This window comes from Psittacula echo (assembly GCF_963264785.1).
Source record: "Psittacula echo genome assembly, chromosome: 3".
In the NCBI taxonomy this organism is placed as follows: Eukaryota; Metazoa; Chordata; class Aves; order Psittaciformes; family Psittacidae; genus Psittacula; species Psittacula echo.
Window position 1 is genome coordinate 14,558,726 of NC_137736.1, and position 72,089 is coordinate 14,630,814.

Sequence of the window (72,089 nt, forward strand, 5' to 3'; positions counted from 1 at the left end):
GTGTGAAATGGTGACTGTGTGTCACTGTACATAGCGCTGACAGCTTGACTGCTGTAGCTGGAATTTCACAATAAGTAAGGATCTTCCCAGCAGCAATAAGCGCCAGCAACAATCCTAGACTGAAATAGTTTCTATTTATTGCTTCTTTATGTAAAGATATAAAGATGAGAACTGATGACTATATTATAACCATGTGTGGTTATGAAAATCTCACTTAATGAAGTCAGTATTTAAGTGAGAGAGTAATGTCCAAATATTCTCATTTATAACTTGTAGCTGAAAAAACACACTGGTTTATCTAATTCGCTGGTTGATGATCACACCTAGAAAAATCTGCTGTAGCATTCTGTTAGAGAACATATTCACAGATAATGGGTAATATCGCTTACAGGAAATCCTGATGATGTTGAAAGGCTGAAATCTTTTCAGTGCATAATTTATTTTAGGAGCTAAATACAATTTGATAGCAATTACGTACATCCAACTTGAATATGTCACTCAAACAGTATTAGAAACAGGCCTGTGGACTCAAGTATGACAGTCACAAAAAGTAAAATGTGCAATATTTAACAAAATTTCTAACAAAGCTAACGACAGGTATGGAGGTATTCTGAAGGTATTTCTTGACATTCAAGGCTCCAGAAAATCCAAGATGATGTTATCTCTGGACTATGTAATTGGTAAAATCAAAACGAGGTTTGGTGTTAACCTGATTTAGAAATATTTTGTGTCAGGAGCATATTTAGAGGAGAGAGATGAGGTACAAATTTTAACTTTATCCTGCTTTTTTGTTTGCTACAAGAGAAAATTTTTGAAACTTTTGGTAACTTAGACTTGGAAAATTTCTGTCATACAACATTTTCAAAACCACAGTGTTCCTCTTTGTTTGTTTTTTTATCTTTCTTTCACCATAGGTTCCTGAACTATTTCATGCAAAACAGCCATTGAGCTGTTTTGCTGGGAAGACCAGTGTCACTTGTTCATATCTGTGTCGGTAAGAGTTGTCATACATATGAGAGACCAAATGTCTACACCAGAGCAAATTTCTGCAACAGCAGCTGATAGTTGAAGGCTTTCGGGAGTCACAAAGGGAAAAGAAAAAAAATGCAATAAATGAATCTTTGTAATGAATCTAGTTATTCTGCTGTAAGTATGCTCTCTCTCAAAAGGAAAGCTAAATGGCTCTTTTTAGTGACCATTTTGGCACTATTATGTCTTCCCTTCACCCCTTAGGAGAGCTTTTACCTTTAATTTTGGTGTATCCTGCTGTGGCCATGCTATTACTTAGCTATGACAAGAGTTTGAAAATTACAAACATGTGGGGCTAGGGTTGCTGCATTTTACTTTAGCCTTTCAAAGTGGCTTGTTGATGTTAATATACAGCACCCCTGCTGTGCTTTTTTTTTTCTTATTCTTACTTTCTTTTTTTGTTACATTTTGCATGTGGAGCCCAAGTGATTAATATTTCATCAGTTCTTCAGTGCAGCATGACACAAGGATGTGTTGTATTTGGTTTTTGTGGAGCTCTGTTGCTGCTGAATTGTGACTAATAGCTGGAGCTGGACCTCTAATGGTTTCCTGCGATCACCATCAAATAGAAACAAACAACTGTTTGCCACATCGTTAATCTATAAGAAGTTAATTAAATACCTTACTCTGCATTATTAATATGTTACTTTCTCTAAAGTATGTCAGAAATTACTATTATGTTCCTGTATACTACTGGCTTGTTTTAATTCAATGTTGATTGCGAAATTCAGTATACCATGGTATAGTTTTGTAGGTGAAATGATTTATTGCAAAAATGGATGTGGTTGTTAGAGAATTTTATGAAAAAAAAATCACCTGTATATTTTTTCTAGACATGAAACAATGAAATGTATTTTAATACTTAAAAATATTTGCAATTTTAAAATTCCTAAATAAAAAAGGGTATATATATATAGATACACACACACACATATATACATAAATATGAGATGCCAGTATCAGGACCACTTCATCTGTAATATATAGAATCATAGAATAGTTTGGGTTGCTAGGGACCTTCAAAGTTTGTTTTCATAAATTAAATTGGATGCAAATTTTCATATTTAGCTTGAAATCATCTTGCATTTGTAAGAAGAAACATTAGGAAAAATATGTTGTAGAAGCTTCAGTATATGAGCAGAGAAAGTGTAAAATCAGTTTTTCACATGCACATCAGGTTGTATACTTGAGTTAGCCTTACAAGCTTGTGACAGCCGTGATGGTGGGTGGCAATCCAGAGAGACTCCAAAATGCCAAGATTACAGCAGAAAACATAAGAGTTAAAGTTCAAAGTGAGGAAAAAAAATCAGTTTGGCTAAATCTGCAAGGAACAAAAGAATATATGAATTCTATATAGATATGGGATGCAGGGGGAAGAAAAACCTAACTGAAAAAAGCTAGGCATGGATGGCAACATAATCTCTTTCCTGGACCTGTTTTTCCTCTTGGAGAAAAGAAAACCTTTATGAAGCTGAGGAAACATAGCCAGTTTATATGCCCTTTTGTAGTGAGACTTGCTGTAAATATGCAGATCATGCATTTCCCTGTGAAGCTCTTTTACTTGATAACTCTGCCCACTAACATGGACTTGAGCATGCCAGAGTCCTGTCTTCTGCTTTTGACAATGTTGTTTTGTGTAAAGGAATGCAGTGGTGATGGAACAGGCATTGGGATTGATATCCAAAGAGACAGCAACAGAGGTTGCAAGCTTCCCTTTACTTTTTCAGCTACATGCGTTACTTTTTGTCTGCACAGCCATAGTCACAAAACTCTTATGCCTTCCATTTCCATTCAGTATTTGTCCTGCTGAGAGCATCAAAGTCAATTGTAGTGGAGTTCTTAGTTTAGGGGTCTATATGCAAGAAATGTATTGAAACAACTAGTGCGTTTTATTACAGCAAGAAGAATCTAATCTTGTGTAATGTACTCTGCCATCCGTTTGCTATGGTATGACTGCAAGATGAATTTTCAGGTGTGTCTTGCTCCTGACCTGGGCTTAATCTGAACATTCAGTGTAAAAGTGTGTAAGACTTCATATCTCATTGCTAGTCTCCTGGGTTTTCCCTAAGCAAATACAGTGGATTAAAATGCAAGTTCATTAGGTTAAAGTGCTTAATTATCTTAAAACTCTTACTGTTAGAGTCAGATGTCAGGATTAGATTAGCACTGCAGGGAGGCTCTGTGAGCAAAATGAAAATAGCCATTGCCCTTGTACAGTTAGGATGCTATAAATATTTACATAAGGACGCAAATATAGGTCTAGATACAATATGCAATATTTCTTAACTCTCAAATGAAATAATTAGCATATGTTATTTTGATGTATCCCTATCTCTGAGCCTTAATTATATCAATGCTACATTATTAAATACCCCATGACAAGTTGTCATAATCACATTCCTTTCAGTCTCTTTTATAGTATTCTCTACTTATTATAGTGCCTTTTATTTGTGTGCAGAGAAAAAATTAAAATCATTTATTATTGACCTTTAATGCACCAAATTATAGAGTTCTGGTATTCTACCACAAGGTGTGATATAATAGTAAATTTTAACTTACAAAAATTAATCTAAAATGATTAATGAGCCACCTACCACCCAAGGAAGAAACTGAAATACTGTGCCTTACCATAAGGCAGCACAATTGTGTTAATACAGTCAAGGGATCTGTATTTTCATCTTCGTCATTTCATTGGCTGTCTTTATTAGTCAAGAAGAGATGGTGTATTGAAGAGAGAGCAGAAGCTGACCTATGCTCAATGTACTATAAAGGTTTCTTTACCAGCTGTGTATGGGAGGAAATGAAACTTGATGGTTTTCAGTGCACTGTCTGCAATTCAGTCCCTCCTGTAAGAGGAAAGGTTGGTGCAAACTACCAAAATCCACATTCAGTTACATTATTCTCTTCACGTTCTCAAAAAGAACAAGAATCCAACTACCTAATAGCAGCAAACAGGAAATGAAATTGAAAATGATCATTAGATTAATCTTGAGCTTCCATGTCCCTGAAGTTCTTTCATCTAGCTATTCTTAGCTTCAAGGGGCAGCCAAATCAGACCGTAGCTATATTTCTGCTGTGTTAGGACTTCTTCTTTTTCTTTGGTTTTTTTTTTGTGGTTTTGTATTATTTTCCTAATGCAAGATAAAACCTGCCACGTAGTACTGCATTGAAAGGCTCCTAACATATATGATTCCAGGGTGTAAGTATTTGTGGCTTACAAAGCCCAAGGCAGTGGGAACTAAGCATTCCCATTTATGTAAGAACTAAGCATTCCCAGTTATATGGGAAGCCTATTGCAAATTTGAGTTTGTGCCAAGAAGTGCTGCATAAGCATTTGATGTTGTTTGAGATGAAGGATATCATCTCTTCCATTTGGATGCTCAGTGTGTTACATAATATTCATGATAGTTCTGCTCCTGAGATTGCTCTGCTTCTGAGGCTGAAGTATTTAATCTGCAGCTTGCTACAGGGCTTTGAGACTTGTTAACAGGGTGAGGTTTAGGGAGCTGCCTTCCAGCTTCTTTCAGTCCCAAGTGTGACAGCTTTGCTGTAGGAATATTTCACTTGCATGTGTCTCTTAAATGACACCATAATCAGATTTTTAACATGGCATCGAAACGGTTCTGTAAATAGCTAACGCAAAATCCTGCCCCAGGGAAGGAAGTAGCAATGCCTTTGGAGGGAATGACAGTCAAATGCAAATATTTGGGCAGGTGGTCTCCAGGGCAGAATGCAGAAGGCAGAGCTGAACCTGATCATACTCTCCTACACAAAGCATCTGCATCCACATGCAAGTTCCTCTGAAAAGAAAGAAGGGTCATCCATTGAACAATGATTGTAGCAGTAGGCAACTAAGTATTTGGATAATAATGACTCTGTAGAGATATATATTGAAAATAAAAATTCCTGGTAGGAAGGCCTTTTCCTTTTTCTTTCATTTTTCTTTCCTTTTTCTTTTTCTTTTACTTTTTTTCTTTTTCTATTTTTTCTTTTTCTTTTCTTTTCTTTTCTTTTTTTTTCTTTTTTCTTTTTGTTTTTCTTTTTCTTTTCCTCTTTCTCTTTCTTTTCTTCTTTTCTTTTTCTTTTTCTTTTTCTTTTTCTTTTTCTTTTTCTTTTTCTTTTTCTTTTTCTTTTTCTTTTTCTTTCTTTTCCTTTTTTCTTTCTTTTTCTTTTTTCTTTTTCTTTTTCTTCTTTTTCTTTTTTCTTTTTTATCTTTTTCTTTCTTTTTTCTTTTTTTTCTTTTTTCTTTTCCTTTTTTTTCTTTTTTCTTTTTTAACTTTTTCTTTCTTTTTTTCTTTTTCTTTTTCTTTTATTTTCTTTCTTTTTCTCTTTCTTTTTTTCTTTTTCTTTTTCTTTTTCTTTTTCTTTTTCTTTTTCTTTTTCTTTTTATTTTTATTTTTATTTTTTCTTTTTTCTTTTTCTTTTCTTTTTCTTGTTCTTTTTCTCTTTTTTCTTTTTCTTTTTCTTTTTTCTTTCTTTTTGTTTTTTCTTTTTCTTCCTTTTCTTTTTTTTATTTTTCTTTTTTTTCTTTTTCTTGTTCTTTTTCTCTTTTTTCTTTTTATTTTTCTTTTTTCTTCTTTTCTTTTTTTCTTTTCCTTTTTTTTTTTTTTCCTTACAATATTGATGTCTCTATGTCTAGAAAAAAAAGAACAACAAAATGTTTATTCTCAAACCTGTGTTTGGAAGAAAATCTAGCTGAAAGCAGAGATTGCAAGTTATATTCTAACACCAACATCTTGTAGTTAATGATTCCTGGAAGCATATCTGTGAGATTTTTGAAGATGCGAAATGACATGCCATGATGTTTTTTTTCTCATTTATCCTCAGTATTTTTGATTGCTTCTAGCTTTGTTCAGGCTTCAGTTTCCACTTTGAGACCCTGTATCCTCAAGTTCTATCTTGCACTGATGGCTGCATGAATTTTCTATCACTGATCCTAAAGTGTGTTCATACAGACATACTGCAGTAAATCTATTAACCTTTGAGTTGCTGTAGGTGGTTATAATTTTACTCTCCTCTTACGGGAGGATAGAGAACACCAGAAAAGTACAAGCAGTGAGATGGTTAACTGGCTCCAAGACAGATGTTCATGTTGCTTTAATTTTGACAAAAGTACATTGGCTTCCTGTGAAGCAAAGGATTGATTTTTAAACATAGTATTTGCAGACCAAGCACTATGTGGCTCAAGTCCAGCTCTCTTGAAAGACTTAATAACAGCCCTTCGCATTCTCTTTGTTCTTTTGAAAATCATCAACTGCTGCAGACACCTACTGTAGCTTCGTGCCGTTCATATACTAGCATTCTTTTAATGGTCGCTTCTCTTGTCTATTGAACATTTATGCTTTAATTTTAGGCATTTTTACAACATTTTTTCATGCTCTTCATTAGTTAATTGCAAGAAGTCACTATATTTTTTCTGTAAACAATAATTTGCTTGCAATTTGTTAGATTATGCTTTTCTATTATACAATCATTAGATTTTCTTTTCTAGCTCTGTAATATACATTAAGAAATCCTTTCCAGATCAGTTTTTTTAAATTATTATGAATGCTATTATCAATATCTTTATTTTGTTATCAAATTAATTGTATTTTATTTATATTTTATTTATTACTAATCTATTTGTGACCAGGTTTATATGATTATCAGGCATTTAAGTGTTAATATTTACAATTCTGCTCTGATACATGCCATAGCTTTATGACTAATAATAAAGGAAAAACATCAGGAACAGTTTTTTTATGGTCTACAGCAGACCCTTGCAAAGTGACGCATGGATGAGCCTTCCAGTGCAGAGTCGCTGACACTTTCTCTCATCGTAGTGCAAGTAAGATTGCAAGCCTGAGATAGTAGGATGAGGCCTATTAAGAAGCTATTATAGAGACAATTAATACTTAAACCAGCCTTGTTTTTAACAGGATGTTGAATGCCATAGGAGAATGTGTCTCTATGTGTATACACATTTGTGTATATCTGTGGATATACAAATATATGTAAAAGGACCTAGAAGTCCACCTATATTCACTATGAATGCTACTGTATGTTTGCCCTCAAACACTCGATAATTTGTAAGCAAACTTTATGATAGAGATATTACAGACATATGAGAATAAGTCCAAGCCTTACAATAAGAAGTTTCTGTATATTTGCATATTTGGCTATAAATCCATTCCTTATTTATTTATGTGTTTTCAAATTTATGTGTGCATTTATATGTAGAAGAAATTATCTTTTTCCCTTAATCTTTATGTGTGGTAAATGTGTGCAATTGTCATCGACTGCAAGTGTAAACACAGAATGAATCTATTTAGTTTTCTATTTCCATTTCCAGAAAACATGTATTATTCCAGTAAATGTTTCATTTAATAGTTTCCAATGTTAAATCTGCAACTGAATAAATATACACATAATGGGGTGTTTGGGCTCATATAAAAATTGAGGTGAAACCTAGTAACGAAACAAAATATTCAGCACTCTATCTCCAATTTCCTGACTTTCTTGTTTTGCATGAAAATATTCTAAAAGTAATCTAACATTTCCTAAAAAATAATCTAATGTTTTGCTTGCATTCGCTTCTTATTCGCTCCCAAATACAAGGTTCATTATGTTATCACTTGTAACATGTTTTAAACAAATTGACTGTAGCTCACAGACACCAAGAATTAGTCTTGGAGAAGGGGTCACCTACAGAAAAACATAAGAAGCATCATGTTGCGTTCTTTCAAGTCTTAGCTAATATCTTATTAAAATGTTCTTATCCTGAAGAAAAAATCGATGCTAAAATTTCAGAGTAATTTGCCATGTTTTTCCAAGTGGTTTTCCTAGGATATATGCAGTTGTACAATATTTTTAGTCTCATATTTTTCTTCTTTGATTTCCATACATAGCATTGTAGAACATGAAGAAAAAGTGTTTGTGAAACTGAAAACTGTCACGGACTACCCTTTGGATAAAGCTGTTAGCCTTTATCAAAGACTCCAATGATGATTTCAGTTTCAGAAAGAAAATTATTCTCAGGGTGATTTCTTCTCTGCCTCTCCCCTTGCTCCTTTTTGTTTCAGAAAGTAACTTTTCTTCTTTAGAACGAGTGAAATTGATCCCATTTTATCACAATTTAGATCTTCTAATTCCCTGCAGCAGACTCAATCTGCAGTGTGCTATGTTTGACATACTTGAATCAGAGCTTAAATTCAAACTTTTGTCCCCATTTAAGAAGGCAGAAAATCTGCTGGCCTAAATTGACTGAACCTTACTGCCCAGATAAAAATGTCATTCCTTTAAAACTCAGTAACATGAATGTGCAAAATGCCACCATGATGGACTGTAATAGAACAAAATGTTCCTACCTTTCTTATCAGTTTTATTGCTTTTCATCTCGTACTGAACTGCAAAAGGCTGCATTTGATTTAGATTATTTATTCAGAATGCTGTAAGAATGGTGTTTCAAAGCAGGGTTTACTGTATTTAATTTTAGTATTTTATAGTAAATGCATAAAAGACTGTAAAATAAACAGTAAAAGAGGCATGGGCAAATGCCACAGATGTTTTGCAAATCAGAACCTTTGTGCTTACACTAATGTCGAAATGGGAATAGAGAAGAGAAAAGCCAGTGACAATACAGCCTATAAACAGTTCTGTGGTGACTAATCATTACAAAAAATAGATAGGCATAATTTTCATACCTGTGTGGTTAACCATCCTTCTCTCAGGGAAAATTACAAAGGAAATGTAAGTCTCCTTTGAAGTATGATGGGGCGTATGGCACCTTTTATTCTACCATCTAATGAGGCTCTTCAAAGATCATAATGTTGCAGAATACTAGAGGTATAGATAAAGCACATTTAAGCATATATTTATAGTAAAGGATAAAGAAGACAAAACAGAGATTGATTCACACAGTGAAAAGCATGAGCTTTGGCTAGAGATGTATTTCTGCAGGGTGTGCAGTGGCTATAGCTGTGCCAAAAAATTATCACCTGCAGAAAACCACACTTTGTAAGTTCTCAAAGAAGTAGAACATTTTTTGCCCTGCAGCTTTTTTCTTTCATGTGGAAGAGACCGTTTCATGAAGCAGAGATCATTTTTGCGTGTGAATACTTGTTAAAGGCAAAATATCCCCCACACTTGCATCCCAGAGCTAGGCAATAAAAGATTCAGGCATATACTGGCTGAGTGCGACAATATCTATGGTTTAGATACTTAATGGTACCTGAAATTGAGGACTGAGAGACTAAGCAGTGTGGCCCAGACAGATTCCTGTTGGGTAAGTCTATCTGCAAGTCTTGAGCATCACAGTCAGATGGCACCTTAAGTAGCATCTACTGCTCACTACTGGACACAGGATCTTAGAGAAAGTAAATTCTTGGCCAGAGTCACTATTACTCATGTGGCCTCACCCTGCCATGCCCATAAACTAAGACAGAAGAAAAAAACAAATAAATAAAATTTAAGTGTACTTTACCCTCTCTCCCGGGCACCTGAGACAAGACTGATCCCAGCTCTCTACATGTGATTTCCACAGCTATAACCATGCATCACATTTCCCTTTAAAATGAGACCACTGTTAAGAAAATGGGGTGGTTGTGATTACAAGCAGACTGATTTTATGCACGTAAAATTGCCTTTATTGAATTTCATAATGCTTACAGTACTTGCTCAGGAAGTGGAAAGTTTTATTTATCCTACAGTTTCCCCTACCCTGTTTCTAATTTCAAAGTTGTTCCAGCAAGCAGGGGACAAGGAGGCTGGAGGAATTGGGGCATTCTCTGTCCCTTTCCCTCCAATGCCAGGAAGAGATCTGTCAGCTCAAACACAGTTTACAGCCAGTGTTCAGCATGCTTGGGAGGAAGGATTTTTGGTAACCAGTGGCTAAAAAATACCTGCTTTGCACTGACTGATGAGATTTCCCCCCTGCCACCCTCACTCCATGAAGCATTTTATTGTCTTACAAAGCTCAATCACAAATACAAGTGTTGCATGTTGGTTTCTTGGGAGAAAATGTGATTCTTCACAATAAATATTTTTTAGTGAATAACTAAATGTGGATAGAGCTGTATAGTTTTAGGTTTACAGCTAAAAGAGCTATGTAAACTTTAGGTTTTACTTTGAGTTTTAGTAACTATCATGATACAAATATGAATCTCCTTTTGAACTCTCAAGATATAAATAAACCTTATAAAATAATTTCTGCTTGCTAAGCCTAAGTTTTCCTTAGCTGATACCACTGTAAATAAATACCAAATCTAAAAGCTTCTGAACAAAATTTGAAGGGTCAAGCATTCCAAGTATTTATATGTACAGATGTATGCATATATTTATAAAAATGGAGGAAAATATGGGTTATTTAGTCACAGCGTTTTATATTACTTCATATGAATTTCATAGCACAATGTGTTCAGGTCAGAATTCTTAAGTGTTGTCCACAAGACAGTAGAAGCATTTGGAGAAAGAACAATTCTTCAGTGAAAGTCTTCATAAACATGGGTCTTGTGGGTAACATCATCTGCTTTCATGTAAAAACAGAAAGCTTGCAAGATGAACAGATGTTGTCAAAATTACTCCAGACTAGAATATAATAAAATGCACACTAATGTACCATCAAATTTGTTGGGTTTGTACTACAGTAGGAAGGCTTGGAGTGGCATCAGAGCACAGAAATAAATTTGAAATAAGGAAATTAGGCAAAAAAATATTTAGCTAACTTTTGGAAAACTGGTTTTAATTTGAATCTCTTAAGAGCAGAATAGATAGGAAGTCACATGTAATCATAGGAATTAGCATGATTTGAGACATATAGAATGAATGAATTATAGAATTAGCATACATTTCAGAGTTCAGGGAAGCTTCACCATGAGCAAAGTACTGGGCGATATGGAGAACCCCCTATATATAAAAGAATGAGATGAGTGCTTCTTAACAGCAGTTTCAGAAGTCAGAAAGCAAGCAGAGAGGAAGAAAACAGCACAGGATTCAGGGGTTTGTCCAGAAAACCTGAGATCTCAGGCTTTGTTTTGCATGCATCTTGAGACCTTCATCAGAGATACCTATCTCTGAATTATAGTCACTGACAGCAAAGAAAGGTTGTTTCCCCTGATAGGATTGACATTATGGAAGTTGTAATGAGTGAGCTATTTCCAGTGTAAATAGAATGTTTTTACTCTTTGATGCCAGAGACAGAAGAGATATCACTTGCAGCACCGTGTGCAATTCTTGTTGCCTGTGTAAAGAAAGATTAAGTGAAAGTGTAACAGGATGATTGAGGAAGTGGGAGCCTTTCTTATAGGGGCAATGAAAGGACCTAGCAAAATAAATGCAATGTTTCAAAGTGTAACAGACAGGCATGGAACAGGGGGAAATTCTTCTCAGCTAACAGAACACTTGTCAATGGACAAACAGAGATAACCTTAGCATATACGAATTTATGTGGAAAAATTAAAAGCAGCTTTCAAACCCTAAGAGTAATGAGACAGGAAAAAATAGATGTTGGGAATTTAACTGGCTGCAATACTAATTCTGTTGCAGGACTGCAGAAGGGACTGTTTGATACATTCACCTAAAGCAGGAGAAGGTCTCTTTCAGCCTGTTTCCCATTTTCTTTACAGTTTGAATTTGCACCAGAGTATTTCAGCTTCATACTTTGGAAATCAGTGTTTCTTCTGTCAGTAAAAGTGTCTGTGTTTGCCTTCCCCAAAATTGAAATATACATGTTTATGTTTCAGCATGTAAGCTTTAACCACTTTCATGTAGTAGATCAAGGCATGAAACATAGTTTATGTGGCACTAACAGACATATTTTCTTTGCACAGATTACAAGCATATTTTGTAAGCAGATTTTCAAAACATTCAATGAGTGTTTAAAAAGTTTAAAGTTACTTTCAGTAGAAATTGCATTCTCTAAAATAACCTGTTATTCAACTGTGTAAACTTTGAGTGAATTCAATTGTTTTAAGTTGATAGTTGTAGTGAAACTTAAAATCACTAAAGGGCTATTTAAATATTCACATAAATTCTTTCTACCAACATGTTAACTGAATAACAAGGCTACTAACATAACCCCTATGTCTTCCAAAGTTGTTAATTCTGCCCAGTATATTTGTGATTTCATTGAGATGTTGTTGATTACAATGGTTGCAAATTAATTTATGCATTGCAATGATTTTTTTTTCACAGAGAATTGCAATGACAACTATATTACTGATGCACTGTCTTCCTATAAAGCTTTCCATTCAACCTTTAATAATGTAACCACATTCTTTAAATGAACAAATGTATTTTCAATTATAAACATTAAAGTGACACATGTGGGAGAAAAGGAATGTTGCTATTGCATATTTTGTTATACAAGAGAAGGTCAAACCTTCATTTTCACTATATTCTCTTTGGGAGAGGCTTTGTTACTCATAAGATAATTAACATTACAAAAAGATTTATGGATTTTGAGTCTGATTTTTCTTCTGACAATTTATTTTCATACTTGACACTATGGAAAATTACTTGTCATGCTTAATGTTTTAATACATATTATATATATACCTTTGTTTTCATAACAAGACCACAACAAGATAAAAATGGAACAATGGGCTATTCATGCTTTGGAGTATTAAGACTGGACTGCAAATGAATTCAATTTTCTGAAAACTGTATGAAAATTTTAAATAGTCATTGTTGAAAATGTTTTGGAAAGCCTTCTGAGCATGGTGGAAACAGAAAATTAATTTTTCCTTACAGCAACATTAATTCTCCAGACTTATGGACTTCTCTGGGTGTTGTTTTTCTTGCACAGCTTTATGCCTTTGTTTACTCTGCGTTTTTAGCCTGTATTCACGTTTTTTTGTTGTTTAAGTGCTCAAGTTAGCAAACACCTGACAGCTGTACAGTAGGTATTGCAACCTACTTCAGTGCCCAGAAACACATTGTGTAGTGCACATCCATCAAACTGGCACCTGAAGAACCCTGGGAAGGATTCTGTATCTTAATGAAACTTTGACAACAGTGGAAGTGCCTTCAGAGATTTGTCCCTGAATGTAACATGGGAAAAGTTAACAGATTGGTTCCCTTTCTAATTTATCATTTTTCAGGCATTCAGGTATATATACTTTAATCCTAAATTTTTCATTGTCTGATATTCTGGAATTAATTTGCACACTGTGTAATGTCAAAACAAGAATAAATCATTATAAGGGAGAAGAAATAATGTCTTGCAGAAATAATATGAGTGGGCTTTTTTTGGTTTTGCCTTTTTTTTCCTTTCTAATTGTGACAGCTATGGCTATTTGATTTCATACTTTTTATATTTTTCTATGTAAATAGGCTGGATTAAGTAAAAGTGCATAATTTGATTTCTAATTTTGTTATTGCTATTTTTTTATTTTATGTTTGTGAATTTATGTAACCTACAAGTTCAGTTATTTTAATTCTTTAAAAAAATCTTTTTCTGACACTGTATTTCACCATGACACACACTTAGAGAGATACGAAAGTTCTGAAAAGGCCTGAAGAAATCCCTAATCTGGCAAAACCCCAGAGTATCTCAACAAACTAAGAAATAAAATAACTGTAACCTTTTCTTTTCCCCAAAAACCTGCAGATGACTCCTAAAAGAAAAGCTAGAAACTTTTCTTGTTATCACATTGTTTTCCAGTGTAAGAGTAGATGACATAGACTAAGATAAAGTTTATAAAGATGTTAATTTTTAACAACAAAAAAAACCAAAAGTGCATATTTATTTATGTATATAAAAATGTTTTTATTATTATATATTTATTAAAATTTGTATTAGGTATATAAAAACTGTGCACTTATCCTCACTAAGGACTGTCCATATAAGTTTTAGACCTGAATTTAAGACAAAAGGAAACAAAAATAACAACCCATATCTTTTATTTACAGATGTCAGTAAAACAGCAGAATTTCAGAAATGCTTTTCTTGCTGCCAGTTCCTGTTAGGGTCCTTTAAATGTCTGAAAAGCTGGCCAGGTACTTCACATCTGAACACAGGGTCACAGTTTTAATCTCAAACTTTGGTTCTGTTTTTTAAGTGATGAAACATCCATAAGCAAACAATAGAATTGAGGGATGTGGGTAATCATTATATAAAACATGGATTATAATTTCCCAGAAATACAGTGAAAAAAAAATAGATTTTGCAAACTCTGCTTATCGTGTTTTTAGTATCAGTGTACTCTGAAAAAAAATAGCACTATGAGATGCTGCTCAAATGCATCTGGGTTTTATACCTTCAAAATATGGGATATGTAGCTTCTTCAGTAAGTCAGCCAATGGTCATTTTCCATCATTTTCTCTTAGGGATTTTCTGCTTGTTATTCTCATCTCTGCTTTTCCACTTTCTGTTCACTTTCCTGCACTGCCTCTCATTTTTCTTTTTCCATTTTGAGTTTGTTTTCTCTATGTTTTCTGCTGCTGTTAAGTTTTTCACCTCCATTCTCCCTTAAGTTCTTGCTTGCATTCTTTTTCATTTCACGCTCAAAATTTCTTTAGTCTCTTCTTTCTTCCACTTTTGTCATCTCCTACATTTTCATATACTTCATTTTCCTATCTTATCCATATATGTCTTCTGTATGGAGTCTCACTGAATGTTTTCTTTTGTTTCCCCTTTGTACTCTGCTTTGGAATCAGTCACTGTAAACACTGCAGATACCATGAACAGCAATCCCATCATCACTCTAGGAAGAAATCTCTGCATGTTGGTTTCCCATGCATAGTTATGTGTGTCTTCATTCAAGCTGCACACATCATTATGTATCTCTTTCTGTGTGCTGTCCCATTTCTACGGTAACACTGCATATCTACCATTTGTGTGTGATGGAGATTCTGTCAAACGGGCCCCTTTAGGATATCAATGTACTTATAATATATACAACGTTTTGAAGAAACTTAACATCAATAACTTCTCCATTTAGTTCATAAGCTAAATGGAATTTAACCAGCATTTTTGTTGCCTTTTTTTTTCTTTTTTTTAAACAATCTGCTTTAACATGATCAAAGAACAGAATAAACACCTTTTATATTCTTTCTTTTTATTTCAAATAATTTTTTTTTCCTCAGGAAAGTTCTTCAATGACAGCACTTCTGTTCAGAACGTATTGGTGAAATCATTTATAATGCCTGACTAACTGGTAATGTAAGACTTCCCCCTGGAAGGAGGATTCTGATGTTAGAAGTAATTCTAGAGGTACAATTAGAATCTGTGTTCAAGACTCTAAGACTTATTTAAAAGCATTTTAAAACTTACACCATAAATACTGGCAAATATTTCAGAGTGCTGCACTGAGGCAAAGGAAAAAGTTTTTGGCTTTCCTGGGTTGCAGCAAATTCTTTCAATGATACACAGCATAAATAAAGATTAGTTATTCTGAACTGTTGAGACTGAATGCAACTTGCTGCAAAAACCATCAAAAGAAAGTCATGAATGCCATGGTTGGCTAATGAGTAAATCTCATGTGTGCTGGGAATGCCATGGGCCACAAGCAATGCCAAATTTTGTGCAAGGTACACAGTAAAATTAAGGGCTCTCTAGAAAGCTAGTCTTCCTTTCAAAGACTGGGAATAGAATCTGAGGAGGTTTGTGTGGCAAGCTAATTTTATTAGTAAATGCTTATGTGCCACATATCTGTATGTGTGCTATGTCGCTCTGCAGGAGCCAAAACCATTAGGTTGACAATGTCTATTTTGGCTGTTATGTTTTATAAATGCTTTTTTCTTAACATATGTTACAACAGCAAAATACTCGTGATATAGAGGAATATCAAATTAGATGTTAAGGTTTAGCTATCCCATTTAGGATTAAGGAATAATGTACATATATGACTTTCAAGTGCAGTGCTGGAAAGGCTTACTCTGGGAGGGAAGCCCTTGCATTCTCTCTCCCTCTTGCTCTCTTTTAATGATAAGCTACGTAGTGTCAAAGACACTCTGATGCTAAATGCATAGGGCAGCCCAGGGGACCAGTGTCTCCTGGGTCACACTAAAGCATAGTGCCTGTCTTTGGCCCAATTAGCCTTCCTCGCCTCATCTCAAAAAGGAGCTTTAATGGGAAAGGAGGATACTCATCCCTTCTAGACAGCCTTTTAAATCTGGGATGAGGTGCTGCCTGTGGGAGCTAGTGAGCTCCTACACTCTGAAGAGTAACAAGTCTGGCTTGGGTTAAGAAAAGAAAAACAAAACGAAAAAACCCCAAGCCCAAACCAGCCCACCTATTCCATGAACTTCTAGTGGCTGGCTTGTTAGGCTTGGTTATTACGATACCTTGATATGTTTGGTACCAAACAGGCCACATTCTTGTTTATGGTTTTTTTCAGTGTGTAGGTGTTCTGATTCACTCAGAGGTGGCTTCCTAAGAAGACTCAGCTTTTGAGGAGCTGCAGCACTTCTGGATCTGTGTTGGCAGCAACAGACACCAGGCTGTTCGGGTTAAGGTGGTGCAGGGAGTGCCACCCCGCACTGGGAGTACAGGGAGTCCATTGGATTTGATAGATCTTTAATTTACATGAATTAAAATTAAAATAATGAAAAATAAAATAAAAAGCTCAGCACTTAATTTCTTCTGCCAAAACCAATAGTGTTAAAAATCAAACATTTGGTTTAGATTTGAATATGCTATAAATAGATGTCAGAAAGTTATAATGTCGATTATTTTTTCCTTTCACATTCATCTCCACTAAGACCATGAGAAATATTTAAACTGATTATTTGGATTTAATAATGCTGTCTTAATTATTCACCTCTTTAAGTCTGAATAGTAAAGTTGACATCTTTCAGTGGGTTAGGAAAGGATCTAAGAAAATACTCTAAAATGTGGATTCAAGGACTACTAATTTTAGCCTTTCAGCTGATAATCCTCCAAGATCTGAGAACATGGTGCAACTGCTCTGCATCAGGGGGTACAACGTATGCAGGTTATTGAAATAAACACCTTTTTTCATGTTCAGAAGATACATTTTTACCTGGCCTTCTCCCTGTCTGGACTAGGTGTTGGTTGCTTCTGTACATAAAGCCTATCATCAGACAGTTCAGGAAGGCTAACTGGGGTATAAAACCCTGTATTTAAAAAGTAGTTAGAAAAATAGACTACAATTTGCATGTCATATCTCCAATACTTACAAGAGAAGGAGAAAAACAGCCACAGAATATTTTGCAACAGAACTAGGTGGAAAACTGTGAAAGAAAGAACCAATGTTATATTTCACTCTTCATTTTGCTAGTTACTGCTACTACCGTATTATTATGCTACTTTATTATTGCTACATTATTATTATGCTCCTATTATTCTGGATAACATAAGAGCTTTTAAGATGGAGACATTTCTCAACTTCCCTTCTACCTTACAAAGCAGTACTAATATTAAATATTTTGAGAGAGAGTATTCGAGTATATGTTATTTGAGCCATACTATTTTTATAGATGCTGATATCTTGGTTCTTGTATTTCTTTTCTCCGTTGTCCTCTATTCCTTTTTTCTAATTATTATTTATACCTACTCTCATTGTTTTTTGGGGAGTTTTCTCTCTCTTACACTTTCTTTATGACTTTATTTTGTTTCTGCCTACTATAATCACCCAATTTTTTTTTTTCCACTGAGTGGCACGTTTTTCATGATGGTGGATAAATTCAGTAATGGGGTGGACTTTACTGTAATGCAACATGCATCAGGGTGGTCAGTACTTGAACACCTGTGCTATATCCTTCCAGATGTCCTGCTTGTGTGCAATTGTTCTAAAATTTACAGGCTCCTCTAAGTCAAAGCTCAATGGAGGAATGTCTTTCGCAGGTACTCAAGCTGGCCTACAGGTAATAGATACTGAATTGTGTCAGACTGTAGTCTCTTAAGAAACATGGGTGAAAAGTCAAACAATTCAGTAGAGTGTATCAGAATACTCAAAAGAGCCTATTCAATATCCACTGAGACATCAAATAAAGCAACAGTAATGAAAATGGAGCTACATATAGAATCCTTGATGATAGAATTAATGAACAAGTGAGATTTACTGGCTTCTGTTGCATTGTATTCAGGTTAGTATGGGGGAACTACTGAAAAAATATTGATCTGTGAAAAAGGTTTACCACTAAAATTAATATATTTGTGGCTAAATCCGAATTCCCCTTGTATTAGTTGTACTGCATTGTGCAGGTGCCAGAATAATTGTGGAATGCACTGAAGCATATTTCAGCTGAAACAGCAGTGCATGCAGGCCACTGGAATACAACTGCATTTCCACTTAAGGTGAAGAAATAGTTAGCTTCATAAAATTCTTGTGCGGTCCCTACACCATCCCTGTACTTTCTAGACTGACAGATAATCTTGTCTGTCACTAGGAATGTGTCTATTCAGGTTGGCTGATGTGGATTAAAATAGCAATGAGGACAAGATAAGCCTGGCTCAAGCTCTGTATTGAGGATGATACTTGTATTATTTCCAAAATTAAAGCACCAATTGAAACAGAAAATGATGATTCTATGCATACTTAGTAAGCAAAGGTAAGGAATTAATCTCAGCCTATGTTATGACCATAATCAAAGCAAGCACCTATGAGACATATGTGACAAAACCAAAATTTGAACAGTTATAGAAGCCTTATCCCATCTATCAGAGCTGATGGAAAGGCTTCCATAAATCTTTTGCTGCTTGTCCATTAATGTGATAAATTACCATTTCCTTGCATATGTGTTTGACACGCCACCAAAATTTAGGCGTAACCTCTTGCTGAGGTAAACTCGGAGAAGTCACTGGCATTTAATCACATTATGTGTTAATCTGGTGTTTTGTCTAGTAGGTTTTATGGTGTAAGAACAAATAGAACATTCAAGAGAAAAAGATGAGGGCTCATCCATTTGAAACTGGATGGCCACAGCCATACTCTGAACACAGTTTTTATATAAGCCTAATGCCGTTTATAACAAAGGTTTCAACATATTAGGTAATGGCTTAATATGAATAAAATTTTGGTCTTCTAGAAATCAAGGACTTTGCCATGAAATTTGAGAGGGCCAGGATTTCATAAAGTGTAATATATATATATAATAAGAAAGTAAAACACTGGTTTCTAAGTATCAATTATAACTTCCTTCACAAATTCAAACGCTAAGACAATCAATTGTGAAAGTAAAATTTGCAGAACAAATTCTTTCTGTTATTATTGTCTGCCTAATTTTCACACAGTTCTGCCATACAAATACTATCACACTATATATAGTATTTTGTGTCACTGAATGAAAAGAAATGATTAATCAATGAATCACACAGTAAATAAATCAGTTGGCAATATTCTGGCTCTTACGCCACAGGCATTGTTGCACACAAAAAGCAGGATCTTTTCCAGAAGGAATATGGAATTGTACAAGCTCATCTCAATTCAGCCCCAGGCACCTACACTCCCCACTGGCAGCTGAGGATTTAATTTCTTGGAGTATTTCTATTATTAATTTGTCTAACAGAAACAATCATTATAAAATTATTAGGTCTGTTCTAATAATCAGCATTGCATTATTAGAACCTATAAAATCAATCAGATAGACACTGTTTTGTGCTAGGTGAGAATTTTGCCCTGCCAGGAGACAGAATAAAGGAAATTTGTTTCTTTCAGGACATGCATAAGATGACTATATCTATGTGGAGGTACACATTTGAATAGAAAAGATGGTAACTGGCTATAGTCTTGCTACGAGCTTTGTATGAACGTGTCACAGAAAAGGCATATTTTGTTACATGAGACTAGAAAACTTGTTGCTGAGATCAGCTTTAATATGAGAAGGGATTTTTTTTTTTTTTTTTTTTAATGATAAGAAAACATGGATTAAAATCCCTGGGGATATACTGCAGAATCTACAAAAGCAGTGCCCCCCACACACTCCCCCCAAGCCACATAAGAAAGCCTATTAGGCAGATGGTATCACACATGAAAAAAGTGATCAAGCTGTGAGCAAGAGAGATCTACTTAGTGTGATAATTAGAAAAGAAAGAGCCCCAAAGGACGTGCAGAATAGTAAAATATAAAATCACAGCTGGAAAAATGTGCAGCAGATTGTGTTTTAGACCCAGGAATAGGTCAAATCAAGGCAAAATGAAGGAAGGACTATGAGGTTAAGGGGAAGAATTTGGGAGAATGTGCCTATCAGATTATGACATCACAACTCACTGTCTCTTTGAAACTAGGATCTGATTCCTGTCTGGTGTCAGCAGCAGTTCAGAAATTTGAACTGCAATACCTCTACTCATCTGTGCTCCATCCAACAAGTCAAATTCTGTGTGTAGTTGTTCTATGAGGACGTGTAAGTAAGGTGAAAACGGCCACTTGCTGCAATGAGCTTTAACTCTGTTCATAACCATAGTGTAAAGTGGGTCTGTAGATATGTATCTACATATCTTAGTACTCAAAAGATAGCCAGTAAGTTAAATCCATGATGTTGTCTTACAGAATTATTATATTTCGGGGTATCAAACCTCAAAAAAAAAGCAACCAACCAACAAAACAAAAAACTTCTCATCTTTATAAACTGATAGAAATGAATAAAAAATATTAAATGTTAATTTCTCACACCCTCTTCTCAGTGTCTCAAATTCTCTTTTCAGTTACTGTAAAGAAGAAATTTTCTCCTTGCCATGGAAAACATTCTTTTTTCCTCCCTGCTGCAGGGGGTGTTAGAATTTGGAAGTATTGAAAAAAAATAGTTCAGTATTTTACAGATATCAAAAACAAGTGCTAGACTGCAGTGCACAAGGCAACTTCAACAAAATCTACACAGGGATCATCTCCCCCAGTACCTAAGGCTTATGGACCCATGCAGGCATTTTATTCCTTTGAACTCTTCTGTAGAAGATTTAAATAACAAGCACCCTGCCTCTTCACATTTTGTCATGAAGTTGTGATTATTTTGTCTCTAGACATCTTGAATTTTAAAAGTTCATAGCTTGTTAGGTTGACCTTTAGCTTCACTAAAGTTGATGTTAAAATCATTTCAAATTTGCACTTCCAGACTTTCCTAGCTTTGGCCTTTAAAACAATTAAGCAACCCTCCTGATTCAACTTTACAACATACTGTTTATGAAACTCATGTAGCTCAAGGGTGAACGTACATGGCTATTAAGAAAATCCAAAACTCCTGTTCAAAACAAGCTCTAAACAAACTCAATATTTTCATCAGTTTTGGGAGGGAAAAACCAGAAGATTTTAGACTTTTTTCATGATTTTCCATTTAAGGTGGTGACACTTTCTCAGCCAATTCACACCACATCAGGCCTATATTGCCATGTGTAGACAGCGGCATCACTGGTTTCCAAGGTTACTAGTGGAAAAACTCATAGTGAACAATAAGGATTCTTCCTTATGGCGATTCCTTCCAGCTACTGTAATCTTATGGGCTGCTCCCAGGAGAACCAGATGGCCACATGCTGGCATTAACTGCTCCTAAGCTGTTCCCTTTCCAACAGTCTTGCTGTGTAGAGACGGAAAAGAGGTGAGAGAAAGTCTTCTGTGGTAGATTTACACTAAGAACTATATGCTTTAGAGAAATTCTGCATGCACTTTTAGCATTTCTGAGGGGTTCCTTCATCTTTAATCTCATTCTGTTCATAAGTCTTGTGAGAAACATGCAATTACATCTTTCAGGTTCATCCCTTAGAAGTCTTTTACTTATACCCCTTCATCTACCAGAAATGGATAAAACTTTTTATCTTAATCTTGCCTTCTCTTGCATCTAATTGATGTACCTTTTTCATTTCCTGGTCTGACCAGCTCCAGGAGTAGTTTAATTTTGTTTGGTGCATGCTATAATGAAAAACAAAAGAAATGTATCTGCAAATCCGTTCACAAGTACATTTGGATACTAATTCCACTGCTCAGAGAGGTTGCTGCTGCTGATTTGGTGCAGTTTCTGACTTCCTGGTAGGACTGTGTATTATGGCTTAATCTTACAAATGATTTCTTGTTGAATTTAGTGCTATGGATAAAGACGTTGAAGATGGTAAATACAGAGTATTTCTTTCCACACAGTAGATGAAAAGCAGAGTGTTCTAGTACAGTAAGTGAGGCTGTGATAGCTAAAGAAGTTGTATTCCATTAGAAAGCCAAATGTTAACAGCTGATTTGAAAGCCTGGGGTTTTTTATAAGTCCTTAAATTAAACCATTAATTGCCTTGCATTAACATTTTCTTCTTAAAACAGTTGAGTCATAAAGTTTAAAATTTCAATGAATGTCAGTCTTAACAGAGATGATAATGTATAGATATGAATACACTGTCCCTTTGTTCCTGCATTCTTTCATTTCATGAAAAATTATCCATTCATAAGTAATTTAACCCATAGACTAACTAAAATGGTATTTGCTTCAGATGCTTGATCAGCAAATTAATTTCACAAAAAGTTCATAATACACAGAAAAGTGTAAGGTGGAAAAGGAAAGAAAGAAAGGCTTGCTTCCACCCTTCCACTCACACCCCAAACCTTGCTGAATATGTTCTATTATGCACATACTCCCCACATGTAATAGACAAAAACGACATAGTACATTACTCTAGGTTTACAATGGTTCAGATCTTGAGAGTTTTGCACTGGCAATAACTCCATGAAATTCATTAATGTAATACTGGAGTGATGAACTGAGGAATTAGGCCCTTTATTTATAATAAAACTCATATTATTGCCAGCATACTTTTCTCTGTTGAAATCTCATTTGCAAATATAAGGCTTGATCTTGAAAACCTATGCAAACATATCTACCACTTGGACTAGATCTTCTGAAGCTGTTGATTTTGTTGAGGTTAGCTTGAATCTTATATTTTGATATGGCAGGACAGTGACACTGGGAATTCAGGTTTGCCTCATTTTCTGGAAGAAGGTGGTGTGCCCAAGCCTTTCCACATGTGCAGGTATGCCTTTTTAGGTGAGAAACACCTCTGCAGTCATCTGCCATCTTCTGCAGTCCTGGGCAGAATAAAACCTTCTCTGACAGCTTGACTGGTTGCCACCAAGAAACATTTGCATCTTACCCTTCCACTGCTGCTCAGAGACAAAGATGATATTTTGTCAGCCCATTAATGGGAACTGCCTCCTGACTCAGGAGGCTTCAAGGTCATGTGATCAGCTCATAATTCAGGATTGCAAAATTGCTTCTTCAGACTGTGAATCTTGGTATGCTTCAAGGAGAAATACATTCCACATTTCTTCTACAACTAATTGCCTGGCAGCAGAGTAACAGAAAAGAAAGAAGGCCTTTCAGATTTCCACAGCATTGTCCTTGAAAACGTGAATTGAACCTCTCGTAAATAGATAGGGTACTATATTTAGGAAGAGAATCTAAAATAGCAGAAGTGCAATACATGCAGCATAGCATGCTTTGTTTGCAATTGTCAAGTTATTTTAGATCAACAGTTTTATTTACTATGTTCATTTTACATTTTTCTTTTAATACTATTATGGAAGACAACTTTGGATCAATTTACTTGGAAACCATTAACCCAACCAAGGTGAAATGTATAAAGCACTCAGTATTGTAGATCTATTTGGCCTCTTTGCATATGTTTGTGTATGTCATCCTTCAGGCTACCTTTTTTTATATAAAGTTCTGTTTGTATTTTTTTCAGTGTGTCTTTTTGTTATAAACATAAGTTGCTAATAGGTGAGAAAAATCCCATGGAACATAGAACAAATTACAAAAACAGAATGCTTGAAGAGCCAAGAATATCACTTCAGGAAGTTCATTTTACTATTTCTTCATGTCTTTGTCACATACTGGATCCTTTAGTCTGTTGCCTTTTAAAATCTATATTTTTTTATGGGCAGACTCGGATTGGCCTCTACAAATAGTTGACGCTATTCTGAGAAATGTAAATGAATGTTGTTGACCTGCTAATACTGAGGTTTCTTTGTTCTGATCTTAGTCTAGTTTATTTTATTGTCCCACTGAAGATCTTATAATCCAAGATGGTTTGTAACACACAAGGGCCATTTACTGCTGTCTGCACTGCAGGCAGAAAAACTTACAAGACATGAAAGACCTTTGTCATCCAGCATATTAAGGGGAAAAAAAGTGCCTTTAAATCAGCAGCACTTTCATGCAGCCCTTCTTACTTTTTGGCTGCATTTCATAAGTATCAGACAGGTAATTTCAAGGCTAATAGGTCTGCAGATTTGTGTAATCTGCAGCTGTTCAGACTTTCCTGGACATTTCATACACTGCAGGATACTTTCATATATTCATGTTTGTATAAACAGAATATTATATGATGCATTATATTACTTAGTGGTATATACGGAGATCTGAAATGTGTGGAGAGGTTTTAAATATATCATTAAAAAAATGTCAACAGAAAATTGAGGACTGAATCCTACTTTCCTTGAGAATGCAAAGAGGAAATAGGTTCAAATCTTGTACAAGGTCTATACAAGAAAATAGAATATGACATCTCATATCCCACCTTCCCACTGGTAAAATAGAGAAGAAAAAAGTCCAGGTATACGTCCAGGAAACTTAAAATTAATGAGCGTATGAAACCAGATTCCATTTGCCATCTGGAACTATTTCAATAGATATTTAAGACAGCTTCCTACATGACCGTGTAGATCCACTGTATTGGCTCAGACTGCGAACCCAGACTGTAAGTGAACACACAGGCCTTTTTAATCTCTGAATATAGAAGATGTTTGTGGACTAGGAGATTAAGCCACAAATATCACCTTTGCACAATCCTTTTCCTTGTTTTTTTTAAACATAATGTTGGCCAAAAAGAGACACTTTACAGGCACAGGTAATTTCCATGTTCTTTGATTTTTTATCTCCTCCCCTCCCCCATCACTATGGAAATTCAAGATGTCTGCAACAAGAAAATGTCAATTTTGAGAAAATTTCAATTTTTCTGCTGAAAATAAATTATTGTCTTTGAATTAAGAACTTCGCTTTTTTTTTTTTTCAGAATGTTTGGTTCTAAAATATCCGTTCAAATAGCAAAAAAAAAGAAAAAATCCAGCAAAGGGCATTTTCCTTTGCAGTAGATGCTGATAATATATCTTGTAATGTAACAGCCATCCAACTACAGTGATCCAAACCTGATCTTGTCTTATGAGAGCAAGACATCTTATTGATACAGGTGGTCTCACTGTTATCATTAAAGTTCACCATGTATGGTATTGTTTCTAAATGGAAGGAATAAAATGAAATTTTAAAAAATATTCTGCACATGGCCACATGAAAAGTCTAAAAAGCCATAATTTACGCCAGATAGTTTTTCTTTGGAAAGAGAAAGCTCTGCCTTTTCTTTCATGTTTTTACAAACTCATCATGGTATCTGTTTAGTGCAAAGGACATGAAAAAGAAAGATTACATGAGATATTAGCAGTAAATTCACTGGTCAAATATAACTGTTTCTGTGGATTGACTGAGGCTGGAAAGCTGCATTGTCTATAAAATATTGTGGTTGCATCCATTGCAATGAGAATCAATATCAGTTTTAATTTAAAATATTGCACTTGGGGTAAGGCAACCTTAAACATCTTCATTAGTATCTCACCAGAGTCTGCAGTTATTTAAAATAGCACAAAAGTACAGAGAGATTGCTAAAGGGCAAGACTGGTATTGGGAGTACTGTTTTAACACATCCATCAATCACTGTCTTACTTTAGGCTTGGGAACAAATGAAGATGAAAAAGCTCACATTCATATTTTTTACATGATTCTTTTTATTTATGATTGTTTCAGAAATAATACATAAAAGTTATCTTTTGAATGCTGCCCTTTGTGCAACACAAAATATAGACTTTTTTTTTTTTATACAACCTGAAGCAATTTGCTAGAATTCTCATTTTGATCACACAAAAAATATGCAAGGCAATTTAACTTTATAACATAATTAACACAAATATCTCACAATTCACAGCCACTGCAGCCATAACTATTCTTCTGAAATGTCACATTCAGATTTTCAAATTAAAAGGCAAAACTACTTTGTGGGTTCTATTCTGCCTCCTACCTTTTATTGGAGTGGTCTTTTCTCTGCACAATAATTAATGGAACTACTTGCTAGGCAAAGTACTTAAAGGATTAAATGTGAAGTATTTCAAATACTGTTGTAAGGCTGGTCACCTGGAATGTATTTGGGGGAAGTGTGGGGGTAATAATAACAGTTGCTAAATTATTTTGTGCAGTCAACAGATGCAAACCTTAAATTAGAAGAGACTCTCTTAGGAGAGCCAAATTACTTCTGCTGGTCACAAGTAGAGAAGGGACTGAAAAAGGCTGAAGTCTGAGAAGAAAATCTTCCATAGGATGCAGGAATATAGAGGCAGCTGGTTAATGCTCCATGCTTAGAAATATCGAGTTGCTCTTTGTGTTCTTTTGTCCCCACTGGCCTCTTCTGAGAAGCCAGAAACATCAAGAGAGGAAGACCGTGTTGATCAAGCCATGGTATAGTCTAGCTATGAATAGCACTAGAAAAAACTGAGGCTACACCTTTCTCTAGTAGAGATGGCTTTGACAGAGAGATATACCAATTAACCAGTGAAACTTCAAAGTGGGCTTTAAGAACTGTCTGAAAGTACATTGGATTCTTTGATGATTTTGTATCTATCTGCTGTGTGTGCAGGAGGAAAGACAGATCAGCAGTTAGAAGCAGCAAACAGAAGGTCTCTTCACCTCTGGTCCGTATATTCTATGTGATAATGGCTACTCTTTCCTTCTAACTTGCTATCGCTGTTTGCCTTTCTGATCTTCCTTTTGCAATAACATAACTGTGGTTGCTGTCTGATTATTTTGCGTTCATATTTTTCTTTGTAAACACCTAAAATCCAAGCTTAGGTTTTTCTGCTTCAGTATGCACAAATGGAATCAAATGTAACTTGCTTTTCTAATATCAGCAATTTATCCTTTGTGTAGATGATTTGGCAGACTGGTAATATTGGCCTATTGTTGTCATTTGTGATTCTTAAAGTAGGTAAATTTAGTTTTTGCATTAAAGTATTCATAAAATGAATAATTAGTCTCATGCAGTAAAAACAAAATGCAGAAGTTTAACATAACTTCAATGGTAATTTTGAGGAAACTCTCCAAATTACAACCTCCATCTAACCTGGCAAGGTAATAAGATTGCTCAGCTTCAAAGTGTGTTACTTCATTTGAGTAGGGCAAAGGTTGCTCATGTTTTCAGGGAAGAGAGCAAATAATTTGGAAAGATTTAGTTAATTGGCAGAAAAAAAAGTGAAAATCCAACCTATTAAATGTAGAAGCTATTAAGGAGACAGATGGATAAACAAAGCTGGTTTTCTCTTTGGCTGTGGGTTCAGTTATTAAGGGTGGAAAAATCAGCATAATCCTTTAATTTGCTCCAAATTCTAGGGCAGTATTCAAAGCTGTGTGTGGGCAGGGCAAGAAGTTTGAAAATTTATCTTTTGCTTTGGATACTTGGATTAACGATTATGGTTACATGCACAGGCTACAAGAACAGCTGTCAGAAGAGATATTGTGAACCTTCTGCAGAAGGTTGACTGCCTTTATCTTCGCCATGTCTTCCTCCTTCCTATCCATTCCACATCCCACACCTTCAGTTCTAGAATAGAAACAGAAAAAACCCTCCACTGTCTATTTGGTCACTAGATATTTCATGCAGGTTATGCTCACTGATAGTTAGACAATGATCATCAACTTAAACACAGCTTTCCTGAACAGAGGAATTAAGCACTGAAAATCAGCACTGGAACAATACCGCAGAAAACCTACAAAGTTTGCGTTTCTCTATGGTTCTCTGGTCTACATAAGTGATTGTAGTAACAAGTTACCATCCACTTATACAACCTCTTTGGAAGGAAGGTCTATTATATGAATTGATTATTGTGGTCTCATTTTTCAATTTCTTCACCCAGTTTGTTTCAACCTATGCTATTTGGGCACAACCAGGTCTTATGCTGCTTTTCTGTTGTTTCTTGCATATCCATTCAGAAATGCACCTCTCTTCCTATCATTCACCTTGAACTCCACTTCTTTGGAAATCCGTTTGTATTCCAAGCATGCACTAATATTCAGCTAGAGCAAACAAACATCTATTTTGGAAGTCTTCTGAGAATTTAAGTGTGATATGTTAGTGGAATAGCTTAAAAAGGACATTTCAGATTTAGTCATATACCACAATGGAAGAATGTACTCCCCACTTCCTAACCTTACATGTAAAACTGAAAGGCTGGGGAATACAAGAAAATTGTTCTGTTGCTTTTGTGGCACTGTGGAAAAGCTCTTCACATTTTTTTTAAATTAAATTAATCTCAGAGTAGTAACTAAATACATTCTATGTTCAAAATATCAAAAATGTTCCCTGTGCCTCATACACAGGCTTCTAGGTTGATTTATGTACACATGAAATCAGCTTTGATATTACTAACTAGCTGTACATTTTATGCATGCTCAATGTTTCCTTAATTTCTTCAAAATTTATATGAAATATTAATATGTGGATTGGGAGAGTTTAGTTCGTTAACTGTAAATTAAGATCTGGCATTCATTATTTAGTAGTTAAATTCTGGCTTCCAGGTTTTTGTGTTCTTTGCTGTTCTAATTATTCTTCCTCTAATGGAAAGAATTATACAATGGTACCACACCAGGTCACAAAATATCTGCCCAATATTTAAAAATAAGCTTAAGCATCTTATTTTAGAAGTCAGAAGGTGATCTCAGTGTACAATGGGTGCTTAACCTTGTAGAGATGGAAAGGAAGCAATGCATTTTTTAAATTTTACATCTCTACTTGTCTAATTTTTAATTAGGGTGAGTATTCATGGTGACTATTGCAGAAGTAATACATACCTGTAGTATTTTCACCCAAATGAAGTATGCAAACAGAATACTTCCTTAACTACAACCCTGTCTTACTATTCTTGCTCACACTGTAAAGTCACGCATTTCTAGAGTAATTCTTCAAAAGCTTGTAAGAGTACTTATGGATGAATGTTGCTCTTAATGGATTGCATAAATTTCTGCAGCTCCAGTGAAGCTGGAATTACAGCTGTGAAGAGAATTACAGGGAATATATTGGCCTATCTCATACAAAATAAGACCTATTGAAGAAATGAAGTAATTTTCAGGATGAAGGACTTGATCCTAGAGAAATTTATTATTTTTTTTAAAAGATAGTTTAGATATTACTATGCAGCACCTACATCTGAGCCAGTCATGTCAGACTTCTACTCAAATGAAAACCAATTTTAGAGCATGCTTCTTATTCTAATATTGTTGTCTACTTAAAGGTGTAAGAAATCAGACCTTAAAGTAGCAGGTTTTATCCACTGAGAAAAACTGAAGTGACTGACTTCTTAGATACACATGCCTACACTAGGGAATCATAATCCCCTTGTTTTGATGTATCCCATCCTAGCTCCTGAAATTTTCACTGTCCAAAAGAAGAAAGCAGCCAACATAATAAACAAAAATATCAAAGGCGTGAATGCAGCAAAATGCTTCTACAGCTTCTATTGTCTGTGCAATATTGTCAACAAACAATGAATGTGAAAATAACAGAAACAAAAGCAATACAGTCACCAAAGTACTTGCTGAAAAAACTATCTCTAATTTTTCCCCTACAGCTTGTGGTATAAGTAAGTAAATTATGATGTAAATGACCAAAACTTTATAGAAAATGTCTGATCTGGAAATTTCCACAAGGTTTTGAAACACAAGTGGGGTTTTTTTGCCTTGTTTTTTGTTTGGGTATTTTTTTTTACCTCTCTTTGGTAGTATATGATTTGTACTTATCTTTTATACCTGATCTGCTACTCATTAAATTGTCATTGCTTATTCTGAAGCTTCCAGGCTTTGGAGTTTGGATGGGAATTTAGTCACAAGACAAGGCAGAAGCAAAATGAGGTTGTTTGTCTTCTGGCTCTCACTGCCTTACCTGTCCTCCCTGTATTAAATAACTAATTTTTCAGGCATAGGCTTTTTTCCATAAAGATCCTTCTTTAGATTTAATTTACTATTCAAAATTCTCCTTCTCATTCTTCATTCTGTGAACATATTGATAAAGCGTAAGGGAATGTGCTGATAGCAACACAAAAGGTGAGATTTATCAGTCATGTTTAGCATCTTTACTAACTCAGAATTGATGGTATGCTCCCAAAGATGAAAAAAGGGGAAAAATAGAAAAACTGCTTTAAGGAGATGAGGGGAGGGAAATGAAGGCTGATGGCAGCTGTTCTTCTAGACACTGACACAGGAGCCCAGATGACAAGAGCAGAGATTGCATAACGTTCCTGGGGAAACATCATGCCATATCATATCACCTAAATGTCTCCTTTATTTGATACTAATAACAGTATGCTATGGTCAACTATATAATAAAAATCCCATCAGTAGCAGCAGTTACTCATGCATGACTGACTAATTCTTCCAGTGTCAACAGAGAGAGTTTAAAATACCCTGTGGCACAAAAGGTTAGTTCTGCTGTCACTTCATCAATGGAAAGAAGTGCATCTTGTCTTTCTTGGGTGAGTTTGATACTGCACCCGATTACTCACATAAATCATAAACTGTGGATGTGTTATTATGTAAGTGATAAATAGTATAAAAACCTGTCTGTTTTCAACAAGCTGTTAGCTGACTTCCTCACAAAAATGAGCAGAAGCATTAAGCTCAGTCTTACTTTTATTGAAGCAATATACTCCATGTGATTTAAAAACTTATTACTGAATTAGTCATTATTTCATAAACCTCAAATGCAACAAACTATTCAGATTCCTACATAGGTGTACAGCACAGAGTCACTATCAGACCTGAGGTGCACAACAAAACCAAAAAGCTTGTTCAGCTAAATGATTTTTAGGGTTTTCTTATTCTTAAAATGCCTCACTTAAAATAATTATTAATTAGTGACATTTTATGATTTGAAAAAGCATGATGGTAGTGATACACCTTTCATGTATGCCTTTATGACCATAGCAAGTGGACTGTGTGATTCACATCTACAGCTAATATAGTGCCTTTGTTATAACCTCAGGCTTTTATCTTATCCTAGATGGACTTCATGAAATGATGGTTCCCACCTTTGGGATTTATTAAGCAGATATGTTGTCCTTCACAGTTCTGACAAAGGTCAACTTCAGAATGTTGCTGTTCCCTACCAGCAATTACCAGAAAACACTATTACTGGAAAGGCTTGGTATCTGAAACCTCAAATTAATGGTGCTGGGACTTCCCAGATCCAGAGAGGCTGAATCTAAATTCTACTCAATTGACTCCAGAAATGTGTAGAGAGGCTGCCATCTCTTTTAATACAGCTGAAGTGTTCTATTTTAACAATGGGCTTAATTTAATCAGCATAGTTGGAATTTTGGCTACAACGACAGAAAGGACTGTCATTTTCTCATTTATTTAAGTTGCCTCATTTTTCCAATGTAAGTGCAGTTGCTAAGCAGAAAAATCCTCACAAAAATTGTAAAATCTTGTTACTCTTTTGGGTCTAGTCAGGAATCTGCTGCGTGGCACATCATTTGGAATGTAAAAAATTAAAGGCAATATACTCTAGCAACATAACAATAGCAACTTTAGAATAATTGAATTGCAACATATTACGTGCCACCTTGTGACCTTGGGATGTGTGAATAGCTACATAAAGATGCAAGGAAGTGAAGAGCAGTATCAAAACTGCTTCTAATAAAAAAGAAAGAAAATTCTAATCCACAAAAAATATTGATACTAGAATTGCATAAATGTTAATAAATTCTGATTTATACTCTAGGCCTTGGGAGCATTCAGAGATGTGAAAGCCTGGCTTATTTTAGTTACTGTGTTTAAGAATACATGGACAGGGAAGGAATCCTCCCCCCCTTCTGAACTATATTCAAACACATTAAAACACACAGACCCCAAAGCCTTAATGATTTTCTAACCTATATTTTTTAGTTATTTCTACCTGGAATAGGTTAGCTTGCCTAAACACAAGTAATAGTTGGCAAGTCCATCTATTTCTGTTAAAAGAATATCTGAAGTATGTCTAAGCCTCCTTCTTAATCTATCACAGACCACAACAACTGTAGGCTTTTTCACTCCAAGTACAACAGTTTTATCAAAGTTACCTGGAATAGAGCTAAGTGTTGAAGAAAGATGAAAAAAACCCAGCAGGCATGGGAATTTTATTCTTTATTCTACCATATTCTCCAACAGAACTTTGAGAACCACGGTGTGCTTATAAAAGCCATTGAGCAAAGGACTAAATTTAGGTCTTTGTATCACTTCTTGCAAAGGCACTAACCGTGAAGTGAAATCAGAGAATAATCTTAGTTTGCTGTTGAACTAAGGACAAATTTGGTATGTCACCAATGATTTATCTATGGCTAGGCTGAAACAAATCCGATGTGCAAGTAGTAAGAAAATTAAAAGAATAATTTGAAAATAGCAATGCAATTTGTGCTTCTTGGATAAGCAAGAGCTTGCTACAGAATGCAGCACTTACAATTATCAGTATGTTTCATGTAGAATTTCCTGTGAGCATTTATCACACGTGAGTTCTCTCTTTCCACTAATGACAGTTGGAAACTGCAGTGCATTAGGAATGTGATGAGCATCAATTCCAAAATGCTTCTAGGGTGTGGTGTGAATAAATTAATATCTTCTGTTCTGACATAAATTCAAGGGATTCAGTTGTCAGAAGCATATACTGGTGTAATTGTAGAATATGCAATATGCATTGATGAGTTTTCTAAGAGGAATATAGAGATAATTATATGTAACTGTACTTATATTGTAACAAAATCAATGTTATTTTCTACTGATCTTCACAGAGGCATAAAAGAGATTCAATGCTAATAGTTCTGCTAATTGCACATATCCTTATGAATATTTATGAATACAAGGCATCCAGACTACTTCAGAATAAAAAGAAGCACAGCTCTTGGTAGGACATTTACAAGCTAAAGCTATTAGAAAAATAAAAGCTAGATTATAAAGAACACAAAAGAAAGCTGTAGGTGAAAAAATGGTATCAATTTTAAGAACATGTTTTTATAATAATTCAAATTCTGTCTTTTAATAGCTCTAAGCCACATATTGTCCTACTTTATTTTAAGGAAATGAAACACAAGTGTTTGTTTATAATTTTGATATCTTTCATTGCATGAACTCCTTGTTTCATGCAGCAGGCAGGTCTTTATTAACTGGAGAAATACAATGATTTGTATAATAAGCATGATTTGAAAGCTTTTAGCAATTATTAAGAATTTCTGAATGTGACTAAAATTTTGCTAGGAAAATTCCTTTAGAAACAGTATAATTACTTAATCATTTCTCCTTCTTCTATTTCCTCTCTCGCTCCTTCCCACAGCTGCTTTTCTGCCAGGTCATGATTTTTTTTTTTTTTTTCCGTCTCTTTTCCTTCCCTAATTTTGTGAGTCTATCTTCTTCCTACTCCTTAGTACCCTTTGTTGCCCCAGGAAGCATATCGAGCACAAGACTCCCACCCTTATGTTTCCCCACAGCTCTTGCCCTGGGACCTACAGCTTCATTTCCTCTTCTGAGATGAAATGTCAGAGCAGGCTCTCTCTTGCTACAAGGGATGAGATGGGGGAGTTGGTGTGCCTGCTGTTGCTCTCACCATGGGATAGAGCTACTGAGCGGCAACAGCGATGTTGACTGGCGAAGAGGTGGTACTCAGCCACAGCTGTCCTGGTGTCTGTGTCAAAGGCAGTGGCCACTAAACTTGCAGTCCAAGCTCTCCAAATCTTGTACATGTGCTAAGTAGTAACTCTGATTAATACATTACAGGGACAGCTCCCATGTCAGAACTGTTCACCTTGCAAACAAGTCCTGGTGCCAGGTAGTTCCTGCTGTATCACCTTGTATCTACAGCTGCCCATAGGGTTCCTGTGCTTGTAGCTCTAAGCTTGCATGAAGTTTCTTTCAGCTCTTGGACATGAGAAGACTTCATCATGTCACTCACACACAGAGTCTCTGAAACAATAACAAGTGTTATCTTTATTTTTGAATATAAAATATTACTCTATATGTTATTAATATTATTCTATTCTTGCCTAAAATATAAATATGGTAATTATTTTGTGATCAATTATAAAGGTAAAAAGAACACCTCCAGAGTGAACTTCGCAGAACCAAATAGTAAAACTAAAAGGTCCCTCTTGTAGATCTTGGGAAGACAAACATGAAAGCTGATCCATGAGGAACTCTGCTTATAGCAGTTGCACAAGAAAAACAGTGAGGGAAACCATTTTTAGAGTGAGCACATCTGTGAATTGAAATAGCTAGAGTAAAATAAAGTAGCCAGCTTGACAGTGAGAGACTGTGAAGGGTTTTTTTTTATGAAGGAGCTCTTTACATTGCCAGATGAGACCTTAAGAAGAGGAAAATAACTGTAAGTAATATTGCTTAAGAGTCAACATAGCTTCTGTAAAGGGAAGCAATGACTCACAAATAAGTTGAAGTTTTTGAAGGATAGCATATCAGTAGTCAGTATAGGGTCCTGGATTTTATTAAATTAGGATGAAATTGAGTGATTGAATGATGCACTCTATGTTTTAAAAAATATTCTATTTTGGATAAGAAGTGAGTTTTTTCTTTTTTTTGTTTCAGATTAATTAGAGGTTGAAGCAAAAATAGAAGCTTCATTATAAACACTAAGCTGAATGAGAGAAAACCCAACTGAGTATTTATGTCATTGGAAATTATTGAGTGAAAAGTAAAAATTGCCATCGCTTACTCATAACTGTCTCAGTGCTTATAGAAAATGGATAGCTGTTGGCAGAGTGGCTACAGAAGAAAAGCAAAGCTGTGTGAAAGAGAAGTGGCTTATCTTTGGCAAAGGAGAATGCACTTAGACCAATTAATATAGACATTATAACGTATAGCTACAAAGTGCCAATGTTTAGTAATAGTCTGAGTAGCCAAGCTTTGGTCACTTGGAAAGTATTTTAAAGATTTTACTTTTTGTCTTTACTGAGTTGTCTAGGTCTTCATTGCATAAGTTATTTCTTAAATACTTTCGGTGAGCTATATTTCACTTATTTTACAATAATTAAGGAGTTCCTATGCATTTGGTTTGATTAATCCTACATCCTTGGGATTGTTCTTGACTCCATTTTGTATATTTTATCATATATTACCTGCATTGCAGAACACTATTAACACTAAAATATAGTATATTCAAAGAAAGTAAACAAAGGAATGTGTATCACACCTGAAAGGGAAAGAGAAAAGAAGCTGAATGACATGTTCTGATTAGAACTACCTGCAGTTTTGCCTGGGAGGAATCTGGTAGTGTATTCTCTTCCCTGAGAGCTCAACACATCTAAGTGAGGATTGCTGCTGCCCATTGTAGCTGGAACACCAAGGAATTTATCCTCTTTAAGCTTTATTCCTATTTGTTAAAAATTTCATGATTTCTTTTTTCTTCCTTCTTTCTTCTGCTCTGGTTTCTTGCTTGGGATAAGAAGTAGGAGGACTCTGTGGGATTCGGTTTTGTTCTATTTTAACAGTACAGCAACCATAATTCAAGAGCTATTGGCTTACTACCCTGCTTCCCTGGCTTTGGCAAGTCGGTGCTATTTCCTTAATTACTTCCTTAATGCACAGTGTTGCATACAGTCTTCAGACATAGAATATATGGCTGATGTTGTCACACTTCATTCTGACTGCACAAAATCAAAAGTCATATTCCATCCAATTTGGTATTACCATGGGCTGAAGTACACGATGCAGACCTTTTAAGGTACTGACAATTTTCAATGTGATATTTCAGCAGATTTTCAGTGCTAATGATTTATGTAGTTACTTTATAAACTGCACTTTCACAGAAGTGTTAAATTAAGTCTTTATCATATAAATTGGTAGCTTTCCTTCTGCCTTTATAAATGAAAAATTTGAAACCAATGCTGCAACTAAATAAAATTGTCATTTCATTAAATCTAGCTTATGAGTCAATAATTCTGTTGAACTGCTATTCTCATTTAGATATCAATCTTCTGCATGTCTTTTAAGAAGCATAAAATGTCCCAACTGTGGAAATGAGGAAGAAAGTAAGGCTTATAGCTCCACCTTGCATACAGCCAGGGTGGTTATTCAACATAGTGAAAGATATAACCAAAGCTTGCAGAAGTAGGCTATTTTAGAAAATAGTCATGTAATGAAAGTTGTGTCATAATACTATCCAAACTGCTGTGGTTCTGTGGTGGATTGACTGTGTCTGGCTGCCAGATGCCTACCCAGCTGCTCTCTCACTCTTCCTCAACAGGACAAGGGGAGAGAAAATAAGCAGATAAAGAGGAGGTCAAGATAAAGACAAGGAGATAACTTACCAGTTACTGTCATGGGCAAAACAGACTTAACTCGGGAAAACATGCAATTTATTGTCAATTAAATTAGAATTGGATAGTGAGAAACAAAAAATAAAATAAAATAAAACAACACCTTCTCCCACTCTCCTTTTTTAACCAGGGTCAGCTTCACTCCTTCACTCACAATTCCTCTTCCTCTTCCCCCGACCCAAGTGGTGCATGGGGATAGATAATGGGGGTTGTGGTAAGTCCATAACAGCATCTCTCTGCTGCTCCTTCCTTCTCACAATTTTCTGCTGCTCCAAACCTAAGAAAATGGAAAGAAAAAGCAAAACAGCTAGGCAGAAATCATACAAAACCTGTTTTTTTTAGGAAACAACCAACCAACCAAATCAAACAAGCAAAACACCAAACAAACCACCTTCCTAGTGAATATTCAGGAAAGGAAGACCACTTTCCATTTGTGTGATCAAGCCTCTGGAGTAAAAACTTGATAGAAAAACTTTCATCTGATGATATTTCACCAGTCTCTTCCTAATCCAATGGGTAGGAGAGTAGATGTATTATGCAAATTGCATATGTGCAAGGAGTTCAAGATTAGGTTTTACAAACCTTTTTCCTGAAGGTACAGTAGTTAAAATGAGGCTCTTCCTGCTTCCTTAAACAGCTCATGAAAGACAAATACATCGTTTTCTACCGATAAACCAGCATTCAAAACACTTTCTTTTTAAAGACAAATGGGTATTTGCCCAATCAGGGAAACCAAAACCCAATTCTGGAGTCTATATGTCGGTGAAATTTCCAGTGGAGTAAACTTAGTTAACTGCTTGCTATATCGCTCACATTTTAAAAGACCATCGAAAACGTTCAACAATTCAGTTTTTGGAAGAATTGTCAATTTGGCAGAACTAGTTCCTTAAAAAAAAGATATTATTTTGGAAATTAAAAGTATTGTTAGTTTAAAGATGAGTTTTTCTTAGATGAGATCTTCCCTTGCTTATGATAACAGCATGCAATCTAATTTAAGAAAATTAATTAAGAGTAAATTAAGAGAAGTCAGCAGTCATTTTGATTATCTCAGATCTCATATAGAAGCCCAAAAAGCAACTGTTTTAGCTACTTGAATTACAATTTCATGTATGTATTAGGGAGGTAGGTTTTCAAATGGAGGGAAAAACCAGATTGAATCCTAATTTCAAAAAGAAAAATCTACTTTCAATATTATTTTGGATTTCTGAGGTATGTAACTAATAACCAAAGTCATTATTTATTTACTACTTGAGCTCTCAATTATTGTTTGAGGATAATTCTTGTTTTCCTATATCTGATTTCAGAAGACTTAATAGTTAATCTGGGACTCTCAGCTAAAATCCAGTCACTCCTCACCCAGATAAACCAGGAAACGTTTCGAGTGTGGAAGGTAATTTTCACTTTTGCAACTAAGAGTGTTTTGAAGCAATGATGCCTGATGTTAAGCAGTTGCTGTGTTCCATTCTAGAAGCGATTGTTTTCACATGTCTTTGAAGTGATTTTTCTAGGTGCATCACTTACATAAATGTTGTTATGTACAAGACTCATCCGGTGGCTGAATAAGCAGCCAGCATCCTTTATTTCTTTATTGAGTCTGAACATTATAAGTTTGAGCTATTTAAAGATTTTGGTCCAGTTTTAGTAGCAGGTTTCTGAAGAGTAGGATCAGGCTCTCCAGTATGGAGCTGGGTCCCTACTGTATCCACTATTACTATAAACCCAACTCAGCTCAGAAAGATCCTATACTTCATTAGTAACCAGTAAGATATTCAAGTCTGCTGTCTCTTGCTCACCTTCCCCAAAGTCTTGAACACAGATATTGCATGCCAGTTTTCAGCTGGCACAGTCATATTACATTTATATCCATATGTGCTGTTAAACTATTTAGATTGTTTTCCGCTTAACGCAAGCAATTAAAAGATAAACACTATTAGCCTCATAAAGTAGTTTCTAATGTTTTTAAAGCTTGATCTTAACTTGGGAATGAATTTTGTTTCAGCATTTGAGATGCTGGCTTTCTTATAAGTATTCAAAGAAAGGAAGAACAATGGTTACATTTTTGAAGTGCAATTCAGATGAATAGCACCACCAAAGCTGTTTCTAAAATGATTTTACTTATTTGATTTTGATTTTTGTGGATGCTGATGTTTTTAGCACAAAAATTACTTATCTTGGGAGGCTTGAAAATCATAGTGTTTCACTGACATAGAGAAATAGCAGGGGAAAAGAAGTGTATTGTGACAGCCTGTTAGGCTGTGAGGTCTAGGGTAAAACAGGGAATTGAAAATCAGAAAAAAAGAAAAGCACAGACAGGTGGGTGGAAATAATGCTAGAGGGAACAGAAACTGCTGCAAGCAAGATTTACCATAATCATTCATGGAAGGTTTACAAAAGGATATTACAGCTACCTGGGAGACGAGAGCCTAGGGCCTTTTTGGCACACGAACTAGAGAAAAACTGTAATGCAGTAATACTGTTTTGGGAGCCAATCATAGTAGAAGTGTTTGGGAGGCAGAAGGCAGCAAAAATAATCGAAATGTGAAAGTCAACCAATTTTCTTTAAGCAAATAATATTGATGCAATGACACTTTCAGAGATTTTCATCTTTCACAGGCTGTGTGAGGAGTATCATATGAACCCAAAAAGTAAATATCCTGCAGACTGAGGGTGAGTGTTCCTTACATTAATTTAATCCTGGAGACTTGCACTGGCTTAAACCAAGCAAACATTGGCATCAGGAACAATTCCTGTCATAGTAAGGAGATCCCGCTCTGTGGGCTTTGACAATAAAGCACATTTGTGCAGATAAATCTCCTGGATTTTAACAACTCTTCACAGCTGTAGGTTAGTAATGCAATCCCTATCTTCATTGTTTTGATAGTAGGAAATACTTTTTTTTCTCATCTGTTAATGGCAGCTTCATCATAGATGCTACTGATGGCTGTTTGTGCATCTTTTAAGTTTAGTATCTTGTGTCTTTTTCTATTCTTCTTTTTTAATTTATTTTTTTTTTTTTAATTGGAAGGAACTGGGGAAGTAAATGATAGAATGTTCTTTTTATACTGGCCTTAGCGTTGAAGAACAGTATGACCAGAGGGAAAGTAGAAGTACTAGCTACTCCGTCACCTGAAATGATATTATTTAAAGGGAATCTCAGCTACTGATGTGGCAGATGTGTAATTGCAGGCACCTAAGAGTTAGCTATTGCAGCACTTGGGAGTACAAGGTCTCCTCTGTAGAGCTAAAGTTCCACAACATGTTTAAACTATGAAACTGGGTTGATAGGAAAAGAGGTGGACCTGCCTGTCTTCTCATTCTCCTCCTATGAGGAATTCCAGCCTCACCTCTGAGTCAGTATTAGTTTTGCAGTGCACTAGATCACCTTGCCAACCTGACAATGCATTTGCTCTCTTCTGCTGTAGCTGTCTGCCAGATCAGTTCCTTGAATCAGTTTGCCATACAGCCAGCTGGTTGCAAAGGATAGGGAAGGGATGAGGGTTCTTCCACCAGAGCAAAGGAAGGGGTAGCAGCCTGGCCTAAAACCATCTTACAGTGTCCTAGAGCCATAGCAGATGTAGAGGAGGTGCTCAGCTGCATGATCCTGGCTATAGCATGTGACTGAGGAACATAGTATGGGTTGTATCCAACAGCAAGAACCGAAACTATAGAGCTTCCTAAACCACCTGTTAAATTTGTGTTTGAGAGCACTTGTTTTCTGGCCCTCAGCTCTTGCTTGGTTTCCCCCTTTGTAAGTTGAGAAGGAGCACACTCCTTCCCCTGCGCTTTGTATGGCTTCTGTGTTTCTATAGTCATATTTTTTGGGTGACATCCTGCATGTCTGTGTGTAGCACCTGGTACAACAGCACTGTTACCTGGGGGAGGAGGCAAGAGGAAGTAGTCAAGGATATCTCTCACTATTACAGTGATACAAATGAAAAATAGCAATGTGTTTACTGGGATTGAAATCTGTAACCCTTGCCAACTTTTTACAACCAATTGTAATTCCTTCTGATTTCTAGTGGCTTTCTATAAATGGAGTGTGGATCCTGGTGCTGTGGTAAATTAACCTTCATTTTATTGAGTAGTTCTATAAATAATTATATAAAAACTATGTATATCATCACAAATGTGTTATAATTATCTTGACAATTATTCTGTATCTCAGTGGGTATGAGGAGAAATGAAATGTGTTCCTAGAGCATTTCTGGTTGCTAAGAAACAGTTGCTTCAGTTGTAGAAACTGTCTCACACCAGCTATATTATTCTGGCAAATTGGACTTTCAGATTGAGTACCAAGGGAAACGGGAATAATCAGAAATAGAGAAAATTGCTGTTACAGAGCTACATGGGGTCTAGTATATGTGTGTCAAAGATTCTGGGTTTATATCTACCTCTGTGTCTATTTTCATGAACTCTTTTTCTTTGCTTTTATTTTTTTTTCTTTTTTTTTGCCTTCTTTTATCCCCCATCTCTTTCCCCCAAGAAAGTATTGATAAGGCAGCATATCATAAATTCTGGTTTCTTCTTGGTGGGGGAGGGATGGTAAATATGATGATTACCAGTTCCTACTTCCTTCATGTCTTCAAAAAATAAACGCCACATTAAGGGATTTAAGACAGGTTTCCACAAAAGCATGTGAGGCAAAGGGGCTCTGCTCTTTACAATATGTGAAGCAAATGGGAATGATAACAAAGACTGATCTGCATCTGCTGAGTGACCCAAACTCTTTCTCCTTGCCAAGGCAGCACTGTGCTGCAGCCTGGCGTTGGGGTCCATGGGGAGGGCAGGATGTTTGTGCTGCAGTCAACCTTGTGGGGCTCCAGGGGCTACAGAGCCCCAGATGGGACAGACTCCCAGTCCCTGAGCAGGACGGAGTGGGGGACAGGTTTTATAAAACCCATGTGAGTTGGGGGCTGGAATGTTAGCCAGGACTTGAGCACGAGTTGATTGGACTGTGAGAAGTGGTACCTATCCTGTGAGGATGAAAAGAGCTTCTGAAAAGGTCGCACAGCAAGAAGGCGCCAAGTTCATTCATTAGACCTGGGAGTAGTTAGAGTGTGTGTTTATAGCTCATTTACTCTTTACATAAATTATAAATTGTCTCAGGTCCTTTTCAGACTTATCTACGTTTAATTCCCTTTTGTTACAGCTTCATATTTTGTTGATTTTGAGATGCCTTTTTTTTTTTAAAAAAAAAAAAGGCAATTATGTTACCATCACATAAACCAAACAGCAATTCAGCTAGCTTTCTGTCAACAGCAAGGAAAACATAGAATCAATCTTTGCTGAACTTCGTGTTTTAAGTTTGAAGCTGTTACAAACTCTGAACTATGTTACTGTATTTTATGTTTAAGCATCTTGGCTAATTAAATTCTGGATGACTTTTTTCTGTAGCTTTCTTAAAGATTTATAACAGTAAAGATCAGAAGGTCGAATCAAGGATTTAATAAAATGTGTTGCATAAAGAAAGAAGTTGTGTAGGTGCGTAGAATAACAAGTGCTCATTTTAGCACTCTTCATGTGGTCGCAATGATAATTACTGCACATCTACTGAAATTGATTTAAGTTTTAATCTTACTTAGAAGTTCAAACATATAATGAATTAAATACTTTAGATAAACAGATTTGAGGTTGTCCTGGTTTTGACTGGGATAGAGTTAATTTTCTTCCTAGTAGCTGTACAGTGTTTGTCTTTAGTCTGAGAACAATACCAATAACACACTGGTGTTTTAGTTGTTGCTCGGTAGCCCTTACCCTGATCAAGGACTTTTCAGTCTCATGCTCTGACAGTGACGAGGAGCACAGGAAGACTGGAGGAAGAAGAGACAGGAAACCTGACCCAAACTAGCCAAAGGGATATTCCATACCACAGCACGTCATGCCCAGTATAGAAACTGAAGGGAGTCATCTAGAAGGTCCACATTGCTGCTCAATTGAGGCTGGGTATCGGTCAGCGGGTGGTGAGCAGTTGTATTGGGCATCACCTGTATTTATTGTGATTTTTTTTTCCCTTTCCTCTTTTTAGTTTTATATTTTCTCCTGTTGTTATTTCCCTTACTATTATTATTATTGTTGTTGTCATTATTATTATTATTACTATTACTAGTAGTAGTGTACTGTACTTTAGTTATTAAACTCTTTTTATCTCAACCTATGGGATTTGTACTCTTCTGATTCTTCTCCTCATCCTGCCTGAGGGAGACACGGGGGTGTAAGCAGGTGGCTGAGTGTTACTGAGTTACCAGCTGGACTTAAACCGCGACAGAGATATTGCTGAAAACCTTGTAGAAAAAGAAAGAAAGGTTGCTATCGTCAAGTGTCATTTTTCACATTACATTTCTCTGTGTCTGAGAGGTGGGTGTTAATGCAAGCATATAGACAGACATCATAATGTGTTCCAGTCATTCATAGATCTTACCAGAAACAAAGTATTATCTTACTGTCTGCTGCTCAAATCCCATTATAGTTAAGGGATTTGAATTTTCTATGTTTGAGATAACAAAACTTAGAGAAATGTTTCCCAGGGTTTTTCTTCCAATAAGTGATGGGATGACACTTGTAAGAGCTAGCTGTCTGCTACTGTAACATGCAAACAGGGCAGCTTAGAAAAAAGGCAAGAGAAAAGTCCAAATTCAAAATAAATCGCTGTTTCTCTAAATGTTCCATGACATGGAAGAATATTCAAAAGTTGTTGAAGGCTTCTGTGGTTCATTTAGGGGGTTTGTTTGTGGTTTTGTTGTTGTTTGTTTGATTTATTTTTTGTTTTTTTAATTATATTTTTCTGAAGTGTACTGTTCTCCTTTAAGTTGTTTGTAAATCAGAGTTATAAACTGACCTTTGAGGGAAGCTAAAGTTTGACTGCTTTGTAATTCAAGGCCCAGAAGGTACAACCTGGATTGGATCCAAGTTTTAGCATTAAGAACATAACAGACACTTTGAAAAGTAACCCAAACAATGGGGGAATTAGCTTTCTGAACTCTAATTTATTTTGCATCAGGGAGCAATTGAAGTGTTGCCACATGGTCCTTGCTATCTTAGGCAGACATTCCTCAAGGGAAGGATCAACCCATGCTTTCATAAATCCATGCTCAAAACTGGTATTAGTCATACTTCTGAAAAATGAGTGATTATTGTTGCACACATCTAAGGAACTGGGATATACATCTTCTGTCTTTATATATTCTATCCAGTCCACTTAAGGCTTCACCTGGGTGGACTTATCAGAAAGCTTGAAAGTGTTCTCTGACATTTTTTATATCTGCTTTCTTCATAAAGTAATGACACTTCAGTGGCTCTAATCTAGGGGTTCACAGCTTCCTTTTGAAGACAGCAGGATGCTAAAAGAGCCCTTACAAATCCAGTCAATGGTCTACACTGGTATTAACCTGCAGCTTCCTAATCTCCATAGAAAGACCGGCAGCTTTGGATCTGAACTTCAAATTCAGTACCACTGAGAAATGATGGGCTGGGGTGAATCTCTGGAGCTTCCATGTGTGCTTTTTTCTTGGAAGAAAAGAAAGAGAGAGAAAAAAAAAAAAGTCTTTCAGCTGGCATGTCAAAGCCAGGGAAAACTGCTACTTTGACCTGCAGCTCTTTTCACACTGCAGGGCCAGCATTTAGCATCCTCCATCATCCTTGTTCCTGTGAAGGGGATATGGATGAAAACCCCCTGCCTTGTGGTTCTGCCCCTTTGTGCTGTTGGCAGCTGTTAGGAGCTAATGTGGGTCTTGTGAGATTGCTCTGAGGTAGAGGAAGAGGGTTTTTCTCTCTCTTTGAGCAGCACAAGGTTCAGCTGTGTTGTGGATTAAACTTGGTGGATTTACTGAGCAGAATGGTAGTACACAAAGTTAATAAAGTGTTCAGCAGTGAACACTATTGGCTGGAATTATTTCTCCCTAGTCAGATTCCAAAGCAAAAATAGATAATCCAAAATGAGATTCCTTTTATAACTGCAAATGCCATTGTTACACAAGGAATTGCATATATTGATTAAAAACTCTAAACAGAAGAGAAGGGAAATGAGCTGATGACAGTTCAAAAATTATCTTTTTCAACAGAGTATTGCTTAAGGCTATTCAAGGAAGAGGAGAAAAAACTAAATTGATATGAAGGAGAAAAGGGAATATGTTATCGCCTGTTTGTTTAGACAGATAAAGCAAAGAAAAAAATAAGAAAAAAAATGTTTGAAATAAACTTTACAAATACATTTGCGATACTATAAATAATACATTTGAAAATTATAGATGTGGAACTGGAAAACTCTAAGAGGCACTTCATAAAGAGTATAAATTTTTGTTTCCTAGAAGGAACATCTTTGTCCATTTCTCTTAGCTGTCATATCTTTTACAGAGCTTGAATAAATATAAAATATTAAAATTGCACAAAAGCAGATACATAAGTAAAATACAAAATTTTACAGGTAAGAGCTACCTTATTTTGAAACAAGCACTGGAAATACGATGGTCTATTCCCATGCATGTAGTGGTTTTCCTTTCCTTTTTATTTCCCTTTTTTGATACTGCTATATCTTTTCATTGGTTGAAAATTCAGAAAAAGCAATACTAGTTACAAGCATCTTTATAAATTGCTTTGTAGTACTATGAGAAGTAAGCCTTTACTAATTCAGAGGAGACAAGTAGAACAGTAGAAAATTTGCCTCACTGCAGACTGCAATGCAAGTCACTACAGTCATACTAACATGAAGTATTTTAAAGTCCAAAAAGTGTATTTGTTGCCTTTGTTGACTTTATATTGTATTTAGATAATAAACAACCTAAGAAGAAATCAAAAACAGTATGTATCTTTTCCTTAGGGCCAATTCTTTATGAAGTCCTGAGTTAGTAGCAACTTCAAGAGGTGCTATGCAGTGTGAAAAAGGAAAACCAGGTATGTCTTTCAGTTGATTCTGTTTGGATATAAGCAATTGTTTTGATATAGTGTAAGCATGTGATAATGTATGATAAATACATAATATGTGATAAATATGTGTTCTATATGTAGGAATAAACCAGCACAGCCAATAGCTCACTCTTAACATGCAAATAGCACCTTGCGAACATCTATAAATGTATTAGCCTTTGCTAGCATTTCTGGTGCTTTATTAAGTGCAGAAAGTATGCAGCAATACTGAGCAAATCAATTTAAGCACGTTGTCATAATGGAGCTTCAGAAATAAATAAAATTCCAAAATATTAATTCAAAGTTAACATCAACCAACCTGTTAATATCTTGTCTTCTATCGAAAAGTATTACAGTGGGTAAACCAAAGATAAATAAATTATCAACAGCTATCGAAATTCAGAAAATGATGAAGGAAACACAAGTCCTTCATTTAACAGAAATGTTAAATGGTATGAAAAGCTAAATGTGAGACTCCACACAAGATCATCATGTGCAAAATTTGGAAGAGATATTAAAATCCTAACCTGAATCCAGATTTTATGTCCAGTATTTTATGGAAGAAGCCAACTTAATTTCTTTAAATTGAATATTGTTGCACCTTGGAATTCGGAAGCTGACTCTTAGAGATGTGTAATCCTAAAATCCAGTTTGATACAGTACAAAAGAACAGTTAAATATTTACAATAATAAACAATCTAGGCTAGAAATGCCAAAGCTCCTTTAAAAAGTCGCGATTCGGATCTGAATTTACTTTATCAGATGAAGGCCGTGGATGTGACATCTGGTTTACACTTATATATTTCATAGAATCATAGAATCATAGAATAGTTAGGGTTGGAAAGAACCTTAAGATCATCCAGTTCCAACCCCCCTGCCATGGGCAGGGACACCCCACACTAAACCATGTCACCCTAAACCTCATCCAACTTGGCCTTGAACACCGCCAAGGATGGAGCATTCACAACCTCCCTGGGCAACCCATTCCAGTGCCTCACCACCCTCACAGTAACGAATTTCTTCCTTATATCCAATCTAAACTTCCCCTGTTTAAGTTTGAACCCATTACCCCTTGTCCTATCACTGCAGTCCCTAATGAAGAGTCCATCCCCAGCATCCTTGTAGGCCCCCTTCAGATACTGGAAGGCTGCTATGAGGTCTCCATGCAGCCTTCTCTTCTCCAGGCTGAACAGCCCCAACTTTCTCAGCCTCTCTTCATACGGGAGGTGCTCCAGTCCCCTGATCATCCTCGTGGCCCTCCTCTGGACTTGTGCCAACAGTTCCATGTCCTTTTGATGTTGAGGACACCAGAACTGCACACAATACTCCAAGTGAGGTCTCACGAGAGCAGAGTAGAGGGGCAGCATCACCTCCTTCCACCTGCTGGTCACGCTCCTCTTGATGCAGCCCAGGATACAGTTGGCTTTCTGGGCTGTGAGCACACACTGAAGCCGGCTCATGCTCATTTTCTCATCGACCAACACCCCCAAGTCCTTCTCCGCAGGGCTGCTCTGAATCTCTTCTCTGCCCAACCTGTAGCTGTGCCTGGGATTGCTCAGAACCAGGTGTAGGACCTTGCACTTGGCATGGTTAAACTTCATAAGGTTGGCATCAGCCCACCTCACAAGCGTGTCAAGGTCCCTCTGGATGACATCCCTTCCCTCCAGCGTATCAGCCGAACCACACAGCTTGGTATCATCAGCAAACATGCTGAGGGCGCACTCAATCCCACTGTCCATGTCACCGACCAAGATGTTGAACAAGACCGGTCCCAACACCGATCCCTGAGGGACACCACTCGTTCCTGGTCTCCAGCCGAACATCGAGCCATTGACCACAACTCTTTACGTGTGGCCATCCAGCCAGTTCTTTATCCATTGAGTGGTCCACCCATCAAATTGATGTCTCTCCAGTTTAGAGACAAGGATGTCATGTAGGACAGTGTCGAATGCTTTGCACAAGTCTGGGTAGATTACGTCAACTGCTCTACCCCTGTCCATCAGTTCCGTAGCCCCATCATAGAAGGCCACCAAATTGGTCAGGCAGGATTTGCCCTTAGTGAAGCCATGTTGGCTGTCACCAAGCACCTTGTTGTTTTTCATGTGCCTTAGCATGCCTTCCAGGAGAATCTGCTCCAAGATTTCACTTGCTTTAATTGCAGTTTCTTCCATGTGATGGAATTGGACACCCTGCTCATTACAAAATGTCGCTTTTACCATTATGGGGTAATTTTCATATTTCTCATAAACCAGGACTAAAGACAAATGTATTTAAGAGAAGGCTGATTTTTTTTAATCCTTTCTCATCATTAACTTCTACTGCAAAATTGTACTTGAAGTATTTTTCTTTACATGTATGGGCAAAATTAACCATTCCCTCTCAACTAAAGAACAAGAAAGTATGGCAAAAGGGGCCGACACAGTGAAGCAATAGGAAAAAACCAACCAACCAAACAAACATTAAAGAAACCAAACATCTGTAAAGCTTTTTGATATGGGACTTTATTTTTAAGAGAAGTCTTGGCAACAGACTTCTTGTAACAAAACCTAAAATATTTTACATAAAGAATATTTGATGCAGATATTAAATAGATCTGAAAAACCATAATCTTCACAAATATTCCAGACTGCAACTTTACAAGCATAAATTTATTTTCTGACTGTGCTGTCCCCCTTTTATGTCAATTTCACACAGATCTATAAACAACTGAGATTTAATTTAGTGTTTGAGGCATCCATAGAGATGAAATTCTCAGTGATATTTGTGGTGGAAATGTATTTTATGCTTAAGAAAATGTCACAAACAGTTCTAGGGGAGAAGCGAAAGGAAATGTGCTATTTCTAGCGGTACAGTGATAATACATCACTGTGAGAAGTTTGTTTCAGAATGAACAACAATAAATACATAATGTCACCTCTGTGACATAGTAGGTCATTTTCAAAAGAGACCTGAACACTTGAACCCTATTGCTAGAAATCAATGGCATTTAAACTTTTAAGTGCCACAGACATTGTAAATTGAGCTTAATCTGTTTTGTTATTCATGTGGGGTTTTTTTTTTCATTTTTTTTTTATACTTGATAATTTTTTTATTAGGTTACATTTAGGGGGTTTGTTTGTTTGTTTGTTTGTTTTGTTCTCTAAATGCATGCCAGGAAAGAAGTCTGACAGTCGTTATAGTGCAGTCCTTGTTTTTATGAAGAAAATACAAGTCTCTCGGGTGAAAAATTGGACCATGTGTATGTATCTACTATGCCCTCAGCAAGATCATTAGATCCTTACAGTCTATCTGGAGTGCTATGGACATGCCACTGAAAAATATTGGATTGCATTATGCCTATAAACCTCAGGCATTGTGCGCTTTTCTAAATTATTCACACATAATTACTCTAGGGGATTACACTTTAGGATGATGGGAGGATGCCTAAAATCAGACAGCCATGAAGTACCTTTATTCTTCAGTATGTTCTTGGAATACATTAATCTTGAAGCTTAAAATGCACAGTGATGAGTTTACCTATTTGGAAAAGATGATGATGATTGCCGATCTGCCAGATAGCAAGCTAATTGCTATATTTAACTTAGTTATTGGGAATGAAAGGCAGGCTGTGATTTCTTTTTTTCACCTTTTTTTTTTTTTTTTTTCAAAAGGACACTTTTAATGATGATTCTTTCTTATATGTGGCATGCCTAGTTATTTTTAGTGGATATGGTTGCTGCTCAAAATTCTTTCTGTTAGAAATAACAAGTGCATTAAATTGGATCCCTTGAACTAGCAATAGAAGATTACTGTTATTAATAAAACTATTTGCTTTGTGGGAAATGTAGTTTGCCTAAGGAATTTTTAAAGTATAAAGATAGCAAAGGTAATGATGCACCTGTTTTTCCTACTCAACTTGAATATTTTCCTATTGTGAATATATATATAAAATAATAATATTGGATACAGAGAGGAATTTTGGAAATTCAGAGCAGGTTTTATAACCTCCTCATGTAAGCATTCATGCCTAACATGGACATTTTAGTAAATTAACAGCTCTGAATGATGCATAAAATAGAAGCAGAATTGATGTTCCTTCCTTCTTATTTCTCAGCCTGACCAGAGTATCTCAGTAGAAAGCATTCACTATAGTGAACTCTGGGGCAATAGCATCAGAGAACATTCTTCATTTTTAAAGATGAAGTGGAATCTATTTTGATGACAGCTGACTTGAACACATGCATCTGCTTCAGAGCCTCAGTTTAAAAGTAAATAAAAATACCCTGCAGAAACTCTTGCAATTGTCTTGGTAAACAATTTTGAGATCAAAATGTAGTGGTTTTGGGCACATATATTAGGTCATTTGGGACTTTAAATGTCACCCTGTGAGTGCTCCTGGTTTTTTTTGCAAAATGAAGCAGACAAAATATTTTTCTTTTCTCCCTTATTTTACAGTAATTACAAAATCAGAGAACAGCAGAGTTTGGAAGATAACCCTGGAGGTCATCTGGTCTGGTACCCTCTGCTTGAGCAGGGTGAGCTAGGGCAGATTGCTCAAGGTTGTGTCCAAGGGTTTGGAATACCTCCAGCGGTGGAGAACCCACAACCTCCCTGGGCAACCTGTTACAGTGTTCAACTACCTTCACAGCAGAAAAGTGTTATGTTTAAATCCGGTTCCTTGTATTTCAGCCTGTGCCCATTGCTGTTGTCCTGTCACTGGGCACCACTGAGAAGAATCTGGCTCCCCTTTCTTAACTCTCCTCATCACATTTGTATTTACACACATGGGTCAGATCCCCTGAGCCTTCTGTGCTTCAGGTTGGACAGTCCCAGTTTTCCAGCCTCTTGTTGTAACACACATGCTTCAGTCCCTTAAACATCTTTGTGGCCCTTCTCTGGAGTTGCTCCAATATGTCCCTGTCTCTCTCGTACTGGAAAGCCAGCACCGGACCCAATGTGTTTCACCAGTGATGAGGAGAAGGATCAAGCCCCTTGACCTGCTGGCAACACACCTTCTAATGGCACCCAGGAAGCTGCTGAGTCCTCTATTCTTGAGGCCAAAAAATGTCATTAAAACATTCTGCAGTTACCTCAGTTTGTGTATGAGATGGACTTTTGTGTAGAGGTAAGGTCAGGAAGACAAGAGAAGAAAATATATAGCCAATGAAGAAAATATAAAGTGACAGTAAAATATTACTATCTTTAAGAGCCCCCAGCCCTTAAATATAAAGACACTTCAACTTAATGTTGATGTTTTCACATTTAAGTAGGAGTTTATTTAGATATTTGGTGTAAAATAATTTTTCCTATAATATACATTTATATACATTTTCCTACAAAATACATTTCTCTATAGAGAAATGTATTTCTTTACTGGAAAAAAAAAATAAAGAAAAAGCAAGCTCCTGTGTTATTCTCACACAGAATTTTAACTGTAATTAGAAAGTTCCCTAAGTTGAGCAACCTTAGTTTTATGGATCCTATTTGCATACAGATAATCAAATATAGCTACTGGGAGTGTTTCTAAGTTTGAGCAAGACTGAACAACAAAAAAATTGAGTCTGGAGCAGCAATAGAGACTACAATGAGAGCTGGACACCAGAAAACATATCCTTTGAAGAAGCCTTATAAGCAATGTGAAAATGTTTGAAAAATATGCCATTTTACAAGAGATCATGCTCCAAAACTATGAGAAACTATCCACATTTTCAGGAAGTGAGAATTCATTCATGTTATTAAAATAATGATACAAAAAAGATCTGTGTATGACAGTGCAATTTGCACTTGAGACACTTACATAATGTTAGTTTTGCATATATTAAAGTAAAACTTATGCTAGTAAAATGGAGCTCTGTGCATACTAAGACATCTCAAATGGCATACCAGTGCTTGAAAGACAGGTGAAAATTTCTTTTGCCCTTTTTAGTCTATGATTCAAACATACAAAGCTGAAAAGAAAATGTTGTTACTAGAGTAAAAGTAATGAATCTGTTTTAAGTAGTTAAAAATAGCTTTTGATAAAATCTCCAAGAGAAAGGAGATTTAGGATTAAAGGAAATTGTTAATTAGATTAAATCTTTCCATCCTGATGTGGTTCATGGGTGTAATTAATCTTCCTTTAAACACAGATGTAAGAGAATATTTTATCTGGGTGAACTGTACAAATTATCCTGGAAGATACTGAGTGAGGTTATATGAGTATTTTTATTCCTAAACTTGTACATGAGTGATAAATATCATTGTGGATATTAGGACTCTCACAAAAGGACAAAACCAAACATACCCTTAAGGTCTTTAACTCCAAATGCTTCATCCCTACAAAAGTTTTGTTAGTGTTTCATACAGTTACCTTTTACAGTGAAGTTTCACCACTTCCCTGGAAAACCTTATATATGCAAGAAAAAGAAACCTGGTTCATGTTCTTTGAAGTCATAATCTGACGGGGAAAAAAAATCAACGTGGAGGAGATTTTTGTGGAATAGAATGCAAGAACCAGTACAGCTTATAGCTTTGCAGATGTTTCTAATACTCTGTTTTAAATGGTGTTAAATAGGAATTTTGCCACTGATCTTTCAGAAGGTGAGACTCAGAGATCATCATAAAATAAAGTTGTTGTGTAGATAAGGATTGTATTACATGGCAAATTACTAATGTGTGTTATTACGATACTTGCTAATAATCTGCAATTTTAACAAATAAGCATTTCCTTCTTTGGTTAGTTTCTGTGTTAATGTCTTCTTTCTCCTCGCATCACTGCAGTCCAGCATTGGTTTTGCCCTTTTTCCGTACCATGAATATGATGACAGCTACTAAATTGCATATCTCCATTAGGCTTTTCTATTAGATGTCACAACAGATTAGAAATGATCTATTACCCAAAAAGAGAACTTACTGTACATGTAGGATTAAAAAAAAACCAAACCAAACAGGAAGATATGCCAGTGCATGCATGCAAATATGTGCATGATCATCTATTTAAATTCAGATTTAAAAGGATTGTATCCATTAGACCATCAAATAATAATTAAAAAAATAAAGCAACTAATTGAAAACTTGTTACAGACTGAAGTTTCTAAGTTATACATATAGTAAATGAATTTTACAACTTTTTTTCTTTGTTTCATAGAATCTGACCACATCAGTTATTTCTACGTCGGAAAAATCACCAAGGTTCCACACTACCACATGGAACAACTTCCAGGTTGTAAACACTCTTGCATGAAGCGCAGTATCATCCCACATACCAGGGATTTTTTTTAACATTTATTTAACCAAAATGGGAAAAGTTCCAACCAGAGGCGGTGTCATTTCCGTGGTCATTTCAAACAGCAAGACATAAACCAATCAAATCAAGTTTTGTTTGTTATGGCACTTGTAGATCTATTTGCAGAATTCTATGTAGCTGTGAATTTTCAAAAGTATGCTATTGGATTACCAGCTACTGTAAGCTAAATACCAATAAAAGTATAAGTCATTGCAAAGGTGCGCATTAATAGGTCATTGATGCACTTGTGTAATTTTAAGAAAATTCCTTAAAATCATAGCTAGAGTAAAATATAGCTACAGCAAATACTTCAGGAATTAAGAAGGGAAAAAGCAATAATTTTATGTAGAAATCCTTGCAACCTCTGGGTAAAATGCTTTGAGGATTTCAGTGAAAGTGAGAGACATAGAAACAAATCTAACCGACAAACAAATAAATAATCCTAAAATGTAACAAGCATTGCATCTACTATATTCCTGGCTACATTTTTATATGCTTGTTTGTTGCATTGGAAGGTACGTTTTCCTAATTATATACTAGAAATAAAGTTTTATATTAATTATCATGATACAGTACAACTTTGTGCTCATAATCTTACAAACCTTTTGCAAAACACTTAAAATGGATAAACTATTCTGGGATGATGAAAAGGCTTCTGCTTAATAGTGTTCATGAATACCAACAGAATGTGTCATTATCATGGTCTGAAGAGAGAGGCTAGTGAGTTAAGAATATCTTTTCAGAGTGATAAATATTTTCACGTGTGATTGTATAGAATCATAGAATCATAGAATAGTTAGGGTTGCAAAGGACCTTAAGATCACTCAGTTCAAAACCCCCCCGCCATGGGCAGGGACACCCCACACTAAACCATGCCACCCAAGGCCTTGTCCAACCTGGCCTTGAACACCGCCAGGGATGGAGCATTCACAACCTCCCTGGGCAACCCATTCCAGTGCCTCACCACCCTCTCAGTAAAGAATTTCTTCCTTATATCCAATCTAAACTTCCCCTGTTTAAGTTTCAACCCATTACCCCTTGTCCTGTCACTGCAGTCCCTAATGAAGAGTCCATCCCCAGCATCCTTGTAGGCACCCTTCAGATACTGGAAGGCTGCTATGAGGTCTCCACGCAGCCTTCTCTTCTCCAGGCTGAACAGCCCAAACTCTCTCAGCCTAAGATTTTAGTCTTTATATGGAGTTTATGATTAGAGTTTATTTGTCATCTACAAAATTGAACTTGTTTTCAGAAGAGAATTTTTCAATTCTGCTGGTGACAACATTTGATGCAACACAGAGGCTATAGTCTAGTCTTACAGCAGACCACAATTTTCCAAGACTTTCAGATTAAGTGGTACGTAACCTTTCTTTAAATCATGTTTAGCAACAGGTTATGACAAACATTAGTATAAAAACAGTATCAAAATTATGCCTCAGATGTGACTGAGCCTATTCAGATTATCAAAACAGAGGGGTTTTTCAAGTTCTTCTGAAACAGTATATGGAAATAATTTAAAAATAAATTACTTAATCCACTTGGATAAGTACTGGTTGCTGAAAACCAGCAAATATTACAGGATGTTAAAATTTGTCATGAATTTGGACCATTCTGTAAGTGACTGTCATATACTAGGTTACAATGAAACCAGCTGGTAGAGTGCTGGAAACATCAATATTAGATTTAAAATTGACTTATGGAAAATACAGGAGTTCTCAGATCCAACTGATCAAGGTCTCATACTGTCGCTGCCCTCTTGGAGGCATGATATTTGTAGTTTTGGTGGAGTTGTATCATCAGTCAGCTTTAAATGGGTTTTGCTGCAGCTTCTTTTTTTCTTTCATAATTTTTCATCCAGCTTCGAATTCTCTGGAAGAAGAATGGATTTGCTTAAATGGGTAAGAAGAGGTGACAGGAAGCTGAGCAATATGTAGGCAATGTTTCTTCAGATATCTGCTTAATTGTGCCTTATGGAAAGCTTATTCCTTTAAATTGTCTATACTTACCACCCTTTAGAGTGTGCAGTGAATGGTCATACGAGGAGGCTGTTCCTAAGAACAGATGAACTATTTCCAGACTGTATCAGAGGTCCTTCAGACCCTATAGTTTGTCTAGCGGTGGACAATTCCTGAAGTACAAGAATCAGGATTTAGATATATTGATTCACACTTTTGGCAAAGGCATATATTTAATGATTTCAATAAAAGTTCACAAGACAGTTGGTACTTATGAGCTGTTCATCCTGCATATAAACACATTACTTTTATGGTAACATGCAACAATCTTGCACCAAAGGCACCCTGAAAACAGCAGATAACATATTCTGTACCTTATTCAATCTGCAGCATAGGGTTCTGTGACACATCAATTGACCGCTGCTGCAATTTGAACACAAGCATTAAAAACTGATTCTGGGATAAAGCAGGATAAAGGTTTTAAATATCTATATAACACTACACTACATAGACATTTTCAGGTTACTGAAAATTTCTCTTTTGCAAGGCACTTTTTGTCCCCCACTTGTTTTACATATACATATGCAAAGTTATGCATAGTACTTTTTCTTTTCTGTATTTTGTTGTCAAGTTCTCTTACATTTGATGTAAAGTGTGTGTATGCATTCAGCTATTAGGTTTATTTGCTCATCAGTGTAGAGGCAGCACCAGAATTTATGTTTTAAGTCATATTTCAAAAAATATACATTCTCATTTTCTCCCAATGGAGTAAAAGGATTTTATTACTGGACTTGCCCAGGAGCCGGCAGATCAGCTCATTTGGTGATTCTCGCCACTCAAAATTGAGGCTCCTGGATGCTGTGTTTCCCTTTGCTCTGGCGTTGAAGGTGTTCTCTCTCGAGCTACTCACCTCGGCAAACATCAAATATGATAATGTTGAGAGTTCTGGAAACATCTGTATACGTATATTTCTATATACACACAGGGAGATGCACATAGGTATACTCAGTTTCGTTTCTCTGTGGTGCAAAATACTGTATTTCAAATAGAGTTATGACTGCCCTCATCAGGTGATAGCACATTAAAGGTTTCTGAAGAGTCCTTTATGTGTCTTATGCTTTTCTGGTTGCTTAACTTAGATGCTGAAAATGTTAATTTAAAACAGAAGCCTATGTATTCTTTCAAAACAACTGCATATAATACAGGAATACTTAGAATCATAAACCATACACTTAATACCACACTGATTTATAACAATACCTAACCATAATTATTCTAACCTAAAGGAAACATATAGTTCTGAAGCTGATTTTAGCATTGTTTCTTTCAACAAACAGGTCAAGATCAAGATTTTAAAAAACCTATTGAGATTTCAAGTAGCTTGTTTTTACTGATTGCTTTTAAGAGCTTAAACAACATTGAGCTAATTTATACATCTTTGCTTGACTATTTGCTTGTGACAGAAAAAACAATTATGGTGATAGTTCTACCTGCTGCTTGTCTTTTGGGGGAGTAATTTACCCTATTTTCTACATCAAATTAGACAGAGCATGAATAGTCCAACTTTGTACATCTAATATTCGGATATCTAAGGCTGACTAATCACCTGCTGAGATAAATCACATGCTAAGGGTGTACAGGCTTCTGTCCAAGTAATTTCCCAGTCCATCCAGTGTGGGATTGCCTCTACTTGCAGGCAGAAACCTTAGTTGGTACCTGTATATGCATACCAGCTACCTCTGCTGTGTCAGGACCCCCCTGAATAGTAAGGTATGCACAACCCCATTCAGCAGTTCTAAAGTAGCAGCCCTTCACTGGGGAAGTGCTGAATCAATGTATCATTTTGCATAATTGTATGGAGGAGGAAATAAAAGATGCTTTGCTCTTCTGTACACTGATCATATATAAAACTAGGCTCTCTGTGAGACCTGTTTATAACGGTGTTCTTTTTTTCTGAACACAGGGATGTTTTTCCATAAAACTGACAAGCTTATGTTAAATGGAGAACAGTGTATATTATGGACAAGACTACCCAGATGTGTATAGCTTGTGTCTAGACATATTTAGATGCCAAGATCAGTTAAATGTTTCACTGAGGTGTAAGATGCCTGGAAATGCTCTAGAATGTATTTTACAGTGATTGAGAAGCAGTTATACTTCCAGCAAGTACAGTCCTTTGATCACATGAGTAATAGTCACAGAGAGCTGCAAGCACACCTTCTTGTTTGAAATTTCTTGTATGAAATTTTGTATTGTGTGTCATAAATCAGCTTTAAGAAAATTCTACAGCAAATATTTTGGGATTTGAAACAGCTAAGAAAATACCAAATGGCTTGGTGACACCTTCTGCAGCAGTAACATTAAGAATGCTGTCAAGCAGAAGCCATTCGTCACCTACCCTATATTGAGGAGGTAAAGTCAAGGCAAACTTAGTCTACACTGCTTCTGCATTAGTGAAATAGCCATTTGATAAAAAAGGTTGGCAGAACAAGGGAAAACCTTTCAGTGTAGTTTATAGTGAAACAGCCAGCTCTGATGAAAATTAATGTTATCTGGGCTGCACAACACTGTGTAAATTTAGCATGTGTCATATGCCTATGGAAACTTACTGTTTTTTTGACTTCTAAAATTAGTGAGTGGAATATCTGACACTTACTTAAATGAATTTGTAAAAATTCATATTATTTGTATGCCAAGTTAAGTGACAAATGTGTAGAACTCCACTCTGAAAATTTAAATAATTGTTTAATGTTAGTTCTACCATGCTAAGAAACTCAGCTGGGGTCATGAAATCATAGAATCACAGGATAGTTTGGGTTGGAAAGGACCCTAAGGTCATCCAGTTCCAACCCTATGCCATGGGCAGGGACACCTCCCACTAGGCCAGGTTGCTCTAAGCCCTGTCCAACCTGGTCTGGAACACTGCCAGGTATTGAGCATTCACAGCTTCCTTGGGCAGTCTGTGCCAGCTCCTCACCACCTTCACAGTAAAGAATTTCTTCCTCATATTTAACCTAAATCTCCTCCGTTTCAGTTTAAACCCATCACCCTTTGCCTTATCACTGCAATTCCTGGTGAATAGTCTCTCTCCAGTATCCTTGTAGACCCCCTTCAGATACTGGTATATGATGAAGATGAGGACTATAATTATTATTTTGTTATATGCAAATTCCACAAAACTACCTAGCTCTTGCTTGCACTGTCTGGTTCTCCAGCCCTCCCTGAATTAGCTTGCAGCTGCCAACCTGTTAGCCTTATTCTAGTTCTACCAATGTGACAGCTATTGTGTTACCTGACAGGAAGAAAATTATTTCGTTTAGTGTCTCTTTCATTTACATTCTTAAGCTGTTCTTACAACATGAAGATGTGAACGTGATTGATTATATGAAATGCGTTACTTCTCATTTGTCTGTTTGCTACCCAATAGATTTCTGACTAGGTGAAATAAAGGAACCTTACAGTCCAGCCTATTAACACAGTGTTAAACTCCATACTGTGTTGTTTCTGGTAAGCTGCTATGCTCACATGAGGGAGTAATAGGGATGTTACTTCAATAAGCCTGAAAACAAACTGTGTTCTCAGACTTTAACAGTTTCTAACCTGTGAGTCTTCAAATCATGTCTGGCTGGGCAAACTTTAGTTTGCCACAGAAGCAGTTTGATTTTGGAATTCAAATGATTCAGCTACAGGTGACCCAAAGAGGTGGTACCAGGTGTCTCCAAAGTAACTGATTTAGGACGAAGTCATAGAAGGCTCATTCTCTTTTGCTCAGGTGTTGTGTTTTTCAGCATTGTTATTAATCTGTGGTGGTGATTGATAGTATTTTGCTGAGGTGATGTCATAGCTGACAGAAAAGCAGGACCCAACCTTATTTTGCTTCAATAGCATAATCTAATTCAATCAGAACAGCATAAAAGGAATAGAAATTTTAAACATCTCTTGCAAAATCCTTCCACACTGATATCTTGTAAATACACTAATACAGCTGAACTAATTTAAGCCTGTGTTAACATTGCTTATGAAGCATATCGAGTGCTTAATTGCAATGCAGAGGAACAAATAATGAGAATAAGTTGACCAAATTATTTCATTATAAAATAATTAATGTGATGGGCAATTAAAATATGCATTTAAGTGTACTCATTACATTGTCATTCAAAATTACCTAAGTTAAGGTTAAAGGTATTATTAAAAACATTAATTTAATTTGTTATATAAAAGGCAGATAATTATCATAAAATATTGCAAATGATAATGAGAAACACTTTAATGAAGTCTTGGTTTAATTAGCGAGGGTATCATTATGATTTGCTTGTGGGTAAAATGGCAGACTGCTAATATATTTTCTTTTCATTATGATTAGAGTCTTAGTGAGTTATTTAACTTATATGGAGAAATATAGTCTTACATTTATATCTTCGGGATGTTATCTCATTTTGCTTGACACATTTATGACATTATAAAGATTTGATAAATCAGATTTCTGGAGATAGTGTTCCAAGTATTGTTTATCCTGATTAAACTCTGAATTGCAGGTAATATCCACTGTTGAGAGCACCATACAAGAAAAATTCTTGTGTAACTTGAATGAACCCGAGAAAATTTCCTTGGTGGCCTATGGCATTTTCAGGCAATCATTGTAAATGTACTTTAAAATTGTATTTAAAGTATGCTAGGATGTACCTTTAACTCAAGCCAAGAATTGTTAACTTGAGCTACAACACAAGCTAACTCAAGGTAGCTTTATTCATATAAAATTCTGAGAAAGCACCCCCTTTTTAATTCTAAGAAGTTTGTGAGTCAGCCAAAACACTAAAGTAAAAGGTACGTTCAACTCACTGAGTTTTCATTTCCATTCAGTTTTCATTTCCAGAGTTTAAAAAATTATTTTTAAAGTAACTTCCTCTACATCCTTTTAATAAGAAAAACACTAGAAACAGACATTCAACTGGAAATGGTTCTGGCAGGGAGAAATGGTTGCACCTGAGAACTTGTTATCCTTCTTATAGTGGTCTTTTTGTTTTCTTTACGCCATTCCTGCATCCACTGCTTCTTTAGAGTTGGCAAATGCCATCACTAGCTGTGAGGTTGTTATTTAGAATAATCAGAATAATATGGAAAAAATCCCCAAACTCTGAATTAAAGTTATAATATTAGATGCAACTGGATAGGTCAAAAAATAACCACATAGTGACACAACCAGAGTCACTAAATTCACTGTAATTTTACTAATTTAAATTGGTATATTTGACAAGTATTTCATTCTAAGAATTCCTTCAATCAAAATACTATTTTCTAAAGGAATAACATATTTTTTCTAAAGATGAATTCTTAAATAGATGCATATAAGTCATTAAGACATACCATCGGCTCAGATGCTTCTGTACAAATGCTCGTAGCATGGGGAACAAACGAGAGGAATTAGAGGTGTGTGCACGACTACGGGGGCATGATACAATAGGCATCACAGAAACATGGTGGGATGGCTCCTACGACTGGAGTGTTGGAATGGAAGGTTACAGGCTCTTTAGAAAAGACAGATCTGGCAGGAGGGGAGCGAGTGTTGCTATTTATGTTAGGGATAAGCTGGAGAGTATGGAACTCTGTCTGGTGACAGGTGAGCAGTCAATAGAGAGTTTGTGGGTCAGGGTTAAAGGGAGAACAGTGATGGGAGACATTACTGTAGGGATCTGTTACAGACCACCTGATCAAGAGGAATCTGTGGATGAAGCACTCTACAGACAGATAGGAACAGTCTCATGTTCACAGGCCCTTGTTCTCATGGGGGACTTCAACCACCCTGATATCATGGAGGGACGGTATGGCCCAGCACAAGCAATCCAGGAGGTTCCTCGGTTGCGTGGAAGACAACTTTCTTCTGCAAGTAATAAAGGAGCTGACAAGGAGAGGTGACATGCTGGGCCTGGTGCTCACCAACAGGGAAGGGCTGGTTGGAAATGTGATGCTCCAGGGCAGCCTTCATTGCAGAGATCATGAGATGGTCGAGTTTGAGATCCTCAGGGTAGTGAGAAGAGCGTGCAGCAAGTTCACTGCCCTGGACTTCAAGAGAGCAGCCTTGGCCTCTTCAGGAACCTGCTTAGTAAGGTTCCATGGGATATAGCCCTAGAGGGCAAGGGGGCCCAAGACTGTTGGATGATATTCAAGGATCACATACTGCAAACTCAGGAGTGTTGCATCCCAACTAGAAGGAAGTGCAGCAGGAGGGCCAGGATATCTCCTTGGATGGATAAGGAGCTGCTGAGGAAACTTCGAAGGAAAAAAGAGGCTTATAGAAGGTGAAAGCAAGGACAAGTGGCCTGGGAAGAACACAGGGATGTTGTCTGGGAAGCTAGGGAACAGATTAGGAAAGCTAAGGCCCAGTTAGCATTAAACTTGACTAGGTGTCGTGGTTTAAGCCCCAGCTGTAAATTAGAACCACGTAGTCTACTTCCCCCCCCACCTCCCAGAGGGATGGGGAGGAGAACCGAAAGAATGCAACTCCCACGGGTTGAGACAAAAACTGTCCAGTAACCAAGGCACAACACAAACCACCACCGCTGCCACCAATAACAACAACGATAAGAGAAATAACAAGGGAAGAGAACATGATACCGCCCACCGGAAAAGAGCCCGACAGAGACGAGGACGTGCCCTTCCGGGTAGCTCCCAGTTACATCCCTGAGCATGACGTGCTGTGGTATGGAATACCTCTTTGGCTAGTTTGGGTCCGGTGTCCTGTCCCTGCTTCCTCCCTGCTTCTCCTCCTCCCTGGCAGAGCATGAGACTCACAAAGTCCTTGGTCAGTCTAAACATCAGTGTTATCAGCCCTGTTCCCAGGCCGAAAGTCAAAAACACAGTGCTGCAACAGCTACTAAGAAGGAGAAAAACTGACTGCTACTGCTGAACCCAGGACACTAGGGATGTTAAAGATAACAAGAAGAGATTCTATAGGTACATTGCAAATAAAAGACAGACTAGAGACAACGTGGTCCCTCTCCGAAAGCTATCAGGAGAACTGGCTACCCTGGATCTGGAGAAGGCTGAGGTTCTTAATGATTTCTTTGCCTAAGTCTTTCAATGGCAAATGCTCTGACCACACCACCCAGGTCTTGGAAAGCAGATGCAGGGACTGTGAGAACGAAGACCTTGGGCCCACTGTGAGAGAGGACCTGGTTCGGACCATCTTAAGAACCTGAATGTGCACAAGTCCATGGGACCTGATGAAATCCATCCGCAGGTCCGGAAGGAGCTGGCCAATGAAGTTGCTAAGCCACTGGCCATCATATTTGACAAATCGTGGCAGTCAGGTGAAGTTCCCGATGACTGGCAAAAGGGAAATATAAGCCCCATTTTCAAGAATGGGAAAATGGATGACTCAGGAAACTACAGACCAGTCAGTCTCACCTCCGTGCCTGGCAAAATCTTGGAGCAGATTCTTCTGGAAGGCATGCTAAGGCACATGAAAAACAACAAGGTGCTTGGTGACAGCCAGCATGGCTTCACTAAGGGGAAATCCTGCCTGACCAATTTGGTGGCCTTCTATGATGGGGCTGCGAAACTGATGGACAGGGGTAGAGCAGCTGACGTCGTCTACCTGGACTTGTGCAAAGCATTCGACACTGTCCCACATGACATCCTTGTCTCTAAATTGGAGAGACATCAATTTGATGGGTGGACCACTCAATTGATAAAGAACTGGCTGGATGGCCACACGTAAAGAGTTGTGGTCAATGGCTCAGTGTCCAGGTGGAGACCGGTAACAAGTGGTGTCCCTCAGGGATGGGTGCTGGGACCGATCTTGTTCAACATCTTGGTCGGTGACATGGACAGTGGGATTGAGTGCGCCCTCAGCATGTTTGCTGATGATACCAAGCTGTGTGGTTCGGCTGATATGCTGGAGGGAAGGAATGCCATCCAGAGGGACCTTGACACGCTTGTGAGGTGGGCTGATGCCAACCTTATGAAGTTTAACCATGACAAGTGCAAGGTCCTACACCTGGTTCTGAGCAATCCCAGGCTCAGCTACAGGTTGGGCAGAGAAGAGATTCAGAGCAGCCCTGCGGAGAAGGACTTGGGGGTGTTGGTCAATGAGAAAATGAACATGAGCCGGCTTCAGTGTGCGCTCGCAGCCCAGAAAGCCAACCGCATCCTGGGCTGCATCAAGAGGAGTGTGACCAGCAGGTCGAAGGAGGTGATGCTGCCCCTCTACTCTGCTCTCGTGAGACCTCACTTGGAGTATTGTGTGCAGTTCTGGTGTCCTCAACATCAAAAGGACATGGAACTGTTGGCACAAGTCCAGAGGAGGGCCACGAGGATGATCAGGGGACTGGAGCACCTCCCGTATGAAGAGAGGCTGAGAAAGTTGGGGCTGTTCATCCTGGCAAAGAGAAGGCTGCGTGGAGACCTCATAGCAGCCTTCCAGTATCTGAAGGGGGCCTACAAGGATGCTGGAGAAGGACTCTTCACTAGGGGCTGTAGTGATAGGACAAGGGGTAATGGGTTGAAACTTAAACAGGGGAAGTTTAGATTGGATATAAGGAAGAAGTTTTTTACTGTGAGGGTGGTGAGGCACTGGAATGGGTTGCCCAGTGAACTTGTGAATGCTCCGTCCCTGGCAGTGTTCAAGGCTGGGTTGGACAGAGCCTTGGATGACACGGTTTAGTGTGGGGTGTCCCTGCCCGTGACAGGAGGGTTAGAACTTGATCTTAAGGTCCTTTGCAACCCTAACTATTCTATGATTCTATGATTCTATGTGATACTTACAGCATATTTTCAGCATTAACTCCATTATTGCATGAGTTCTTTGATCAGATATTCTTTGATACTGAAACATGGCAAGCAGCTCACTTTACACTCTAAAATCTACCTACATAATAACAGGTAAGTGAAGGAGGGCAAATAGAAGAAGTGTATTTTCCATTAATCCATTTATTCATCATTTATTCTTCTAAAATACTGACTATGACCAGGTTTTTATACACTTTTTCTGCAAATACTTGCCTGCCTAGATCTCCCTTTTGAGCCAATGTGAGTGTTGGGAATTCCTGCTGAGTGTATCAAAGCTTTGTAATAATTTATAATTTTTTTCACACCCAAGAGGAATTTATATGCATTTTGTCCTCAAGATTCTGGAATTTTAACCTCTGTATCCTGCAAATCACTGTGTTCTTAAAGATGAAGTGTTGTGCTATTTAGGAGCATTTGTGGAAAGGAGACTGGAGATGGCTAACATTTTGTTATATGATTTTGACACCTCAGTGCTACCAGAGCTACACGTATGCATGCACTAACAGCCAGCTTAAGTACTTCGACCCATGATGCAAGATCCTTTCTTCCCTTTCTTTGGCCCGTTAATGCCTGAGTAGTGTTGAATTATTTGTTTATTATCCTGCATAAATGTCTCCCAGCAGCATGTTTGCATGGATAAAAAGTGTACTTTTGGAAGGTATCTCATGTATATGTATAACAAATATATATGCTTTGGTTCTCACTGATACTATGGTGATGACCCTCCTTTGAGATGAAAGTAACCTGAAAGGTGAACTTACAAGCAGTCGCCAGCAGTCGCCATCCTTGAATAGGTGTAAAGTCTACAGGATCAGACAAGAGTCACTTCACAGTAAACCCCCTGAAGCACAAATAGTATGGATATCAGATCCTCAACAGTTTTTACTCTGTGTGGGTCATTTGATCTCCTAGCTCCACTCTGCTTACGTAGACACAGCCTGTGTTTCAATCTACACGTAGTTCAGATATGTATTTGGGCAGAGATCTTCACATCACTGTCTGCCAAACGGCACAGGTGTATTATGCTCTTACACACAGCTGGGTACATTCCAGCTGAAGCTGAAGTGCAGTGTAAATTCTGTGTCACAACCTTAGTTGAGTAAACTAAATCAGACTTACAGTGCCTCAAAGCTGATAACAAGGTTAGTAAAAAAACTTGAAGAGGGTGTAGTTTTGGTTTTGTAGTGGTAGAAATTTTCACTTTCTGATACAACAAAAGCAGTTTACCTAGCACACGTGCTGCACAGTTAATGAGAGATACTGCTACCAACACAGTCCTCTTAAGGCAGCAGGTTTTCAGGTTTTTTTAGTTGTAGACACAAAACTTCTTAGAATATTAAAAATTGCTTCATGTCAGAGACTAGAACTAGATAAAGTACATGACCTGTTGCATGAGATATAATTAACTTAGGAGCAGCTTGGCCATATCTGAAGCAATAGAAAGCAATTTTCTTGAGAAAGGTTGAAAAAATCCATATTGATCAGTAGTAAGTAGTAAAAATTTATTGCAGTGTTGTCAGTTGCCTTATTCCAAATCAATACAAATCTCACCAAAAGCTTCTTAAATGCAATAAGAATCTGACAGGGCCTTTTTGTCACAGATTAGTGTTAGAGCAATGAAAAGGCCCCCAAGGAAAACTTGTCTCTGACCAGAATGCCAGCTGTATCCCATTTCAGCAGTACTCTGTTTGGTGTAGGACATCTTTATTGGCATTTTGGAACCCTGAAGAAAAGCTTAATGTTTTATCAGTTAACTCAAGCAAATGTTAAGAAATGCCTAAAGATCTTGTGCTTCTGACTGCTTTTATCAAATCAAAGAAGTTCTTAGTTTTCAGAAGAAAAGAAATCAATCAGGCACTGGAATAAGAATGAAAGATTAATGACAGGAGAAATGTTCTTTCTGTTTACAACTTAAAGAAAAAACTTTCATCAAAATCTGTTTTCATCAGAGGACTAAGATCCCATGATAGGATCTTAGATCCTGAAACTAGTGCACAGTGATAGGAGACTAATACTTTCCTTAGAAAAGCATTCAGAACAATTTCAATTCAACTATGACCTAGATCTGGATGTTCATAAATTACTTTCCCAAAGCTGCACAATCTAATTTCAGGTAGAAGAACTAAGGCAACATCCCCTGTACTTTTTAGAACAAATGTTTTCTAGGAATTCTGGTTGTACTAACATTTGATCAATTAACTGGCATTAACACAGTAGTTTTCATTAAAAGATTTATTTTAGTTATTGAATTATCATGTCCTTCACTATTTCTGCAGAGAATGCACACACACATACATTAAAAATTAATGAATCTAGAATTGGTGAAAAGTATCTACTTAACAAGTTTCAAATCACCTATTTTTCAAAGCTTGAAATGATCCCTTGATTTCACTGGGGATTAGGGATCTGACTGCCTGTAAATGTGTAGCCACAAATAGTGCAAATCCTACTGAAAGACAATGGCATTTTTGATCCTAAATCACTTACAACTTGCTAAAAAAATCACACTGTTTTTGTTCTTTGTGTAAGATAGTGTCTGTGCAGTAATGTGATTTAGCTGTTTATCCCTAACTCTTTCAAAATACACCTGCAGACATCCTGAGTGTGCACTGCATTGGTGTATTCACTTACACTAAGTCAATCTACACTTTTAGAACTAGCCATTCATCTCACTTAAAAGACAGCAAATAATAGAAGGAAACTGCTTCCTAAACCTTCTCTTGGGTGTTTTAAATTATGCGAGTGCTGCTTCTGTGTTGCGGTGTTCCACCCAAACCTGGACAGTTTGTCTTGAATGCTTGTGCTCAACCAAGACAAAGGTACTCCACTTCCAAGGCAGAGTCTGATGGAGACCATCCACCAATTAATAAAAGATAATTAGCTGTTTAGATAGCAAAGATGACTTTTTGGTTGAACCCATTTATATTATTGTGACAAATATCTAGTAGTTTTTTTCTTAGATGCAAGGTTTCCCATGCATCGCTACTTAAAAACATGAGTAACAAATAAGGGGGTGAAGCAGTGAGTCTATAAATAAAGATACTGAAGAATATGTATGGAAGGCCTGCAGAGCAGAGGGCAAACTGCAGAATGCAGAGTTCCAGAGTAACTAGAAAGGAGAGGGGGAAGAACACTGCAGTACCACTTCCCACCTCTCTCCCAAAATAAAGGACAGAAGCTAGTGGGAATGCTATTAAGGAGAACAGATAGAAATTAGCTTTTCTTTATCTTGGTGCTAATATGTTGAATCATTTGTCTGATAAGATGCAGTTGAAAAACAACAATTTTTTGGGAGACTGCTGCATACCTGTAAGGAATAAAATCACCGAGGCTTACCTGTTCCACAAAAGAACTCAAACCTCTGAAGTGATAACTATGAAGATTTAAAATGACTGACAACAGAGCCAGAATTGTCATTCCCAAATTCGCAAAATTGGAAGCTTTCTGGAACCTTTCATTTTTTATGATATTGCAGTCTGGAAGAAACCAAAGCTGAGAATCACACTTCCAATGTGGAATTAAACATGGAAAAAATATGGCTTCTGCTTATGAAGTTGCAAAATGAAACTACATCAGAGCTTATATTTTCATTGGTGAGGAAGACCATGATAGAAAAGATCAGTAATCTACAGAACACACAGAAACAAGCCCAGCCCTGAAAGCAACTGAAAAGGAGGAATAAGCAAGATGAAAATGGAGGTGATTGGAAGATGTGAAAGCAAGCAAGATTGAAGCAGTGGCTGGCATTTGGAAATAGGTGCTGCATTTACAGGAACAAAATTTAATTTTCAAAAGCTCACAGAAAAAAACCCAAGAAACAAACAAACAAAAAGAAAACAACCCCAACCCAAAATTATAAAAACTCAGAAAATATCTTTCTAACCATCACATGCAAGTGTTACTAGTGTCTGGTTGTATGAGGACTCTTTCTGTTTGGCTCCAGAGCCACTTTAAACACATTGGCTGAAATCCAGTGCAGTTCTTCATGGACTTCTTGGCTGCAGAAACAATCCTCTCAGCTACATTCTGTTGGTGCTTGGTTCCAGGCAGTAGAAATCATTGTCCCCTTCCCTCTTCTGTGCAAACTACCAGTGGTTTCAACTACTTGGTCCAACTTAGCATTAGAAATCAGCAGTTACGACTCTTACAATAGAGACAGCAACGCTTCCATATTGCCACTGTTTTGCAGTTTTTCAGTGCTTTGCATCTCCTGTCTAAGATGACAGGCTAACCTATTTATTTAATTTTGCACTGAGACAGAGTAAGAGAGGAATAGTCCCCTGGTCAGTCCACAGTTTAGACGGATGAAGGAAGTACAATAGCAGTAAATTCAAGGTCTGGTGCTAAAACAGCTTAGCTTAGCTTAGTGGTAGACATATTAGACATACAATCTTGGCTAGTTTTAGCTGAAAAGCTGAAAATGTAGAAAGCTGTTAAAAAACTGGCAGCAAGAATTTAACGTCTAAGATTCTGACAATTCATCACTGGCTTATAAGCTTTTGAATGTCTACATATTCACATTAAAAGAGAACTAATTTTCATTCTAAATTATATGAACAATTTGCAAAGAGAAAAAAAGGTTGAAAGCAATTGCTAGCATTCAAGCTGATTGCTATGCTTTTTTTCATCTTTTGTCATCTTTTTTTCATAAGCATGTAATGTGTGTATCTTTTGTACTAAACAAAATCAGTTCCAGATTCATTCCTTAAGTCAAGAGCTTAGGGAAATGCAATGCAAATGAAGCAAAAGATATTGCAGATCTATTTCATGTATTATTTTTCTTCAGCCTGCTGAAAACAGAATTCTTACAATGTAGTCAATGGAAAAACTACAGAGCAATATACTGCTTAGCAGGGTTTAAATGTTCTCTTCTTAGTGGGCATGATGAAGTTGATGGAGGGTGTGAGGCCCTAGTGTGGCTTTGGGGCAACAGTGAGACCTTGGTGGGACCTCAGGGCAATGGAAGGATGCCTCAGACAACACTGATTGGTGACAACTGATCTTTCCCTGCTCCCAGACATGATGTGGGGTTTGGTTTACAGTATATCTTTTTGTGTTTCTGGTACATTTATGGGATGCTGCTGATAGTTTGTAATGTTCTCAACTGCTTCCTTGTCACCATAAAAGCAGTACTTTATTTTAGTAGGTAAGGTAGGGAGATATAGAGTAGAAGGGAGTCTGAAAAATATTAATTTTAACATTAGTACACCAGATTCCGAGAACAAGTTACAGTCAGGATGCAGTTTAAGGGTCTGCTTCCTCTTACCTCTGAGCTGGCAATTACCAGTCCTTTGAAAGGAACCAGAAGGTGACTACAGAAGTGTTTATTTAACCTTCTTGGGCCAGTGTAAGACTTGAAATATTTTCCTGGATTTCCTAACAAAACCCAGGAATTTCATTAACAGAATATACATTTTAGTTTGCTTTGCAAAATCAGCATACAATGGCAGAATTTTATCAAGGATAATGTCAGCTTCTTGTTCTACCTTCTACCAAGAATATGTATCATAGCAAAGCAGAGGAAACACATAGGTAATGCAGACAAAAATGCATTCAAAGTGTTAATACAGACAATTTCATTGTAGTCAGTAGTGGATGTGAGGAAATGGGCTTGAGAGAGTTATTTTGTGGGAGTATTGCAGGGACAGCTCTGTTATTGACTGCAGCTCTCATGGAACAAAACATTATAAGGCATTTGTAAGCCATGACTGTCTCTTTAGATGGTTTAGTTGTGTTAAAGGCTGGATTATGGAAACATCCTTATGTTCTTTAATGAATTAAAAAAAGATTTGCTGCCTTGGACAACAGGAAGTCATGCAGTCCAATACTAAGTAACATCTGCTATATACTTTTGTGCCACTTACAGACTGTAAAACACGTAGTGGGTATCTGTTGAAAAGGAGGCAGATTTCAAGATCCAAAAATATAACAGGTAACAGATGTTTTGGTCAGATGGTAAACTAAAACATACATTTTGTTACTGGTGTCTGAGACAGCAAATAGGACCAGAATTTATGACTTAATGAACTTTTTATGCAGTAATTTGCTTAAAAACCTCCTCAGGTTTTTTGCTTTTTTAAGCAAAGCAATATCACAAATGAATTTCATATTCCTATGATCAAGTAATTCTGCTTTTGGTGCTTGTGAATGGATCTTCATTTTTAACTTGACTGACCCAAGTACTTCTGTCAAATTGCCAAATTTTCTACGTATCCAGCAAATTAATTAAAATTGAGCACTTGCAGATGGTTTGTACGATTTTAATATGCATGTTGTGTTTTTATCAGCATCTTCTGCTGTGTCTAGTATTTCAGTAGGGAAATGGGAGCATACCCTGATGGAACGCTTTTCATATCGCTAGGATATTTTTACTTCTTTGTATTAAATTATGACACTCCTTGTAGCAGTCCGGTAGAACTTAATTTATCCATTCTAACTTAAGCTGCTTCTCTTTGGTTGACAAAGCAATTGTAGAAAGCCATGAATATGTTCTGCCAGGGTTCTCTGAAAGTTCAGAGAAGTAGGAACCTGAGTATTACACAGCAAAGCTGTTAGAGAAGGCAGATGGCTTCAGTTGTTTTTAAGGCGCTGTCACTGCTCATGAAGGCTCTCAAATGGATAGCCTCGTTACTTTCAGCACTGCTGCAGGAGAGTGAGAGGTTGCTATGCAGTCCATGAAGTGGCTACTGGCTGATGGGGCACACTGAGGCTGTCAAAATATCCTGGATCCATGGAAAACTTGAAGAGTGGTTATAGCTTCCTGCTATACAGTTTGCCAAGCACCTCTACTGGCAATCTATGACTATGAGGGGTAGAAGATCCCAGAGCTGAAAGAAAATGTGGGTATTCACATACAGCAACAATTACTAGTTTATCCTGAGTCATGAAACGTAATTCAGTTGCTAAGTATTGCAGCACCCTTAAAACATAATTCTCTTGCCACACATTATCTGTGCTGTGTTTGGCTGTCACTGCCACTTTATATTAATTGATGCATTCAAGTTCTCCACCCTTGGCAGTAGGGAATCTGATCTCTCCCAGCTTCCCTACAGCACATTCAGAACTCCTTAACTTAAACTGCCTTACATAGTCGTATCTTCTTTCTTAACTTAGAAACAGAGAATGAGGCAGATTTTTTTATTACTATTATTTTTTATTCCAAGACCTGCTATTTATTAATCTGAACTGGATAAGGCTAAAATCACCTTTTTATATTTTTCTAATTTCAATAGACTTGATTAATGTATTTCCACATGTCAGATTCCTCAACTGGCAGGGTACATAGAATTTTCAAGAATAAACATAAAGAATTGCTTATCAGAGCCCTGCAGGCTGATCTCTACCCTTCCCCATGGTAACACTTTTTCAGCACAGTAGCAGCCAGCAGAGTAGATAATGGGGCACTTCTGAACCTGAAAATTAGATGCTGTCTGCTGTGACTAAAAAGAAAAATCTCATGGTGGAAGGGTATGAAGAAAACGGAACGAAGTTAAGTTTTGTTTGCATTTAAAAAAAGAGGCAGATGGAAGTCAGCGTTAACAAGAGAGAGAGATGTGCACTTCAAGTTAGGGAGATAGATAACCAAACATATCAACCTATGCAATTGCTTGGAAAGTGTAATGCAGATTTCTTCACTCATATAATAGGTAGAAATTTTGTTTGGCTTTATGTACTGGAAATTAGCGACTGGCTAAAACAGAGTCTCTTGCTTCCTTTCCTATAATTCTCTCGCCAAGTTATCTTGGTATGTGAGAAATTATTTCATATATATATCGATGAAAGTACTGCAGTGCCTTTTTACAGTGGCAATATTGACAAATAACAATCTGAAATGAACAGATGATTTTTTTTTTCCAATCAGACAGAAAAAAAAAAAAAAAAAGCTTACTGGTAATTATATGATGCAAATGAATAAGAGATATTTAAAAAAAAAATAAAACCCACTCATAAATTGGCAGGGTTTCTCTTTACTTTTTTCACTTTAAATTGTCATGTGTAAGTACCTATTAATGAATGAACTGATATTGGGGAGAGAAGAGAGGAGAAAGGTTAAAGCCCATATTTTTTTATGCAAACAGTTCTTTGACTTTTCTGTCAAATCAGGGATGTTTTGTGCTTATGGAATAAAAAGATGAATGAATTTCCTCAAAAATTTCTCGATAGTGGTTGCTGATGCTGGGCAACAATACGCCTTTTCTGATTGACAGCTACAGCACTCTAACTCTGTCTCTTATAATACAAACATCACACTGAATCTTTCACGAATAGATGTAGTCTCCTTCCCTTTATTAGCTTTCTTGTCCTATATTGCACAGTCAGTATAGGCATCATTCCTGTCCTTTAGAAAGAAGTAGATTAGTCCATTTCCTCATGGGGGTTTGCAAAGTCCTTCAATAGACGTGACTGGAAGAGGAAGAGGCTGAAGATGGTGGCCTAAGGGAATAAACTGCTGACTTGATAAATCTTTGGGTCTTAAGAGGTCATCTCTTGATGTCTGAAAGAAAGATTGACTTGCCAGCAAATATGAGCACTCGTCTTTACTGCTCTGTGAGGGTTTTTAAGTAATATAGAAAACATTTGTATATGAGATACTTAGAAAATTTCTACAACTGCAGAAGCAGTGTTTTCCTTTCTCAGGTCTTGTGCAATTCTTATATTTATTATATTCTTATATTTATTCAGTTTTACACTGTGTGCATGTTGCCCATGAGATGTGCAGGGAATTTTAATGAGTTTTTACATTAGAAAATGCAACATGAAAAAACCTGGAATTCTGTGAACTTTAGTTACATGTGACACCTCATAAACTCTAAAGAGTGTAAAAGCAGTGAGCAACATATTGTTAATAAATATTCTGATGTTTCATATCCATTATCCTGAGATGCA